Source organism: Garra rufa, chromosome 4, assembly GCF_049309525.1.
Source record: "Garra rufa chromosome 4, GarRuf1.0, whole genome shotgun sequence".
In the NCBI taxonomy this organism is placed as follows: domain Eukaryota; kingdom Metazoa; phylum Chordata; class Actinopteri; order Cypriniformes; family Cyprinidae; genus Garra; species Garra rufa.
In genome coordinates, this window is record NC_133364.1 from 4,186,024 (window position 1) to 4,244,201 (window position 58,178).

The 58,178-nt window shown below is 32.5% G+C and overlaps 4 protein-coding genes across 4 annotated transcripts in view; 3 read left to right on the forward strand and 1 right to left on the reverse strand.

Annotated features, from left to right (window-relative positions):
* Positions 1–1,856, forward strand: part of LOC141333257 (cytidine monophosphate-N-acetylneuraminic acid hydroxylase-like) — a 20,310-nt gene extending 18,454 nt beyond the window's left edge. Inside the window, 1 exon segment of the mRNA XM_073838228.1 lies at positions 1,411–1,856. Coding sequence (XP_073694329.1) covers positions 1,411–1,651 — 241 coding nt within the window. The 3' untranslated portion in view covers positions 1,652–1,856.
* Positions 1,857–13,261: 11,405 nt separating this feature from the next.
* Positions 13,262–34,965, forward strand: LOC141333248 (cytidine monophosphate-N-acetylneuraminic acid hydroxylase). The gene is made up of 15 exons (XM_073838217.1): positions 13,262–13,396; positions 13,583–13,870; positions 17,995–18,086; positions 18,413–18,525; positions 19,233–19,423; positions 19,510–19,590; positions 21,909–21,975; positions 22,051–22,132; positions 23,825–23,962; positions 24,091–24,226; positions 24,686–24,829; positions 26,023–26,197; positions 26,316–26,432; positions 26,505–26,620; positions 34,355–34,965. The coding sequence occupies exons 2-15, from the start codon at positions 13,665–13,667 to the stop codon at positions 34,473–34,475; spliced, it is 1,779 nt and encodes a 592-aa protein (XP_073694318.1). The 5' UTR covers positions 13,262–13,396; positions 13,583–13,664; the 3' UTR covers positions 34,476–34,965.
* Positions 34,966–37,904: 2,939 nt separating this feature from the next.
* glipr1a (GLI pathogenesis-related 1a) lies at positions 37,905–46,201 on the forward strand. Its single transcript, XM_073838431.1, has 6 exons — positions 37,905–38,072; positions 40,784–41,032; positions 41,118–41,236; positions 43,338–43,423; positions 43,500–43,526; positions 46,044–46,201. Exons 1-6 carry the CDS (start codon positions 37,905–37,907, stop codon positions 46,199–46,201), a joined length of 807 nt encoding a protein of 268 aa, XP_073694532.1.
* A 1,848-nt stretch (positions 46,202–48,049) lies between these two features.
* On the reverse strand, positions 48,050–55,869 carry krr1 (KRR1 small subunit processome component homolog). The gene is made up of 10 exons (XM_073838776.1): positions 55,781–55,869; positions 55,166–55,338; positions 54,934–55,068; positions 53,549–53,674; positions 52,395–52,478; positions 52,223–52,279; positions 51,037–51,207; positions 49,695–49,772; positions 49,501–49,597; positions 48,050–48,416 (listed from the first exon to the last, which is right to left on the reverse strand). Exons 1-10 carry the CDS (start codon positions 55,848–55,850, stop codon positions 48,277–48,279), a joined length of 1,131 nt encoding a protein of 376 aa, XP_073694877.1. The 5' UTR covers positions 55,851–55,869; the 3' UTR covers positions 48,050–48,276.
* Between the last annotated feature and the right edge of the window lie 2,309 nt (positions 55,870–58,178).

Consider the following 58,178-nt stretch of genomic DNA (forward strand, 5'->3'; position numbering starts at 1 on the left):
ACAGCTGGGTGACTTTTCACGACAATGAGAAAACCTTTGTTATGACAAGATCACAAGAAAATCAAAGACAAGAAAACGACTTACATAGAGATCATGAGCAAATAACGTCGAATTAACAAGAAATTCTTTATGTTGAGATCACAAGTAACTTTCTTCAAGGTTGTGTGAAAATTAAGTTGTTTTCACTAGAAAACTTGTGTTGAGATGAGAAAAAGGTTCATGTTACGATCACGAGAGAGCTTTGTCGAGATTACAAGAAAATGAAGTCGTGATCACGAGAAAACTAATGTCAAGATAACAAAAACATTGTTGTGATCACAAGAAAACCTTTGTAATGTTCGAGATCACAAGAAAATTAAATCATGATAATGAGAAAACAACTTCATGTCACGATAAAAAAAAACTTATGAAATTACGATAAAAACTTTTGTTGAGATCATGAGATAACTTATGTCATGATCACAAGAAAATTAAGTTGTGATAACGAGAAAAGTTTCGTTATGTCTTCATTTTCTTATCACGAGAAAACGTATTTCGAGATAACCAGAAAATTAAGTTTTGATAACAAGAAAACGACTTACATAGAGATCACAAGAAAATAACACGTCGAAACATGTTGAGATCACAAGTTAACTTTCGTCAAGATTGTAAGAAAATTAAGTTGTGACAACAAGGAAACTTTAGCTATGTCGAGATCATGAGAAAATTAAGTCGCAATCACAAGAAAACAACTTTCGTTACATCAGGATCACAAGAAAATGAAGTTGTGATCACAAGAAAACAACATTCGTTGTCGGTATCATGAGAAAATTAAGTCACGATCACTAGAAACCACTTTCGTTATATCAAAATCACAAGAAAATTAAGTAATGATAACGAGAAAAAAACTTCAGTTATGTCGAGATCATAAGAAAATTAAGTCATGATCACGAGAAAACTTACGTCAAGATAATAAGAAAACTTTTATGTTGAGATTACAAGATAACTTTTGTTATGTCAAAATCACGAGAAAATTGTGATATTGAAAAAACTATTTTTATGTACATTTTTATGTTTTTTACTTTTTATTTTTACTTTTCAATCGTATTTTCAAGTTTTTCATATTCGTTTTATTTTTTATTTTTTCATCTAACATTTGTATTTTATTTAAATCCAGCTTTATTTTAATGAACTAAAAATATTGAAAATATTTTTAGTTAGCAATAACAACGCATTTCAGGTCAGACGTCGCATTCAGACCAATTTTATTAATTTACCATGATATTTCTGGAAAAGAATATGATGGTTTTAACAAAAAACACTACACATATTCATAAAGTATGTTTTTTGCTATGGAATTCAGATGTTCTTTGCAGATTGATGTCACATTCATGTGTTTTCGGTCTATAATTTCTGTTGTTTTATTGGCAGGTTCTGGAATCACTTTCAGACAGAACTGCCTCTATCAGCACCAGACTGGGATCGTTTCCTTCAGATTGCACGTGAAACGGACGTGCCACAAGAAAGCAGTGACGGCTGCGCTCTGTTACGATCCTCGCATCTGCGCGATTTGCTTTTTGTCTGTGTATGTGCTTGTGTGTATGTGTGTGTGTTCAGGCAGCCTATTGGTGTAGCGATGGACCATGTGGTTGGTGAACTTGGAGCCAGCTGACTATAAAAGGGCATTTTTCTAAACATGGCTCACCATGTTTTGAAAACACCGCCCTGTTATAGTCACATAGTGTCGCACAGTGTCCTTTTTTATTTGTTTGGTTTTGTATTCTGTTACATGAATACAGGAGCCTGTTTTAATTGTCAGAATCTATAGTACATAACAAATACAAAAATAAAACAAATCACAAACATTTGCAGTCAAGACTGTGAATAAAAGGCAAGTGTGTAACGTAAGCCAGATTTGGCCCAGACCCTGTTACTATCTGGGAAGCAAAGCTAAATTCTATTGTAAATTTGTTAACTGACAGTAAGAATATATAAACGAATCAAGTGGCTATTTTCGTTTGCAGAAGGTAAAACACATTAACATAAATTGTAAGTCTTTGAGAGGAAAAATTAAACCGACAGGTCACAGCGGCTAGGCCTATGAGTCACATTTTATTATATACTGAAATAAACAGGCCTACAGCGTAATGTTATAATGTTTTGACATTATTTCCCTCACTCCACAACAAATCCTTTAACTTTAACCTTATTCAGAACAGAACAATGATGAAATAAATAAATTTGCCTAAACAATCCAAAACAAATTAAATGCGAAACTGAAAGTAAAGTTGGGCTTATGTAGACTACCTCTTTTGCCACAAATACAAATGATCCATTTCTGCAATGCATTTGAAGCAAAATTGCTTTGTACTTCATGCACGTCGACGGAAAATATCATGATGAGCAAAAATGTGCCACAGGACCGGTGGTCACGCTGAACTGCATGTAATACACACTATTTAAATTGACTAGTCAGTGTAACTTTTGGGTGACTGTGTTTTATTTTTCAAATGAACAGCTGCAGTGATTGTGGGCGCGTAAGACACCGGCGCGATCAAACAGCTGAATGGCATATTCTGTCATTTTGGTCATAGTAAAGGCATAATTCGATACTGCAAAGTCCAAAGCAGTTTGAAGTATCACAAATATTAGCAAAGATTATTATAATTAGTTTGTTTTTGCTAAGACCGAACCGAAACATTTTGCCTTTCGCCATGAATTTGACACCCGCTCCCACACACTCCCCATCTCATACTCCTCATACTTCCCAGAGCACTAGCCTGCTTCAAAGACTGAAATCAAGGCGCCCATCACTAGTTCTAATACTACGTTTTGCATTGCAGATTATACAGTTTTCTGTTGCTATGTGGGTGCTCAGTTTTTTTCTGACATTTAGCTAAAATATAAAGATTCAGCGCTTCACATAAGCAATTTGGTTGTGTCGACAACAAATGCTAAACTAAGACACACTTTTCTCATCTCCTCGAATGCAAAAAAACCCATTAGCCTTTATAAATACAGTGCTGTATTATAAATACAGAAAACATGTACTTTTCAATCAACACTTCTTTATTTACCTCAAGTCTGCAAACACGCTGAGATGCTTCAAACTGCGCACCGCACTTCATTCACGAGAGAGGCGGAAAGATTAATACGGTTTGACTGACAGTTTGAGGAGCCAATGGCGTCACGAGGTTTAGTGGCGGCGGCGTCGCTTACTGACCCAGGATCAGTGATCCATAGCTGTTATATTTACGATTTGAACTTAAAGTACAGAAAAATATATAGCTTGTAGCTTTTGTTGACGCTACCGCGCTACTTGATCAAAATAATAACTTAGCTACTGAAAAGCTATTTGATTCAAAAAACAGCGACGCTACCACACCGCTACTGAGAAATGTAGTTAAGCTAGTAGAGTCACTACTTGTAACGACGCTTAACATCATGTCGTATAGTTCAACTCTCTCTGAACCCTGTATGGCACTGGCGCTTGATGCTGAGAAGGCTTTCGACCGAGTGTCATGGCCTTTTCTGCTCAAAGTGTTAAAAAAATTTGGATTTGGTCCTAATTTTATTCAATGCATAAAGCTTCTGTACTCTGCCCCAAAAAGTATTGTTAGAGTTAATGGGTGTATGTCCCAACCTTTTACACTTGAGAGGGGAACGAGACAGGGATGCCCACTCCTCTTCTGTTTGCCCTGTATATAGAGCCATTGGCTGAGATAATTAGGAGTAACCCTGACATTCAGGGAATAAGAGTAGAAAGAGAGTTACACAAAGTGTCATTATACACAGATGACATAATTGTCTACATTTCCTTTACATGATCCTTTACACTCTGTCCCCAAATTAATGGAGTGTATCAACAAATTTGGTAAACATTCAGGTTATAAAATTAATGTTGGGAAAACTGAAGCTCTAGCCATGAATGCTCTTATTACAACACAGATAAAGTCCTCCTCCTCCTTCAGATGGCCTAAACAGGGGATTAAGTATCTAGGTGTGGTCATACCCTGCAATTTGAAAAAATGATATGATGGGAATTACACAAAATGATTAGGAAAAAATCAATTCAGATTTAAGGAGATGCAGTATATTACCTTTTTCTTTATCTGGAAGAATAGAAGCAGTTAGAATGAATATATTACCACGGCTATTATTCCAGACCCTTCCATTGTCCCCCCGGTATCCAAGTTCTGGCATTTAGATAAGTTGATGTCAAGTTTTATTAATCTGGCAAGGGAGGCGTCCCAGAATCAGGTATAAAACATTGTAGTTACAAAAGTCTCGAGGGGGCTGGGCGTTACCGAACTTTAAGAATGACTGGATAGCATCACAGTTGCGAGCCATGATAGTTTGTTTGTCTGACAATGCGGGAACTAGGTGGTTGGAAATTGAGAAATTTAATTCCAGACCTTACTCACTAGCAGCCTTTCCATTTAACGAAAAAAAGAAGATGAGTACATATAAACTGGGAAATTGGTCAGAGGTTACTTGTTTAGCATAGAGAGAGGAGCAAAAGATTTACAAACCCGATTCCAAAAAAGTTGGGACACTGTACAAATTGTGAATAAAAACATAATGCAATGATGTGGAAGTTTCAAATTTCAATATTTTATTCAGAATACAATCAAATGACATATCAAATGTTTAAACCGAGAAAACGTATCATTTTAAGTTAAAAATAAGTTGATTTTAAATTTCATGGCATCAACACATCTCAAAAAAGTTGGGACAATGCCATGTTTACCACTGTGTGGAATCCCCTATTCTTTTTATAACAGTCTGCAAACGTCTGGGGACTGAGGAGACACGTTGCTCAAGTTTAGGAATAGGAATGTTGTCCCATTCTTGTTTAATACAGGCTTCTAGTTGCTCAACTGTCTTAGGTCTTCTTTGTCGCATCTTCCTCTTGATGCGCCAAATGTTTTCTATGGGTGAAAGATCTGGACTGCAGGCTGGCCATTTCAGTACCCGGATTCTTCTTCTACGCAGCCATGATGTTGTAAATGTGGTCTGCCATTGTCATGTTGGAAAATGCAAGGTCTTCCCTGAAAGAGACAATTATGTTGTTCTAGAACTTGGATATACCTTTCAGCGTTGATGGTGCCTTTCCAGATGTGTAAGATGCCCACGCCACACGCACTCATGCAGCCCCATACCATCAGAGATGCAGGCTTCTGAACCGAGCGCTGATAACAACTTGGGTTGTCCTTGTCCTCTTTAGTCCAGATGACATGGCGTCCCAGTTTTCTAAAAAAGAACTTCAAATTTTGGTTCGTCTGACCACAGAACAGTTTTCCACTTTGCCACAGTCCATTTTAAATGAGCCTTGGCCCAGAGAAAACGCCTGAGCTTCTGGGACATGTTTAGATATGGCTTCTTTTTTGAGCCGGCAACGGCGAATGGCATGGTGGATTGTGTTCACTGACAATGTTTTCTGGAAGTATTCCTGAGCCCATGTTGTGATTTCCATTACAGTAGCATTCCTGTATGTGATGCAGGGCCCAAAGATCACAGGCATCCAGTATGGTCTTCTGGCCTTGACCCTGACGCACAGAGATTGTTCCAGATTCTCTGAATCTTTGGATGATATTATTCACTGTAGATGATGATAACTTCAAACTCTTTGCTATTTTTCTCTAAGAAACTCCTTTCTGATATTGCTCCACTATTTTTCGCCGCAGCATTGGGGGAATTGGTGATCCTCTGCCCATCTTGACTTCTGAGAGGCTCTTTTTATATCCAATCATGTTGCCAATTGACCTAATAAGTTGCAAATTGGTCCTCCAGCTGTTCCTTATATGTACATTTAACTTTTCCGGTCTCTTATTGCTACCTGTCCCACCTTTTTCGGAATGTGTAGCTCTCATGAAATCCAAAATGAGCCAATATTTGGCATGACATTTCAAAATGTCTCACTTTCAACATTTGATATGTTATCTATATTCTATTCTAAATCTTCCACATCATTGCATTCTGTTTTTAATCACAATTTGTACAGTGTCCCAACTTTTTTTGGAATCGGGTTTGTATAATCTTCCTATGGGTCTTTCATTGTTAACAAATATAACACAGGTAAAGAATTTCAAGGTATGGGCCCAGAAACAACTGCAATATGTTCATCAACTTTTTGAAGGAGAAACACTTAAAATGTTTGAACAACTTGCTACTGAATTTGCTCTCCCTAGGACTGATTTCGTCAGGTATCTCCAGATTCGAAGTTTCCTTTTTTAAACATCCAAACTGGAAAAGGTTAAAAACTACCCCATCAGCAATTGAGATTTTGTTGATTAACGCTCAAAAGGGTATTAAGATTCTTATAAAACCAATTAGCTGTATATACAGAGCTCTGGAATATATGAAGAAAGACAGCACGCATTATATTAAGTTAAAATGGGGTAGGGATATCTGACAAGATTTGGGCTGAAATGCATGTAGAAACACATAGAATAACGTCTAGTAGAATCTGGAGAGAATATCAGTGGAAGGTGACGAATTGTTTTGTTTTTTTTCGAACGCCCCAAATCATAGCCAAATTTAATTTAAGCCAATCCAGTGCCTGTTGGAGAGAGTGTGGAGAACAAGTAGCCACACATACACACATATCTTGGGACTGTCCGATTCTGCTTCCTTACTGGACAAATATATTTGGTCTCATTAATGCAATTTTTGAGGTTAATTTGCCTAGAGAGCCTTTAATAGCTATCTTAGGAGTTAAAACGGATTTAATAAAAAGTGAGAAGAGTAGATACCTCCTACGTATACTCCTAGTTGCAGCAAAGAAGAACATTACAATTAAATGGCTTCAGAGACACTTGAGGATTGGTTACAGACAGTGAAGAAAATCTATGGGATGGAAAAAATAACGTACAGTTTAAGACTCAGAATGAACCGGTTTGTTGAACAATGGAAACCCTTAATAAAAGAGCTGGGTGAAACATGGGGAGGACATTTGTAAATACACCCCATATTTATTTATTATTTATTTATTTTTCTAATCTTTTTATATATCTATTAATATTTTTATCCCATCCAAAGCTGTTGTTCTGTGTTCATTGTTTTAGATGGTTTTGTTATAGTTATAGTTATACTTCTTGTCATGCTGTAAAATGCAGTTTTGCTACAAAACTTTGTAAAAATTTAATGTGAAAAAGAATTTCATGTACAAATTAAGAAACTTTGTTATTCTCACTACATGTCTTGCAAGATGATGTTGGTTAATAAAATAATTTAAAAAAGTAAAAAAAATTCTCAATAGTAGTGTAAAAAACACCCTTTTACCTTTTACCCCTTTTATCAGCTCTGCAAAATATCATCTTATTTTATTGCATGGGCCCTTTAAATGCAAATGAGCTCTGCTCGCCACGCCCCTCTCTGCTGAAGGATTACAAGCTGTAATGTTTACTTGAGCTGCATTTAGCCATGTTTATCAGTGAAACAAGCACATTATTAAGAAAGGCCATTTGCAAAGATGCATACAAAAACCCTTATACTCCTGCTTTGGGTGAAGCTGCATCACGAATGATTCACACGAACATAGTTGCATATGTAGATCAGGATTGGCGCTTTCTTTTTAAAAACGCAGCAGGCGCAGTGATATCACGCAGCGCCTGAAATTAGTTCCCAGCTAGGTAGCACCTGCTGCGTCCATATTATGGCAGCAAACTTCCTTGACTATTACGCCGGAATGGGAGTGTAGTTCCTAATCTTATCGGCCTAGAAAATCGCAGCTTTACATTTTCCGCTGGTCTTAGTACACGATATAACTACAAAAGAGTCAAGTTTTAAATAGAACAAATATCGAAAACTCGTTGGTCATTTTTGAACATGATGCTACTGGTCTAATAGGATTCAATGATCTATGCTAAGCTATGCTAAAAGTGATATCGCCAGAACAAGAGAACGGCTGAATGGATTTCAAAATGGTAAAACTCAACTTATTAACTCGGGGGGAGTTGGAGAATGAGCCTATTTCCAAAAGAAGTGGAGTGTTCCTTTAAGCGGCTCAGATGTCGGCAGTAAATGACTACTGCATACAGTATATATGTTTATTGTTACTTATCTTTTGGATAAGACAAGACAAGACGAGATAAACAATGGTTTGTAGCTCAAAAAGTTTTTCCTTTTACTTCGCTTTGTTATTCTCAGCTAATAAACCAGAAGTCTTGCACATTAAAAATAAGCAGTGAGCTTACCATACCAATGTTAGACACTTAAAGCAGTACAAGTATCTTTGTCGTATTTGTTTTGTGGTTAATCTGGGAGACAAGTAAAAACCAGCCACCTCGAAAACTTTTTAAATCTTAAACCAGATCAGTTTCCTTCATTTATATGTTGCTTTCTTCCATTCTTTATTTTTTTTTCTTTCGTTTTCGTAATTTCCTGTTCTTTAATAATTCAATTTCTTTGCTCCATCACTTCTTTTATTAAAATGAGTGTGTTTGTTTTGGAGTTTGCAGAAAAATTTCTTTCCTCTCATGTTACCAAGCTAACATGGAAGGTTCTGGCAAGATTCTCAAAGTTTAGAACAAACATTCTTTTAATAATGTTCTCAAAAACGTTTATATGTTTTTTTTACTGAAACTGGTAGAAATACCCAAGAAAGTGAAAGATCATCCTTCAAGAAAGATAATCCAGTGTCTCTCTGGTGACACTTAAAAATGTATACTCTCTTAACTTCCTATGGTGACACCCTTTTGAACAATATCACCCTTTGAGACTAACTTCCTGTTTCAGAATAACCTGCTGTGCAGCAGTAAAAGGCAGACTGCATTTTTATTCATTAATCACAGCTGGGAGATCTCATTTCAATCACAGATAACCCCTCAAGGACACAACAGCTTACTGTATAAAGAAAAGACGCATTACTTCATTTTCCTCTAACATGATTGGTTCTTCTTATATGATCAATTCAGCAAACTTCCAAACCTGTGTTACTGGTGAAGCAAATTTGCTTTTGACTCTGCTCGTTACTTAAGTCATTTTCAGACAGATGTCTTGTCTACGTGTATCTGTTATGGTAACACATTTGTATAACCAAGAAAAAAATGTTTTGAAACCATTAACATTTCAGAAACATTAGTCGAACGTTCTACATATTTATAGCTGGTTATGTCCTTTCAGTTGGCTTCCTCTATCTTGCTTTTGTCATCACAGGAACATATCCAATATTATGTGTTGATCTTAAAACCAGTGGTGTATAAAGTACCTGAAAGCCATACTTCAGTAAAAGTACAGATATCCTACTAGAAATCAACTTTGGTAGAAGTTGAAGTCACCCTTTAGAACATTACTTGAGTAAAAGTCTTCAAATATGTGATATTTATTGTATTAAAAGTAAAAGTACAAGTAAATGCAAAAAAAATCGCAATTGCGAGTTTATATCATCCATTTCTGCGAGAAAAAAAGTCTGAATTATAAGTTTACATTGCAATTCTGACTTTATTTTTCACAGTTGTGAGTTTATATCACCCAATTAGAAGAAAAAAGTCAGAACAGCAAGATACAAACTTGCATTTGGGAGGAAAAAAGTCATATTTGTGAGATACAAACAATTATTTCTCACAAATTTCTCACAATTGTGAGTTTATATCATCAATTTCTGAGGAAAAAGTCAGAATTTCCTGAAAAGAAGTTCGTCAAACTCGCATTTGTGAGAAAAAAAAAGTCAGACTCGTGCATTTTATCTTGCAATTATGACTTTTTTCTGAGATAAAAAGTTTTATGGGTTTATAAACTTTGTGTTTGCTCAAAAACGTTTGTGACGGAAATAAAGAGGTGAAAGAAAGAAATTACTAAATAAAGAATAAACTAAATTTCAATGCAAATGCAAAAACATTTTCGAGGGAAAGGCAATATTGTTTTGAGCAAACATTTTCTAGATAGAAAGCAATACTTTTGTGAGATTTTTTTTTTCATACAGTTTTGAACCTTCTTATATAATCAATTTCTAAGTTTATATCACCCAATTCTGAGAAAAAAAGTCAGAATTGAGTTTGTATCACGCAATTCTGGGGGAAAAAAGCCAGAATTTCCTGAAAAGAAGTTCCTCAAACCTGCATTTGCGAGAAAAAAAGGTAAGAATTGTCCGTTTTATCTCGCAATTCTGATATTTTTCTGAGTTCTGACTCAGATCCTGACTTCTGACTATTTTGTAGTAACGAATATGCTTCGGGGGAAATGTATCGGAGTGAAAGTATACATTTTAATTAGGAAATGTAGTGGAGTAAAAGTAAAAGTAGGCTGAAAAATAATAACTGAGGTAAAGATACTCCCAAAAAATACTTAAGTACTGTAACAAAGTATTAGTATTACTTCATTACACTACACCACTGCTTATTTCACTGTAAATGCATTTGTGCAAAATAAATGTGTAAAAATGTGCACAATGCAAATTATTCTGGGACTTGATATGAGACTTACTGATATGAGAGTTTCCCAAAGTAAAAACTGATGAAGAGATTTTCCTGTTTTTCTTTCTCTAGACCTATTACTATTTCCAAATGTCCAAATGTCATGCAGAAACACACTTTGAACTCTTTCACGTGACAAGCTGTTTACCTACCAAACCAGAACACCTTTACAGAAAACAGCTTCCTTGAATGAATAGATTATAAAAGAAATTTTGGCATGAGCGCAGAAAACTTATTCAATTACCTGGCATGCGTTTCCTGAAGCACCGTAAGCATAAGTAGATCATAGAAACTCATTGAAAGTTCTTATGATCTACACCAGACGTTTAATGCACATCTACAAAACCAAGTCCACCAGGAATGATTGAGCAGAAATGTAAAAGCCACCATGTCCTTTTCATCTCACAGTTCAGACTTTCTTCACACAATTGTGACTCAGAATTGTGAGATATAAAAGCAAAATTGTACTATATAAACTTTTATTTCTTAGTTCCATGTTGTCATTTTATTTCAGACTGAAATAAGTCACTTATTTAATAATTGTTTTTATAATAAAAAAACAGATAACTCTGTTTAACTGTGATAGCTTTTTTAGGATTCTTTGATAAATAAAAAGTTATAAAGAACAGCTTTTATTCAAAATGTAAAACAATTTCACCTTCTTTTTTTATCAATTTAACATATCCTTGCTTAATAAAAGCACTCATTTCTTTCAAAGAGAGAAGGAAAAAAGTTACTGACACAAAACTTTGACAAAACAAAGGTTTTCTATTTTAAAGAAATGCTGTTCTTTATAACATTTTATTTATCAAAAAATCCTGTGTCACAGATTCCAAAAAATATATATATTAAGCTATTGATAATAAATCAGCATTTTAGAATGATTTCTGAAGGATCATCATGTGACACTAAAGAGTAATGATGCTGAAAATTCAGCTTTGCATCACAGGAATAAATTATATTTTAAAGTAAAATAGACAACCACTTTTTACAATATTAGTTTGTTAAAATGAACTTTCTTCTTCAAAAAGCATTAAAAATCTTACTTTTGAACAGCAGTGTATGCACTGTCACTATAGAACAAAAAGGCACTGTTTTGTAATATGATTTTTCTGAAATGCAGTTTTAATATGCAAATGACACATTACCTAATTAATTAATAAAATAAATAAGGTAAGAACTTCTATTATCATAATTTAGACACTTTTCTCAATTCCCACAACAACATGAACAAACCCTTCCGTGAAAACTTTCAGAATATAGATATCAAAAAACTGTAAAGTTTTGCGCTTGTACAGTACGTGCCGCTTATGTAAACACCCTTAAAGATATTTTCTGTAACTGAAATACACAAATAGATAACATGTAATTAAGTACACTGCCCTCCAAAGGCAGAGTGCAGTAACTACGCCAACACTGAAACTGAGAAAAATGCCTTTAAAGTTTTTACAGCAGCTAGTCAAACATGTTGAAATTCTGTTGAAAAACTCTTGTTTCTCTGAAACGGGACACAATATAACCAGGAGACTTTGCCACAAGACAAAACAGTTGTCACTAAGTTCATTTTAAGCCTTAACTCAATTTTGACCAAATCTGTAGTTACTGCGCTTTGCCTTTGGAGGGCAGACAGTACTATTCTCCCCTGGTCTGAAAGAAGACATTTTATGGAAGCAAAATCTTAACTATCCAGTTCATGCAGAAACACTGGTTTCAATGTCCAAATCAGAGAAGATGATCATCTGTTTGATCAGCTTTTTTTTTTAGAAGGTCAGCCTCAAAACAAAACTCACACGTCATCTTACCAAAAGCAGAACATATTGCTTTCACTATTAACATGGAGATTAAACATGATTGAGCAGATGTCATGTAGACTTTATCTTATCCTCATCTTTATTGGCCGTGTAAATTAATTTCCCTAAGCACCTGACTTTATTCGTCTCGTAAACAGAATACATTTTCATATTCCCAGCACATCGATCTATCTGGCCAAACTTTTTAGACTAGTTTAAAATTAGCTCCATTTGAAAACAAACATTGTAAGCTGTTTGTGGTTGATGACGAGCTGCACGTTTGCATCTTGCAATCATTAAATTTTTTTAAGCTGACACTTGCATGACTTGAATATATTTAAACAAGTCTGTTATGTTGACGCTTTTGTGGTTGCCTTTGGGCTGAGGAGTAGCACGTACACTATCAGAAATAAAGGTACGAAACATTTTCAAAATGTACACTTTTGTACCTGAAGGATCCGTATACACTCTTAAAAATAAAGGTGCTTTAAAACCATTTTTGGTTCCACAAACAACCATTCAGTCAAAGGTTCTTTAAAGACCCATCTCTTTCTTATACCCTTTATAATCTGAAGAACCTTCTTTACTTTTGTAAAAATGTTAAAGGTTCTTTATGGAATCATTTAAACAAAAAAAAAAAAGCTCTATGGCATCGTGAATCATCTTTATTTTTAAGAATGTAGGGACCTTAAAGTGTAGATCAAAGTACCTAAAAGGTAGGGTTGCGTGTGACTACAGGTATTATATACTGCTCAGTGAGAAAACTAAATGCAAATGTTGTTTATGTGCCACACAAATTATCTTGAAACACTAACACTATTTACTCATAAACACTTGAATTTATTAGAATCTTTAAAAACATTTTAAAATTTTAAATTAACTACAAAGAAACTGCATGTATGGTGAATTAGTGGACTGAAGCAGTAATGTCTTGTAAAGCATGCTCCAATAAGTTTTCTTTTACAGTGTACCCAATATATTTAACCTAATATAAACAAAAAAGATCTAGAGTAAAATCAAAAAGCCATACTGGCCAGTTTGAAATGCCAGCTACGCCCCGAGGGTTCATCTGAAAGAGCTTGATAACAGCAGCGGACCTTCACTAGCTTCACTTTCAGCTTCTCAACTGTCGGCTGCAGCTCACAGACATTCCCTGAACTCACAGAAGCCTCTTCCTGCTCACATTTTCCTAGGAAATCAGCTCACAACAAGGTAACGTCGCTTTCTCTATAGAACAAACTTATAAATTATTCGAAATTTGTTATAATTTGAAGATTATTTGACAGAAAAAAAACTTGTAATTACTATTAAATGATATTTAATATTTAATATACATCTCTAGCTGCACCTGTTATTCGAATGCATCATAATGATGACTATAATTATGACTGTAAACAGAACAATCCTTCTTTGGAACTGAAGCCAGGATCTACTGCTGAAAGTCAACTAAAGAGTCGCTCGTCTCTAGATCTGAAGAGCAATGACATCTCAGATCTCAAAGACTGTCCTCCGACTGGAGGCTGAAGACGTCCAGGCACTGAAAGATGGAATTAATTTTAAGAAAAACCCAGAGAACAGCAAATGCTACATCATTTACAAGGGAAAAGACAAAATACGAGCTTGTGTGAACCAGTGCAAACACCAGGGTGGACTCTTCATTAAAGACATAGAGGACATTGATGGCAGGTGGGTGATTTGAAATTCATAAAAGTAGAAAACACTGATAATAAAATATTTAAATTTTGAGTCATTTATCTGATGATGCTGATGATAAAATAGCCCCTGAAGCTCACTTCTCTGTTAGGATTTTTTGGTTTAATGTAAACATATACATTTTTTGTTTTTGTTTTTGAAGGAAGCATTTTAAACTTCATAAAAACTCTTATACTCTGATCTTTAGTGTCACACGATGCTTCAGAAATCATTCCAGTTTGCGAATTTGATGTTCAAGAAACATTTCTGATAATTATGTTGAAACCAGTTGTGCTTCTTCACTATTTTATGGTAACCATGAAGTACCACTTGTAAGAAGGGAAGAAATTAGTGCTATTTTCATTCAGCTAGGATGCACTGAAGAGTGTGTCAGGTTTTGTGGTAAGGAATGAGTGATGACTCAAATACAGAGTTTAATGGGCATTATCAAATGAAAAAAGAACAAACAAGAACTTTGCCACAGGGGAAAATCACAACTGGCACTGGAACTGGGCAGGGCACGGAAGAAATAGCCATGGTACACAGACAAAACATGAAGGGAACATTTGCCAGGGCTTACACAAAGAGGTTTCTGGGCTGCTGGGTAGCCAAGATAAATATTTCAGATCAGAAGATCAAGAAAGCAAAATGGCTGTATGCACAAAAACAAATCAACAAAAAGTTCATTGACAGCAGAGACGCTCTAGAGTCAGTGGTTCTCAACCTTTTTTGGGCCAGCGCTCCTCTACCCATTATCCAGGTCCCTCATCGCCCCCCATCAAATAAAGCATAGTCTAATTATCCTTACTGAATATTAAAGTTGATTGTTATTATCATTATGTGTTTATAACAAGGAATGTTATATTTCTAATAATTCAAATGTTTGGGGTCATTACGATTTTTAAGAAATTTGTTTAATTCAAGGGTGCATTGAATTGATCAAAATGTACTTTTTTACAGTAAATTATTTTAAAACAAGTGAAATAACATTCATTTGCACAGTTTTTAAGCAAGTTGGTGATTTTCATTGCTACAGCTTCAGTGTTGTTGAGATGCTGATGTACTTTGTTGACCCAAATTTAAAAAGCCTAAATAAAAATTCCTGTTAAGAACATATTCAAAAGGACATTTTTACATGAGAAATTTTAGTTTAGTTCTTCCTTTCCTGGAACTCTTGAACACCCTTTTTACTGCTGTGATATGTTAGGTGTGACGAGTCGGCTGCCTCCCCCCTAATTATCATCACCACCCCGTCCCTTATTCGCCGCCCTTCTCCAGGCTCCCGACGGGAGTGGGTGTGTAGGGGAGAGGAGGGGCGAGTAATCGTCTCGGGCTGGCGGCGTGTGATGAGGACACGTGAAGGAAATGAAGCCTCATCACCGCCGCTGTTTAAATCCCGAGCGCGCCTCTCCTCAAGAGATCGGTCTCTTCCCCCCGTGCATGCACGCTGGTGTCCTCGCGGGTCCAGGAAGGGGTGAAAATGGAACCAGCGCTGCTGAGGATAAGCCGCTGGACTTGCGGTCCGGCCGAGAACCGCACTACTGATGGCCGACGGGCCAGGATGCCGGGCCGAATTCCCCCCAAGAAGCACCGTGAAAGCTCAGAAGGAGGTTGAAGCCGCAGGAGATGCCGCCGCCCCCTAGCACCCCGGTCCCAAGCGGGGGAGCGTGTGCGGCCGCCGGACTCCGCCCCTTTCCTGGACCCTTCCCTACCAAACACTGCCCTCCTTCACGATACCCCTTCACACGAGGACACCAGATTCCCCTGTTTATTTTGGACACCATTATTTCCCGTTTGGACACTTTCCCTTTTATTTTCTGTTTAATAAAAGCCTCTCCGAGGCCTGACGCCACACCCACTGTGTCTGTCGTTCGTCCCTCCCGCCACATAGGATATATTCAATTAGCTTTTAGTGAAAAATAATATTTAATATTATTTCTTATAATAATAAATAATATTTTTTTTTTGAGAATAAACAGGTATTTTCAAGCTAGCTAAATATGTTTAACATGTGAATTCTTGCTTAATATGCAGTAATATTACGGACCGTTGGCATGAATTGTACTCATGATGGAGCAATGGTGGAGCGCTCACACCGCTCCACTCCACTCACATACTCTGTTCAGTACTACTGGATTCAAGACGACTGCACTCAGGTCCTCCAGGATCACTAAACTTGGAAACACAGAAATCAAGTTGTCCAGAACCACTGGCATTGGGTCCTCCAGAACCTCAATTTGTGGGACCACTGAATCTGAGACCTCTGCACTCAGATCCTCCAGGACCAAGCCTCCTTGTCCTGCACTTGCAAGGTCAGATGGACACAGCCAGAGAAACTGCAATACACATGCCTCCTGGTTCATCTACTTCAGCTCTCAGCGAAGGCGGTCACATCTTTCCCTCTCCCTCCCTCATCTCTCCTCGCTGGCTTCTCGTCTCGTAGTTCTATCTCTGAGACTCTCTTTGCCCTGTTCTCGAAACAAAAGGAATTATGGATTTGATCAACTGGTCTCTGAACGCAACTGATACCATCTTCTCGTGCCCCACCCCCACCCCATCCCATCCCATATCTTCCAGACGGCCTCAGCCAAGGCCGTTGCTGGAGACGAACAACTTTCCCCAGAGAACAAGATAACGGGACACTCTGATTTCCTCCTCCCCGTTCCAAGGACATCTGCTGTGGACTGGGTTCCAGACTTCACAGGCTTACACATACACACAGTTACAGGTAGACAAACATTGGCTCCACCAGATCCCACACCTTCGTACGCTTTTTACCCCGATATGGGTAGGCGGGTCTGTGACCAGCGCTCTTCTAGCGTAGGACTGGATGGCTGTTGCCTATATTGGACTACTTCCAAATCCCCTGTTCCCCTCCCTTGTTGCAATGTTATGTCTAGGTCTATGTTTATGTGCTTGTTGCTGGGGCTTTTTTTTCCCCCTGAACTCACACTGCCCTACTGGAAGGACAGTCTGGGAGGGTTTTATTTCCGCCTCCTTCTTTTCCTAATGTATCTTATTTTCTTATTTTTCTGTGCTACCTCTCAACTGACCTGTCTTCCCTGGAAATGTTATGTTTGTGTATGGTCGGAGGGGTCCAATATCACCGCATGTAACAATGTGTGTGACAAATAAAGGCTCATCATCATCATCCTGCTCCTCTAAAAAGTGTAAATGTCGCCTCAGCCTTCCCTTCTCCCAAGAGTAAGACCCATGAGACCACCAGAGTCAGACTTTATAAGGCAGATGTTAAGGGCTTCTTCAGATCATTCCTGGCAAGGAAGTTGTGGGTAAAGTCTTTGATGAAAGGGGTGTTGTTGAATGAGCTAGACCATCTGAGGTTTCACTAAGTTCCCAAATGGGGGAGACAGAAAGAGGAAGGTGCCCATTGAAGCTCTGCAGAGTCCTCTTTCTGGTTTGATTAATCTGTAAGGTTTTGTGTTAAGGGATTAGTGAGCTCAATAGGCTTTTTTTAATGATAAAAGTAATCAAAACAAAACAAATAAAAACTACCCAGTGGATGGAGAAACACAACTGGCATCCAGACTAGTGAGGGCAGGGCAGGGCACACAGACAACACACGCAAGGAACATATGACAATGGCTCAGGAATGAGAACACAAGCATAACAAGCATATAAGCAAACAAAGAGGGTAATGAGAAAGTACAGAACGTACAGATCTGCCTCAAAACCCAAAATTAAGTGACAGAACCTTGACAAAGTGCCAGTAAAGACATTTATAAAGTTACAAAAGATTTTCTATTTCTATTCAGCAAAGAACCCTGAAAGCAAATATATCAGGGTTTCCACAAAAATATGAAGTAGCATGAATTTAAAATTGATAATGATCAGAAATGTTTCTTGAGGATTTCTTAATATTTCTGAAGATGGGAGTAATGAAGCAGAACATTCTAATTCCATAAAAACAGCTATTTTGAATTGTCAACGTATAACAATTTTACTGCTTTAACTGTATTTTTTTTTATTAAATAAATTCAGCCTTGATAAGCACAAGACACAAAAATATTTTTAAAAAATCGAATTCAATCTAAATTCAATACTGTAGAAATATTTATCACGAATCACTGTATATGTGCGCTTATGTGTTTGTGTAACAGAACAGTGCGCTGCACCAAACACTACTGGAAACTTAATGTGGCCACTATGGAGTACGTCAACCCTCCAGACAGCTTCATGCAAGATGAACTCGGTAATGTCACTGTTGTTTAAGAGAAAGTCCAGTGAAATCAATTTCATACACTCTTGAAAATGCAGCAAAGGTTTTATATAGAAACAATCTATTGCACAAAAGTTTAGTTAAGTTTTGAAAGAGATTCTTCAGAATTCTAAAATGTTTTTATGCTATGAAATAAAGAAGAAAATAAAGACACATTCACTAAAATGATTCTTTAAATGATATTTGATGTCATTTTAATTGCAGCTAATATATAAATAATGTGTGTTCATAATATAGCTGCATATTAATAATTGCTGGAAGTGAATGCTGTGTTATTGTCTTACTGTGTTTGTGTGTAGAAGCAGTGCTGTCAGACACTGACGGTAGTTTAGAGCTGTTGGAGTTGAATCCTCCAGATCCCTGGACCGCAGAGCGTCGAGAAGCACAGGAGCTACATGCCGGAGAGATTACGGTATATAATAATTTTACCCACCCAGGCTAGAACATTCAGTCCTTCATAAATAAATAGAGCTTCCAACACCACACCTAAAAACATGCCGTTAATATTTCAATCAACGGCAAATGGACCTGTTTGTCAAGTTTGCAACAAAATGTAATTATTTGAGATGTTCCGTGGTAATTTAGCTCATTTTAGTGTAAATATGCACAAAATGTAAGCTAAACAGAACATATCATGCCTTTAATATAAACAAACTGCTTAAACAAACCTTGAAGCAATGCAAGTCATCGTTAACTGACTAAGAGTCTCTAGTTACATTTTCACACCCATGTGAATACTCATTTGATTACCTCCTTTTCAAAGAAAATGAGAAAAGCCCTTTAAAGTTGAATTGTAACTGGCGTCGCCGATAGCCTTGTGGGCAAGTTCTTCGACATGCAGCGTCGTTGTGCTTCGGGTGTCCCGTGTTCGAGTCCACTTCGTTTACTGGCCTATCAATAAAAGGCTAACACCAAAAAAAAAAAAAAAGAAGAAAGAAAAAAAGGTTAAATTGCAATTCAGAAAGTTTGGAACATTCCTTTAATAATTGGTCAAACTGCAATCAATATGCAGCTGACATCACAGATGCACAAGATTTTAATTTCTAATGCTACAAAAGATTCCTTTGTCAAATAAATGTTTTGACTAACCTATTCATCAAAGAATTCTGTGCGTTCCAGTTGACATACATCACACACGCATGCATGGAGCTGAAGGTGGGGAACAAGCGGATGATGTTCGACCCGTGGCTCACAGGACCAGCGTTTGCGAGGGGCTGGTGGCTCCTTCATGAACCTCCGTCTGATGCCATGGACAGACTCAGTCAGGCTGATCTCATTTACATCAGCCATATGCATTCAGATCACCTGAGGTTAGTGTCTGTTCCGCCATATTGTATTGCATTATGCCATGAAACTGTACATTTAAAATTTAAATTTGCCTTTTTTTTTCTATTAGCTACCCAACTTTGCAACGTCTTTCCAAGATGCGTCCAGATATTCCCATTTACGTTGGAGACACTTCAAGGCCGGTGTTTTGGTGAGAATGAAGTCTAGAGAATGTGTATACATAATTAAAATAAAACTGAAATAGTGATAATAAATTGTGCCAATGTTATGGCTGTCACGTATAACTAATTGGTTCCAATTTACTCTTTATATAATATACTTAATCTGACCCCAATTTTATTTGACCTCAAATTGAGATTCCAAGAAAATGAATCATAACATGTAGTATGCCAATTACTCTAAGAGTAAAAGAGCCATACCTGACATCAGAAAGATACGGAGCGAAAAAAAGAGAAAATTATCCTCAGCTGAACAGAGATGCTCACACTTTCATGTGCTGTTAAACTGAAAAGAAAAAGACATGGTTGTTATTAAACCTGTTTGAATCCATTTGAAAGTTCAAAAGTTGAGGTGACCTCAACAGTTGAAGATTTGAACAACAAAAAGGCGGGAAAAATCAGTAACTGCCAATGTCACCTCACTATTAACTATCCATAGGGACCATGTGACGTCACTGTGCTTTATCGCCGCCATTTTTGTGACCGCGCTACCTGTTTCAGTCTATGGTCACAGCAGCCACAACTACCAGAGGAAGATCAACAAAACTCCCAGAATGTTCACAACAAGGATACAATATGCCCAAGATCTGTTGTTCTGTACGGTGTAACAACAGTCATCAGAAAAAAACCTAACTACAGTTTTATTCGTTCTCAGCAGTGCTTGAAGTGGGTCGGTATGCATACAGTCTTTAGCGTACCGGTGTCATTCACGCAGGTGCTTTTCACAGCAAGGGTGTTTTTTTCGGCACAATAAGAGTAGTGGAATAATAATTAATTATTGACTAAGATTGTGAATCAGTACATTAATATGAAAATAATGCCTTAAAATGAAAAGAAGCATTTTTTTTGTAATTACTTCATTTTGAACCGATCAATTCATAAGTCCAAAGATTTAGTAAACAAGAAAGCATTCGAACAGCAAGTTCAAAACAGTGCTAATGCAGAGAATAGTGACTTACAGTACATCCAGATGCAGTCTATTATTTGTTTCAGTGTGTATTTGGCTTAAGAGCAAGAGTGTTTTATAGTTGAAGGTGTTTTAGAATATACGGTGTTTAGTGAATTATGAAAATTAAATAATAAACGCTAAACTATTGTACTACATAGCGTTCGTCATTGCAACGCCTGCAGTAAAGTATATACATGTAAAAAGGTTCTCAAAAATAATCATATTTGTTTTGCTGAAACTATTTATGTACAGTTACTCTTAAAATTATTTGTCATACAAAAATGGCACACAAGTTACACACAAACCATCATCCCGAGTAAATGGTACCATTGTGAATTGTGACTGGCTGCACAAGTGGTGTAATAAACTAAACTAAATTAAACTAAAATGTTATTGCAGCCATATAGCTTGAATGAATAAAAACGCATATTTTAAATAAAGAAATCTCATGCTTTTGGTGCTTGAATTTGTGCTTCAATAATGAGATCCAGGTTTAGGAATACACAAGACGTGAAAGACGTCTTCCATTAGGTCAATTTGATGTTTTCTTGGCTTGCTGGATGTTGGTCTTATGCTCAATAATTACATTTCTCTGCATTTGCCGAAATCTAAGCGCGGACTAGGGGATAAGTGCCGTCAGCGCGAGTCCCGTTCGCTGTGAAGTAAGTTAGTGACCAGCCGGCAGAGGATTCTTCAAGGTCTTAAAGTCTTCATCGAGCGACTACGTTCACAGTGATGTACACTTTTTGTCCTAAACATACAATCAAGTCAGATACACAGTGTGGGAAGTAGTAGTAAAAAGTAATTTCTTATTTCAATTTATTATTAAATCTCATTTAGATGCGCTGTGTCTGTTGTCATATCGGACACAAATATGGCGGCGAGCATAGCGGAAGTGACGTCTTTGGTACCCATGAATACTGAGGTGACCTCAACAGTTGCAGATCTGAACAACAAAAAGGCGGGAAAAACTGAACTGCCAATATCACCTCACGATTAACTATAATAAGAAAAAATTTCAACAGTTACAAATTTGAACAACAAAAAAGTGGGAAAAATCTGTAACTGCCAATGTTACCTAACTATAATGAGGAAACTTTGACAGTTAAAACACAAAAATGCAGTAATCAAGAACCCTAAACTCTAACACAAAGAACCATTTCAGCATACAAGTTTCCTCAACAATGCACTCCTAAAAATAAAGGTTCTTTATTCACATTTGTGGTTCTGCAAATAACCTATAACAACATCCCTGGAACTTTTCTATTCCACAAAAAAATCTTAATTGTAAAAAATGACATCTGACTTTCAGAATAACAGTCTGTTTTTATTTTGTTGCAGGTATCTTGAGAAAAGTGGAGTGAATCTGACAAATGTCAACGTGGTGCCATTCGGCGTGTGGCAGAATGTATGTTTTTCTTTTCGTTCACTCTTATTCATGTGATATATTTTTCTTGATTCTGGCTTTACTTTTATTTGAAAGGTTGATGAGCACCTGCGGTTTATGATTCTGATGGACGGAGTTCATCCTGAAATGGACACCTGCTTGATTGTGGAGTATAAAGGTATTTTGCTGCTCATTTAGACTGTTGCGTTTTGCTGTTCAGCCTGTTTGTGAAAAGACAAACAGCTTAATGTGCAAACAACTAGGTCGATTACAGTATCAGAGGATCAGAGCAGAACAAAGCGTTTTGGTTGCATTTTATTGCCTTTATCCAAAAACCTATGTGTTATAAGGTGTTTAGGCAGATGCCAGGTCACCTTTCATTTGGCACATGCATAAGAACAGTCTTCAGGCAAAATGCACAAACATAGAAATACTTTAAAGGGTGTCAAAGTATGTTAATTCGCATATTTAGAAATGCAGTTTTAACAGTTTGAAAGCCAACAATTCTGCCTTGTGTTGCATTTATATTATTAGCAGAAGCTGAGTTAAAAAGTTTGAATGGCTTAAGTTTGGGCTTATTTGACAAAAAATACAGTAAAATGTGAAATATTATTACAGTTTAAAATAGATGTTTTCTATGTGAATTTATTAAAAAATGTAATTTATTCCTGTGATCAAAGCTGAATTTTCAGCATCATTACTCCAGTCTTCAGTGTCACATGATCCTTCAGAAATGACTCTAATTTGCTGATTTGCTGCTCAAGAACCATTTCTGATTATTATCAATGTTCTAAACATTAATATTTTTTGGAAACGGTCATACATTCCATTTTCAGGATTCTTTGATGAACAGAAAGTTAAAAATAAAAGCATTTATATGAAATATTAATCTTTTATAACATAGAAATGCCTTTACTGTCACTTTTGAGCAGTTTAATGCATCCTTGCTTGCTTAAATATTGTTTTTTAATTTAAAAATCAAATAAAAATCTAACTGGCTTACTATTTTGACATATTTTACTACACTTTTATGTTTTTTTTATTTTAATTCTCATTATAAAAATGAAGACAACAATATATTAATAACCAGTTTGAAACTATTTTAAAGTTTTCATTTCAATTTTATTCAATTTATAGACATTTTAGTAAAGAAATCATTTACCTGTTAAGAATGTGTTGGATGGCTGAACTCCTGAATTTAGGGTTCTTTATTTCCACCAAAGCCACCTCATTATTAACTAGAATGAGGTGAATTTGACAGTTACATATTTGAAAAACAAAAAGGCGGGAAAAATCTGTAACTGCCAGTATCACCTCACTAATGAGGTGACCTCAACAGTTGCAGATTTGAACAACAAAAGGCGGGAATAATCTGCAACTGCCAATGTCACCTCACTATTATCTATAATATGGTGACCTCAGCAGTTACAGATTTGAACAAGAAAAAGGCGGGAATTATTACATGAGGCGACCTTGACAGATTTGAACAAAAAATAATAATAATACAAGCACACTTTAAAATTAAAAATGAATATTATTATTTAAGTTACAATACCAACAAGTCAAAAAAAAAAATTCACTTTCAAAATGTTTTAAACCTTCAAGCTTTTATGTTGTCAGAAACCACATTAAACCATTTAAGCATGTGTTTATTTGACACTGCTTGTTACAATTTTGATTAAATTAGTGAAAGTGCATGTCCATAAAAATTATTCGTGCACATAATGTAAAGTGACCTCAAACTTTTGAACGATGGTGTAGTTTAACATTACGATAATCTTGAAATGGTAAATACATGGACTCAATAAAGTGCCTAAACCCCCTTAGTAATGCACAATGTTGCTTATAAGTTTGTATAAACCCTTCCAAGGTCACATGATCCTGAATACGGTGGACTGCACCAGACCAAACAATGGACGTCTTCCCCACGGCGTTGATTTGATGATGAGCGACTTTGCCGGCGGTGCCTCCGGGTTCCCCATGACTTTCCACGGCGGCAAATACACCGGTAAGTCACAGGTCACTATAAACAGATGCATTGTGGGAACAGGCGACCATTCGGGGCAGGCAGGAAAAGCACAATGACAGAAAAACGATGCATTCTAATGTAAATAATGTGGGGGTTTTCACTGGTAGAAAGCTGGAAGGCAGATTTCATCAAGAACGAGAGGAAGAAGCTGTTAAAATATAAGACGCAGCTGGTGAAATCACTGCAGCCCAAGATCTACTGTCCGTTTGCCGGATACTTCACTGAAGCACATCCCTCTGACAGGTGAAAATCCATAAGCTTTATCACAGAAACTAGTCAAAAATTAACTACCGTATGCAAGAACACAATGAAAGCATTGATAAAGCCAACATGAAACAACCTTCACAAGCTGCTTTGCGCATGTAGTGTGGTGAATTTCTGAGAGTAATGAAATTTAATTACACTACCATTTAAAAGATTTTAGATTGATTTCTGAAGGATCATATGACACTAAAGACTGGAGTAATGAAGCTGAAAATTCAGCTTTGATCACAGTATTCAATTACATTTTAATATATATTCAAATAGAAAAAAACTATTTTAAAAAATATTTCACAATATTACTGTATACTTCATTAAATAAATTCAACCCAAACCACATACAAAATCTCAATTATTCCTATCTTTTGACTGTAGTGTACCGTATATATCAGTCATCAAAGTATGAAATGTATGACAGGAACACTTGAATGTGACTAACAGGTACATAAAGGAGACGAACATCAAGAACAGCGCCGCAGATCTGAATGAATCGATAAGAGCGAGCTGCCCAAACATCCTAACCTGGACTCCTTTACCCGGTTCAGTCCTGGATTTGGCCCTGGCACTAAAAAATCCATCCAATGGGTATGTTTACATGGCTTTATATTAGCTTTGTTATGTAGCATTTGAGTATGTTGATGTAGCCAGAGCAGAGGGCATTAACGTCTTTACATTAACAGGTTCTCAACTGGCTTTGCAACAAGGAAGTAAAAAAACAACCCTGAATTGCATTAATATTTGCACGAAGAGCATATGACAAACAATATGCAAAAACACTAACATGACACCAAAAGTCTCACTGAGATACATATATATACATATATATATATATATATACACATTTTTCTCTATAATTTTTTGTATTTTCTGATTTTGATTTTAAGTTTTAGTAAATGTGTATTTTTTTGTCATTTATATTAGTCATTGTTTTTTGAGTTTTATGCATTTTTTTTGTCATTTATATTTGTTTTAGTTTTTCTACTACTTCTCATTAAACTAAATGAAAATCTTCTTATATTTGTTTTATTATTATTATTTAAATTGCATTATTATTAATAATTATATATATTTTCAAATTTCAATAATCATTTTCAACATCAAAAGTCCTGAAAAAAAATCACAATCAATATAGTGAAAATAAAATGTAAAATTTAACTAAACTGGAAAAATTATTCATTTTTAAAAGTATTTAAAGATTTTTGAAATGTTAATATTTTTATTTTAAGATTTATTTAACTATAACAACCCTGCAAGACAGAGGCTGAAAAATTATTTATATGTAAACCATTTATCTATAAACATATCTGTGACCCTGGACAACAAAACTAGTCTTAAGTAGCACGGGTATGTTTGTAGCAATAGCCAAAAATACATTGTATGGGTCAAAATTAAACATTTTTCTTTTATGCCGTAAATCATTAGGATAATAAGTAAAGATCATGTTCTATGTAAATATTTTGTAAATTTCCTACAGTGAATATATGTTAAAAATTAATTAATAGATTACAGATTTCAAATAGTTGTATCTTGGCCAAATATTGTCCTATCCTAACAAACCATACTTCAATTGAAAGCTTATTTATTAATTTATGACTGGTTCATAAATGTGGTCCAGGGTCACATTTATACTCTCTGTATTACTTTTTTGTACTTTCATTTAAGCATGCATGATTCATTTCCATTCCACATTAATATGTCCATTATCATGTTGCATGTGAGAATTACGTTGGATTATTTCCATCAACATCATTTTCTTTTCTGGTTTATCATAACCATAGGAGTGCCATCACTGAACCGCCCAAAGACACAAAGATCTATAAGGACAGCTGGAACTTTGGCTTGTATTTGGATGAACTGAATGCTTCTGTTTCAGCTGAAATCTTTAAATACAAAAGCTGGATCCAGTACTATTATAACTGGGCAGGATTTAAAGGCTACAATCTGGTCATTCGGGTAAATCATATACTTTACAGCCAAACTGCTGGTGGATTTCACACTTACAGCAGCTTCATGCACAGACAAACCCATAAACAGATGGAATAAACTCTAACACTGAGTGTTTCTCCATCAGATCATTGAGACGGACGATGACTTTGAGCCTTTGAAAGGAGGTTATAACTATCTGGTGGACTTTCTGGATCTTTCTTTCCCAAACGTGCGTCCGGAGAGAGAACATGCGTATGAGGAGGTACGGACTGAGCAGGATGAGATACATGCTGAAGTCTAATACAAATTAATAAATAAAATGTGTGTGTTTTAGATCAAGAACCGAGTCAATGTGATGAGACACGTGGTTTTGAACGGACGGCTGTGGGACGACCTGTACATCGGCTTCAACAACAAAATGAGTCGAGATCCGGATGTTTACCACCACAAGTAAAATACACTCAAAAAACATCCTCACAATAAGAAACAGTTATCACCTTACTTACCCAGTTGATTGATTACAGATAATTGCAAACATTTTTTGTATCACAAGTTTTCTAAAATGTTAGGTTTAAATATGCAAATGAGCCATTATTTAATGAAATATTTGCTAATTTGCATATATTTCTAGTACAAAAATCTAAACACTGGATGAAGTCAGTTTCAAAATTCTTGTTTATTTTTTTTTATTTTTTTGACATATTAGAGTTAAATGTTTTTACAGAGGGGATTTGGGGTATCTCATTTTGTCATGACATAATTCAGAAAAAACTACACTATATGTATAAAATCAAGCAAATTATTTATGAACAAATCCCTCTGTAAAAACCTTTAGGATGTAGACAGGGATACAAATGTAAAGTTTGGTGTGTGTCAGTGCTACTGAAGTGGAGATTTATGGCTCATAAATCTCATTTTGAGAAAACAGCCTTTAAAAATGTGCATTGTATTTGAAATCTATTGACACAAATAGATAAAGTGCTATAAAATAAACACTTTTTCGCATGCAGTGTCTTCCCTTAACTATGCAAAATCATGCCACATCTTGTTTATTAAGACAAAAATATTATTTTGCATTTGCAGTTTTTTACTACTATAATTTTAGTATGTCAATTTGAACCTTATTTAGTTTCAGTTAATATTATTTTGTTGATGAGTCATGCATGTAATGATCTAATGATGGATAAACCTGCAGCTAAAAAGTCATAGCCATTTAAGCATTCATAATTCTGAGTTAATTGCTTGTCAAAAACAGTCTGCACAATAGCGATCAGGATGAAGTCACCCCTCTGTCACAAACACTTACAATCTGAGCCAATATAAACTGGCACAGCTGGGTAACTTGGGAAAAACTTTTACGTCAAAATCACAAGAAATTTAAGTCATGACAATGAGAAAACAACCTTAATTTTGACAAGATCACAAGAAAATCAAAGACAAGAAAGTCGGGATAATGAGAAAACTTACTTCAAGTCGAGATCATGAGAAAATTAAGTCAAAAAATTGAGAAAACAACATCCAGATCAAAATCACAAGAAAACTTATGTTGAAATTGCAATAAAAACTTAGAGAACTTTTGTTATGTCATGATCATGATCAAGAGATTTAAGTTGTGATAAGGAAAAAACTTTTGTCTTAATTTCCTTATGACAAGAAAATTAAGTTGTGATAACAAGAAAACGTATTTCGAGATAATGAGAAAATTAAGTTGTGATAAAAACATTAAGCTGTGATTACAAGAAAAGAACTCGTTATTTTGTGATCACGAGAAAATTAAGTCGTGATCAAAAGAACACAGCTTTTATTATTTCGGGATCACAAGAAAATTATGTCACGATTACTAGCAAACAACTACTGTTATGTTGAGATTACAAGAAAATTTAATTGTGATCACAGGGAATTTCGAATTTTGAAAACTTTTGTCAAGATCACAATATAACTTTCAGAATTTCAAGATCACAAGTCAATTAAGTTGTGATAATTAGAAAGCAACTTTTGTTGTCGGGATCACAATAAAATTAAGTCACGATCTCAAGAAAACAACTTTTGTTATATCGGGATCATGAGAAATTTAAGTCGCGATTACGCGAGAAAATTAAGTTGTGATAACGAGAAATTTTTCATTTTGTTCGAGATCACAAGAAAATTAAATTGTGGTCACAAGAAAAACAACTTTCGTTATGTCGGGATCACAAGAAAACAACTTCTGTCAAAATAAGATGTTGAGATCACAAGTTAACTTTCGTCAAGATGATGAGAAAATTAAGTCATGATAACGAGAAAGCTTTCACAAGAAAAATAAATCATAATCACAAGAAAACAAATTTCGTTATGTCGGGATCAAAAGAAATTCAATTGTGATCACAAGAAAACAACTTTCGTTATGTCAGATCACAAGAAAATTAAGTTGTGATCACAACAAAATAACTTTTGTTCCCGGGATCACAAGAAAATTAAGTTGTGATAACAAGAAAACGTATTTCGAGATAATGAGAAAATTAAGTTGTGATAAAAAACATTAAGCTGTGATTACAAGAAAAGAACTCGTTATTTTGTGATCACGAGAAAATTAAGTCGTGATCAAAAGAACACAGCTTTTATTATTTCGGGATCACAAGAAAATTATGTCACGATTACTACACTGTAAAAAATAAAAAGTTGAGTTAACTTAAAAAATTAAGGTAATTTGCTGCAAAGCAATTTTGAGTTTACTCAACTTCCGTGGTTAAAGTTATGCCAAATCATTGTCGAAAGTTGTTTGAAATTGCTAGTTTAAGTTAGGTATACCTTCTTCAGTGAGCACGTCTAACCCTCCTCAGCAAGTATATCTAACTAGTCATCATGAGTTTGTTTAAAGTTAAAAAGGGGGTTGAGTGAACTTTAAGAAACGAGTAGGGAGAACTACAGACCTGAAGTTCAGTAAACTCAAAAAAGCTTTGCAGCAAATTACCTTAATTTTTTAAGTTGGTTCAACTTAATTTTCTTCTTTTAATTTACAGCTTTAAATCTTGCATTCAAACTTCTTCCACAGATTCCTGTATGTCCTTCACTTTAAAAATCAAACACAGATTGCAAACCATACTGTAAACACAATAAAAAAGACTGTCATTTTTACAGAAAAATATTTATTTGACAATTCTGCCAAGCGACATATTTTCTGTCAGCATGCAATGCAAAATTTGGACTCAGATATAGTTCTACGCCACTCATCAAAATAAAATAATTCAAAATAAAATATATATAAAATAAAATTTAAATGAAATGAAAGGCAAAAAGAGAGGCAACAATCTTAATCCTTTAAATCTTGTAATGCCTTTAAAGTGCTGGAGTAAAACAAAAATGCTTTTAAAGTGCTGTATAACAAAATTGTTCTCAAAATGCCAGAATAACAATTTTAAAATGCTGCAGCAATAAACAAGACTTCAGAGTTTCAACACATGCACTAGAGCAATAAAGTATTACAACTGTTAAAAGAAAACTTGAAAGTTATAAAACCTTACATTGAAACTCAAAACTGTCTTTGGCATATGTTGTACTGTTATACAGCTACTGAACAAACAGGAACAAATCAGTACTTGCCCTTCATTAGCCTAATGAACTGCAGCAGCTTAAACTTTAACAATTTGTTTTTGAAGGACTGGACTCTTGCAGAGCACTGGGGGTCAAGGCCAATGAACACTTTCTGAATTGTTTCAAAAGTGTATTTTAGCTCTTTAGGATAGCTAATGTTGATGGCATAAATCAAGCCAAATAGGAGAGCAACAGCTGTAGGGAGGTCTTGCACATTATCCAGCACAACTTGCTCCTCTAGAACTACAGACAGGCACCTTACATTTGGGTTTGAATGGATGGTGGCAACGTCATCTTCAACGACTGTTAAGACCCCCATCTTCATTCCTTTTGTGTGAGTGTCTTCTGGGTCTGTGTCCTGCAGTAAAAAGCAGCATAAACACAGAATCAAAACCCATTTTTTTAGTTGACTGAATTTTGCTGGACCACAAAGAGCTTTTTATATTGTTTGAGATAGGTCACTCAAATCACACATGCCGTAATTTTCCATTGTGTTTGCTTCTATATAACACTTTTTTAATTTGTGCTGTCAGACTCATCACTGAGAAGGATGCAACTAGGATTATTCAATAAATACATTTTTGCCAACACTTTGTCTCCTCCATTCCACTCTTCCCCATGCCGTTTGGTTTATGGAACAGTAGATTAGTTTCGGACACCAGACAAAACTGTTTTCTCTTTACAGGATCTGGTTAGTACCTCAGGTATGAGTGAATATGCTGATAACAGACTGATAACACACACTTACCACGCAAGACTTCAGGAAGTTTCCAGACTTTTCCCTCATAAACAAAGGTAGACCTTTGAGAGCTGTAGCTTTCCTTTGAGCAAGCACATCAGAAGCCTGAAAGACACAGAAAAAGTTTTATGCATGTTATATTCAACCAAAAGCTTAGAGCTTACCTTTAAAGGGCCACTATTATGCTCATTCACAGGTTACAAATTTTACAATATGTTTGCATGATTTGACACTAAATAATTACTTGATCAAGTTGGTCTAGGAGGGTCTTCATTTCATCTCCATAGGCTCCACCACGTGATCGGTACAACATGATCATCTTTGATGCATATTCATCCAAAGAAGACAAAAAAAGCACTCTTCAGGTTGGATTGTGTAATTCTGTAAAACTCGGCACAGACCTTAAAACACAGGCACACACACATACACAGTGAACAGTAAGAATTAAGACTACACAAGTTAATCTTTAAATAAATAAATAAATAATCTCAAAAACATAAACTCACCTGATCTTCCAAAAACAATGCTGGCCATTGTTTTAGGACATCAGCCACAAGAGGTTCTTTATCCCTGATCGATTGTTTTGCTGTATAACTAGACAATGAAACAATATCACACATCCAACTTAATATCTCCCGAACTGCAGGTTTTGAAACATGCAAAATTGTCTGCATGTGAAGGATCAATGATGCAAGTTTGTGTTCTAGATTCTACAGGCTCTAAATACACGTTTGTTTAATGTTCAGAAGGAACTGAAGGAACAGTGACATCAGTAACATTTGACTGTGGATTCTGCAAAGGATCTCCTGACTCTTCAGACCCTGTCTCTTCATTGCTTTCCAAACGATCAGTTCGCAATGTAACAGAAGAGCTAAAATCTTCAAAACCTTGAGCTTTATGCTTACGAGATACGTGGCTACTAAAAGTTGAAAGGACATTGGTTGTCAGCTCACAATCTTTAAAAGGACAATTGACTGTGTCATGCCTCCTCAAATGATTTCTGATATGATTTAAAAGCTGGGATGGCTGACAAACATCTTTGAAATCACATAACTCACATGAAAAATTAAAGTGGTCAGTAACTGCAGCAGTGTGTTTGTGTGGTCTTGTCAAATGTGTTTTTAACGCACCTACAGTTTTAAAAGTGCAGACACAGTCAGAATACAAGCAAGGATGCTGCCAGGATCGCCCTTGATAGTGCCGAAGCCTGTAGTGTTTCAAGAGGACCTCTCTGCTACTGTGGGCAAATTTGCAAAGCTTACACTGCATTCCAAACCTATGAAAAGAAAAACAAAAACAGTTTGACATGTGCAGTGTTACATTCCAACTAAATTGACATTAATTGTTTAAAACACGACATAAATATTACATACAAAAAAAGGAGAATATTAGATGAATCACATTCAATGCAAAATAATAATGCCAAATTACATTTAACTAAATGGTGCTAAGAAGAGCTATGCTAAAAAAACTTAAAGCTCCGGAAATACTAGACATTTGCTGATAATTCAACATGATTATATATTTTATATAAAGCACGTTATTTTATACATCTAAGATCAGAAACAACCACACGGTTAACAAGGTTAAGAATACCCTATAACTTTCTTAAATGTAAAATGATATTTTCCCCCTCTATTTAACAATACTAACCTACAATAGTGACAACTTTCCTTGTTGCTTGTGTAACGTTATTCACTCAGGAAGATTACTTTGTTTTTGTTTTTACAAGTAGTGCTCTGAAATGTGGCGTGGCTGGATGAACGTTAGCCAAAACTGATTTTCAGATATCAAAACGCGGACGGTGAAATGGAACTGACCAGCTGGCAGAGGCTTCTGTTTGGTCTTAAAGCCTTCCTCTAACACAAATCAAGCAAAGATTTATAAAAATAAAAATAAATTATATATATTCTCTCTCAATTTAGCATTTTTAATTCGCATTAGGCGTATGACTGTGTTCAGTATGGCTTTCGTATGCTTCTTTGCTGACTTAAATACCGGAAGATTCTATTAACTCCATCCACAACACACAATCCATTTAAATACAGTTTATTGTAATAACTATCATGTATTTTGATACATTTCGTTCAAATTTTACAACGTAAACTGAACATGGCCTTCAAATGAAGCATGTGAAGTGAAGAAGATCGCTAAATAGCTGTCTGAGCTCGTTGGAAAATATCATTCCTTAGAATAGTCTTTCCAAAACACAACGTTACATTTTACATTAAGCATTTGTGTAATTCATTTAAGTTATTTCGATAAGAAAACTTACCTGAACCACAAAACATCCAGCCTCTTCTAAAATGCCGTTGATGAGGGAAAACCCCGTGCAAAATGCTGCGGAAACAGGCTGCGCAAGTGCGCATGCGCAATGACAGGAACTGAACGCTCGAATGAAGAAATCAAAATCTTACGTTTTCCCAACTTAATTGTTTATTTTTATTGGACAAAATAGTAGTAAACATGCAGTTAAATCTTTTTTATAAGTATACTCAACACTGTGCTCAAAAATTTGTCCACCTAACTTATAATTTTAAACTGAGTTAACAATTTGCAAGTTGGATTTTTTACAGTGTAGCAAACAACTACTGTTATGTTGAGATTACAAGAAAATTTAATTTCGACAGGTTATGTCGAGATAACCTGAAAACTTTTGTCAAGATCACAATATAACTTTCAGAATTTCAAGATCACAAATCAATTAAGTTGTGATAATTAGAAAGCAACTTTTGTTGTCGGGATCACAATAAAATTAAGTCACGATCTCAAGAAAGCAACTTTTGTTATATCGGGATCATGAGAAATTTAAGTCGCGATTACGCGAGAAAATTAAGTTGTGATAACGAGAAATTTTTCATTTTGTTCGAGATCACAAGAAAATTAAATTGTGGTCACAAGAAAAACAACTTTCGTTATGTCGGGATCACAAGAAAACAACTTCTGTCAAAATAAGATGTTGAGATCACAAGTTAACTTTCGTCAAGATGATGAGAAAATTAAGTCATGATAACGAGAAAGCTTTCACAAGAAAAATAAATCATAATCACAAGAAAACAAATTTCGTTATGTCGGGATCAAAAGAAATTCAATTGTGATCACAAGAAAACAACTTTCGTTATGTCAGATCACAAGAAAATTAAGTTGTGATCACAACAAAATAACTTTTGTTCCCGGGATCACAAGAAAATTAAGTTGTGATCACAAGAAAACTTACGTTGTCGGGATCATGAGAAAACTAAGTCACGATCACTAAAAATAAATTTTCATTATGTCCAGATGACAAAAATTTTTTAATTGTGATCACCAGAAAACAGCTTTTATTATGTCAGGTTTTTTTCAGCTTTACTTTAATTAATGATAACTATTTTTAACATGCAGATTCATAAAGTATGTTTTTAGCTACTGAAATCAGATATACTTTTCAAATTCATGTCGCATTCATGTGTATTTTTATTGGCAGATTCTGGAATCATTTTCAGACAGAAGGGCCATTTTTTATATTTTCTCTTTATATTTTTCTTTCAGTTTTAGTTTTAGTCAATTTAATACGATGATTATATTTTTAAAAGCCTTTAATCTAATTTTCAAGTTTTTCATATTTGTTTTAAAAAATTTCACCTAACATTTGTATTTTATTTAAACCAGCTTTGTTTTTTAATATTTTTAGTTGGCAATAACAACACATTTCAGGTCAGATCAATTTTGTAAATTTACCATGATATTTCTGGAAAAGAATATGATGGTTTTAACAAAAAAACACTACACAGATTCATAAAGTATGTTTTTTGCTATGGAATTCAGATGTTCTTTGCAGATTGATGTCACATTCATGAGTATTCTGTCTATAATTTCTGTTGTTGTTTTATTGGCAGGTTCTGGAATCACTTTCAGACAGAACTGCCTCTATCAGCACCAGACTGGGATCAATTCCTTCAGATTGCACGTGAAACGGACGTGCCACAAGAAAGCAGTAACGGCTGCGCTCTGTCTTAAAACACACACACATACACGTTTATCGGTGTCTGATCACAACACTGGTTTTGAGGGTCTGAAAGGTTTAATTCTGATACTGCTCTTCTGCCTTAATATTCTGTAGAGAAAAGGAAAACACTACCTGAACAAACTTAGCACAGCTGAAGGTTATATTGTATGATGTTTCTATTCTGTGCTTTTTATAATGATTGTTTTTCCTGGAATCCGCTTTTCTGTAGTTAATTTCTTATTTATGAAATGTATTTGGGATTTTAATTTATTCATTTCATTTTTGATTGTTGCTATTGGTATTTAAGAAACACTAATGAGAAACTGATCACTTTATAATCAACTACTTGAATTATTTAAACAAAAATTATGTAAAAATTAATTGTGCAAATAAATGCTTTTAGAAATGCTGTACTTTTCAATAAAATCAAATATGAAGGGTCTGGGACCACATTGAAAATCTATGATTTAAACATCTCAATAAAAAAAGATATAAAATGAAAAAAAAAAAAAAAAATTCAGATTTTTCTATTCAACTTTTTATAATTTGTAATGAACACAAAATGTCACTTTCATTGACAAAAATAATTTTGAACATTTAGTTTAGTAGATTTTAAATTCCACTGATTGTGAAATGAAATGTATTTGAGATTTTTATTTATTTTATTTTATTTTTTAAGAAACACTGGAATGAGAAACTGAAACTGTTTTTTACACGACCATTGAGGAATTTTAACCAAAGTATGTTATAGAGTTCTCATTAAGACCCTAAAGAATCATATCAACTGGAAAATTGGCATCCGATGACCCCTTTAAACGAACCAATAAAAAAAAATATCTCTGATTAGGTAGTCGGAATACAAAAGGTAGCCTACATTTCTCTATAAAAGACACAGAAATACAGTACAGACCAAAAGTTTGGACACACCTTCTCATTCAGGTGTGTCCAAACTTTTGGTCTGTACTGTATATGTTTTATTGCATGTTGCATTTATACTGGCCAAAATAAGCTTTCACACAGGCGTTGTGTGTAACATAACTTTTGAGGATTTATTAGCTATCTGTGCCTCACAAAGCATAAAGAAATCCACAGAATGCTTGAAAGGTAGCCTATATTAAAGGGGGTCATCGGATGCAAAAACATTACTGTTAACATTACTTTCGTTTTTGAATGGAAAGCACCGATCCTGATCTACATATGCATCTAAGTAGGAAAGAAGGGTCTTATCTAGCAAAACAATGGGTTATTTTCTAAAATAAATTTATATACTTTTTAACCTCAAATGCTCGTCTTGTCTAGCTCAGCAAGATGAGCGTTTGGGATTAAAATGTATGTAAGTTGTAAATGTTTTTAGAAAAATAATGTTTCGCTAGATAAGACCCTTGTTCCTCAGCTGGGATTGTTTAGAGCCCTTTGAAGCTGCATTTTTTGGAAGTCCACTATATGGAGAGAAATCTTAAAATGTTTTCCTCAAAAAACACTTTCTTTACGAATGAAGAAAGAAAGACATTATATGTACATTTTTGTTCTGTAAACATTACAGCTCATCATCCCACGGCAGAGAGGGGCGGGGCGAGCAGAGCTCATTAGCATTTAAAGAAATATGCAACAGAATAGCTCGCTCTAAATAGAGCTGATTTTGAGAAGGTAAAACCATTGAGAAAAGTTAACCAAAGTATGTTATAGACTTCTCATTAAGACCCTAAAGAATCATATCAACTGGAAAATGGGCATCCGATGACCCCTTTAAACGAACCAATAAAAAAATATCTCTGATTAGGTAGTCGGAATGAAAACGTAGCCTACATTTCTCTATTAAAGACACGTTCATGTAAAGATTGCGAGAGAAGCGTCAGCCGACACTGAAGAAAGCACTAGTACTGTTTTCCTTTCCCCCCCAACACATTAATAATCATTACTTTTGTCGGTGCAAGCTTTATGCGCGCACTTGAGCGCAGAATAGGCTATATATTAAAGGACGATTAGTAGGTTATTATATTAATCAATTTTATATAAACGTGCAAGTAGTTAACTAGAAAAATCTTTAGTCGGGGACAGGCCTACTCGGCCCTTTTCATTTTTAAAATAAAATGTTGTGACATTTCGAAACGTCATATACTGCAATGTACGAGTTGTGTATCTTTAGCACCGCCCATGTTTATTACAATTATAAAACAATATTTCTGCATCTATTTTTAGGTGTGGCACCGGCACATCTGGCACACCCCTGACTCAGTCGCTCCATTTACCAAAGATAACCGGATATGCAGGGTTCAAATGGTTAGGTGGTAAAGTGGTTTAACCCACAATGCGGTGCATTATGCAAACACATCCTAGTGGGTTTTTTGATTTTTCAGACTAATGGAAGGAAACCATCCAAAAAACACTGTTAAGTGTTTCTTTTATAGCACTTTATCTGTTTGTGTCAATAGATTTCAATTATGATAAATTATTTATAAAGGCCATTTTCTCCAAATAAGTTTTTTCCTCCACACTGAGCCATAAATCTCCATTTCAGTAGCACTTACACACACATAACTTGACATTTTTATTCCTGTCTATATCCTAAAAATTTTTACAGAGGGATTTGTTCATATATAATTTGCTTGATTTTATACATTTTATTCCCCCCAAAATGGTTAAAATATAGTGTTTCCTGTCTGTTCTAAGTTTTTTCTGAATTATAGTGTGACAAAATGAGATACCCAAATTTCCATCTGTAAAATCTTTTGACTCTAATATGTCAAAAAAAAAATTTAAAAAGAATTTTGAAACTGACTCCCGCGTTAAGATTTTTGTACTAGAAATGTATGCAAATTAGTGCATATTTCATTAAATAATGGCTAATTTGCATACTGAAACCTAACATTTTAGAAAACGTGTAATACAAAAAATGTTTGCAATTATCAATGTAATCAATCAACTGGGTAAGTAAGGTAATAACTATTAGTTATTTTTTTTACCCTATTTACCTGCAGTGTCTCGCCTTAAATTTAAATTTTAAATTTAATCTTGGTATTTTAAAATACTTTATTTGATTTTTTGCTTTTGAATAATTATTAGCTTTTCATTAAACTCACAAACCTCCAGTTCCTTCAGGAACCCCAATTTGGGAATCATTGATGTAATATTTAAAGCACCTGAATACATTTTGAATACTTTTTCTTTCTCTTTGTATTTTTATATCAATATGGTATAAGACTATCTCATTTAAATCAAGGAGTTCGGTCAAAAGTAATCTAAAAGTAATCTAAAATAACTACTAACTACAAATTTCATTATATAATCTGTAATTAGCAACACTACCCAGAACTGAATATAAATACAGCTCCTCTGAATCAGATGCTCAAAATGCAGAAGTGAGCAGACCACAGGAACCAACAGGAAACCGGATGCCCTGAATGTTTAAGCAGTTGTTCGTTTAGCAGTCAAACTCAGAGATGAGAGACAATCTTCACATTGTGATCTCTATCACAGTTCTTCTGGGTTTGGTTTATTGCGAGCCGGTCTTCGATATCAAAGATCCAGCATTTATTGAGGAATGCGTGAGCGAACACAACAGGCACCGCACCAGTGTGAGCCCCACGGCTACAAACATGCGCTACATGGTAAATAATATAATTAATTTGATAATTAAGCAGGTCTAGATGCAGTCTGTGGAGGTTAAACATGCTTTAAAGTGTGTTAAACAGATGTGAAGCATTGTACAATTGCATATGTTCATGGGTCTTATTGTGCATGACAAGTTTTTCTCTAAAAAAGAAAAAGAATAAAAAGGTATTTTCACTTCCTGAACTACCTGAATGATCCACAGCTGTGTTTTTTGTTTAGTGATAGTTGTTCATGAGTCCTAAACAGGCAAAATCCTTCATGTCCAACCAATTATTTGGTTTTCCAGCATTTTTCTGTATTTGAACCCTTTCCAACGATGACTGTATGATTTTGAGATCCATCTTTTCACACTGAGGACAACTGAGGGACTCATATGCAACTATTACAGAAGGTTCAAACACTCACTGATGCTCCAGCAGGAAACGCAATGCATTAAGAGCCAAATAAAGATGTGTACATTTGTCTTATTTTGCCTAAATATCTTCATTTTAGTACTGCCCTTCAAGATACATGTTTCCTAGAAGACAAAAAATAGCTCAATTTACCCTGATTTTCATATTTCAAACGTTTTCATTCATCATTTCAAAACTGTGAGTTTAAATCTCACAATTTTGAAATTTTTGTTTATTTTTTATTCTGAGGATTCTGAGTTTACATCTTACAATTATTTAAATTTTTTTGTGTTTATTTTTTTTCTCTCTCAGAATTCCAAGTTTACATCACAGCATTTAGACTTTTTTCCCAGAATTATGAGTTTATGTCATAATTTTTAATTTTTTGTTTATTTTTCCCCAGAATTTAGAGTTTACATCTCACAATTATTTTAGGTATTTTTTCTCAGAAATTTGAGTTTATATCTCACAATTTTTTTTTATTTTCTCAGAATTCCAAGTTTACATGACAAAATTTGGACGTTTTTCCCCAGAATTTTAAGTTTATATCTCACAATTATTTTTTACTTTTTTTTTCTAAGAATTCTGAGTTTACATCTTACAATTATTTTAATCTTTTATGTTTATTTTTTCTAATAATTCCAAGTTTACATCACAAGATTTAGACTTTCCCCCCAGAATTATGAGTTTATATCTCAGTTTTTTATTGTATTTTTTATTTTCCCCCAGAATTCTCAGTTTATATCTCAGTTTTTTAAAAATAAATTTTCTCAGAATTCCAAGTTTACATCACAAACATTTTACTTTTTTCCCCAGAATTCTGAGTTTATATCTCACAATTTTTATTTTTCATGGTTTTTTTTTTGTTCCCAAAATTCTGAGTTTATGATTTTTTTTCTCAACTGAGGGACTCATATTAACTATTACAGAACATTAAAGCACTCACTGATGCTTCAGAAGAGAAAACACAATGCATTAGTAGCCAAATGAAGATGTGTACATTTGTCTTATTTTGCTTAAATAACACATTTTTTTCCATTTAGTACTGTCCTTCAGAAGCTACATAAGATACCTATGTCCCAGAAGACAAAAAAAGTTCAATTTACCCTGATCTTTAAATTCCAAAAGTGACTAAATTAAAAAATGTGATATTTAGGCAAAATAAGACAAATGTCCTTCAAATTTCTCTTAATGCATTGTGTTTCCTTCTGGAGTTTCCTTCAGTGAGCGTTTGAACCTTCAGTAATATATGCATTTTATTTAAAAAAAATTGTGAGATATAAACTCAGAATTCTGGGGAAAAATAAACAAATAAAATAAAAATTAAAAAAAAACTGTGAGATATAAACTCATACTTCTGGGGGAAAAAGTCTAAATCTTGTGATGTAATCTTGGAATTATGATAAAAAATAAACATAATAAATTCAAATAACTGTAAGATGTAAACTCAGAATTCTTAGAAAAAAAAAGTTCAAAATAATTATGAGATATAAACTTAGAATTCTGGGGAAAAAATACTTACAATAATTGTGAGATGTAAAAAAAAAAAAAGTCTAAACACTGTGATGTTAACTTGGAATTCTGAGAGAAAAAAAATAAACATAAAAAATAAAAATAATTGTAAGATGTAAACTCAGAATCCTGAGAAAAAAATTATTATTTTTTAAATAATTTAAAAAAAATTCAAAATTGTGAGATTTAAACTCACAATTTTGAAATGATGAAAGAAAAGTTTGAATTTGCAAATCAGGGTAATTGAGCTATTTTTTGTCTTCTAGGAAACATCTTCTGTAGCTTCTGAAGGGCAGTACTAAATGAAAAAAATATGATATTTAGGCAAAATAAGAAAAATGCACACATCTTCGTTCAGTTCAAAAGTTTTCACCCCCAGCTCTAAATGCATGGCTTTTCCTTCCGAAGCATCAGTGAATGTTTGAACCTTCTGTAATAGTTGCATTTGAGTCCCTCAGTTGTCCTCAGTGTGAAAAGATGCATCTCAACATCACACAGTCATTGTTGAAAAGGGTTCAAGTACACAAAAATGCTGGAAATGCAAAGAATATATTGGACCTGAAGGACTTTTATGTGAAATATTATATTCAGGTCAGTACTAAATAAAAAATAACATGCATTTTGATCAAATAATTAAAATGTAGGAGATTCTGCAAGGTGTATGTAAACGTTTGACTTCAACTGTAGCTGGTTTACAATGGTCTCAAAAATTTTAAGGCTGTTTTATGGTATGAACACAATGCATGTGTAAGATGAAATCTAGTTCTGATCATTCCTGATGAAGTGCATGTGTTTGTGCGCAGACGTGGGATGAAGGTCTAGCGGTGACGGCGCAGGCCTGGGCCCGATTCTGCCTCTTTAAACATAACATTCACCTCAGGGAGGTGGGAAGAATGCACCCCACATTCACATCCGTGGGTGAAAACATCTGGGCAGGAGCGCCGATCTCCTCATTCAACACCAAATCTGCAGTGCAGTCTTGGGTGAGCGAGGTTAAAGACTATGATTACAGCACAAACCAGTGCAGCCATGTATGCGGCCACTACACACAGGTACAAACCCAAATCCACTTACAGCTGAATCAAACACTCAAGCGTTTACAGAAGTGAGAGATACTTCTGTTTTCTGTGCCTAAAGGTTGTTTGGGCAGATTCGTACAAAGTGGGTTGTGCCGCGCAGGCGTGTCCCAATGGTGTGGCTGAAACAAGCTTCTCTACACAGCCTGGAGTCATATTTGTGTGTAATTACGCAACAGCGTAAGTATAAAAACCACCGCATTTGTGTGAGTGACACATTCACACTCCAAAGAAAACAGCTCTCCAAGCTAACAAAATGTTTCTCTCATCAGTCACTCAACACTGTTGTAACACTTTATGACAAGGTTTAGTTTGTTCGCTGCACGAGGAATGATTAACAAAAACAACTACGTTGTCATTTTAGCAATTTTGACTTTGTGTCTTGCATTTCTGAATTGCAATATTGTATTTAAGTTGCACCATTTTGTTCTTTCAGAATTCTGAGTTTGTCTCACAATTCTGACTTTTTCCATTGTATTCAGATTTTACATCTTTTATTTAAATCTTAATACAAAAATTCTCAGAATCTCACAATTCTGATTTTTCCCCCCTCAGAATTCTGATTTATACATTTTGTAATTGACTTTTTTTCTCCAAATTTTCTGTTTAAATCTGGCCATTTTGACTTCTTTCCTCAGAATTCTGATTTACATCATGCAATTTTGACTTTTCTTTCCTCAGAATTTGTCATTTCCATCTCATAATTGAGTTTCAATCTTGCAATTTTTCTTTTTTTCTATGAATTCTGAGTTTGCATGTTTACATTTTTTTTTAGAGTTTAAATCATGCAATTTTGACTTTTTTCCTCTAAATTCTGAGTTTACATCATACAATTATTCCTTTTTTTTAAGTTTACATCTCTTTTTTTTGGAATTCTGAGTTTAAATCGTGTAATTTTGCTTTTTTAGTTTTGAGGGCTTTTTGAGTTTTTTTTTTTTTTTTTAGTTTTTTCTGAGTTTAAATCATTTTGACTTTTTCTCTCAGAATTCTGAGTTTCTCGCAATTCATTTTTATTTTTTTCACAAATTCTAAGGAATCACACAATTATGACCTTTTTTCTCTCAATTTTGAGTTTACATCTCAATTTTGGAGGGGGGGATTTCTGAGTTTAAATCGTGCAATTTTGACATTTTTCTATGAATTCTGAGTTTACATCTCGCAATTCATTTTTACTTTTTATTTATTTATTTATTTATTTTACAAATTCTAAGGAATCATGCAATTATTACTTTTTTTTCTCTAAATTTTGAGTTTACATCTCAATTTTTTGGGGAATTCTGAGTTTAAATCATATAATTTTGCTTTTTTAGTTTCGAGGGTATTTTGTTGTCTTTTTTTCTGAGTTTAAATCATGCAATTTTGACTTTTACTCTGAATACTGAGTTTACATCTCACAATTCATTTTTTTTATTTATTCTTTTTTTTTTTACAAATTCTAAGGAATCATGCAATTATGACCTTTTTCTCTAAAGTTTACATCTAATTTTTTTTAATTCTGAGTTTAAATCATGCAATTATGACATTTATCATTAAAAGTTTTTTTTACGCAATTCATTTTTATTTGCATTTTTTAAATGAAGTTTACAACTTGCGACTCATTTTTCCCCTCAAAATTCTGAGGAATCATGCAATCTTGCAATTATGACTTTTTCCCTAAACTTTGAGTTTACATCTCACAATTTTTTTTTTAAATACTAAGTTTAAATCATGCAATTATGACTTTTTTCTCTAAAGTTTACATCTAATTTTTTTTTTATTCTGAGTTTAAATCATGCAATTCTGACATTTATCATTAAAAGTTTTTTTTACGCAATTCATTTTTATTTGCATTTTTTAAATGAAGTTTACAACTTGCGACTCATTTTTTCCCTCAAAATTCTGAGGAATCATGCAATCTTGCAATTATGACTTTTTCCCTAAACTTTGAGTTTACATCTCACAATTTTTTTTTTAAATACTAAGTTTAAATCATGCAATTTTGACTTTTTTCCCCTAAAATTCTGAGCTTACATCTTGCAATTGCATTTTAATGTATTATTTTCTCTGAATTCTGATCAAACTTCTATAGTATAGTAAAGGGTCCAATGTTCTGTTTAAAAAGAAAATTTTCAGGCAGAAAAACACTAGCAACGCTTCTGTTTTTCTACAGACATTTCTCTTACAGTATAATGTTAACAAATGAAACCTCATTGGCAGGTGTAGCAAAGCAGAAGCAGCAAAAAACGGCATAATTTCACAGCATTTACACACATTAAATGTGTCACTAATGACTTTTCTGCAGAGGAAATTATCGCGGAGTGTCTCCGTACAAAGCAGGCACCTCATGCAGCGGCTGCAGACGAGAGAGCTGTGAAAACAACCTCTGCCGTAAGTGTTCAGAACAAATATTGACACTGATTCTCCTAAAAACCACTTTACCTCATCTGTCATTTCCTTGTAACAGGAAACTCCACCCGTGACACATTGCAGCGTAAGTCTCTCTCATTCATATCTTAATCTGAGTTTACACAGAGCCCAGAGGGCTTTTCACTTCATTCCCACTTAGAAATGTCTGAATGTCATCACTGTGTCTGTATCTGCACTCAAATGCTTTTGTTGATGGCCATGAACCATGAACAAAACTACAAAAGATAACAAAAACAAGCATTAAGTAGGATCAGCATAGTTTACAGCAAACGCTTTGTGTTGTCAGTTACTGGCTCCTGAGGGAATGAAAGTACTTAAGCTCACTTAATGTTTCGAGATACTAAAAGAGACTGTAAATCGGGTTTCTGTGGAAGCTTATTAACAGGATAAAAAGACGAAAAAATGTAATTTTGACTTTAATTATAAGTTCTGACATTTTCTTAAAATTGTTTCACAATTGTTTAATCTCAATTAAATTTTTTACAGAATTGTTTATATCTGTTTATGTTTGTATCTCACAATTCTGACTTTTTGTCTCTTTTCTGAGTTTAAGTATCACAACTGTGGTACTTTTTCTCTCTAAACTTTAATTTTCCATCTTGCAATTTTGACTTTTTTTCTCACAATTTATTTATTTTTTCTCAGAATTCTGTGTTTAAATCTCACAGTTAAATTTTTTTTTCTCAGAGTTTGGAATTTCCATCTCGCAATTATGACTTTTTTTCTTAAAATTTTAAGTTTAAATTTCACAGTCAACTTTTTTTTCTCAGAATTCGGAAATTTCCATCTAACAGTTCTGACTTTTTCCCTCAGAATTCATATTTTACATATTTTAATAATGACCTTTTTTTCTCTAAAATTTGTTTACATCTATTTAATTTTTGTCTTAGAATTCTGAGTTTACATCTTGCAGTTTTGACTTTCTTTTTCTCAATTTGTTTTACAATTTCAAGTTTATATTACACGATTTCAGATTTATGATTTTTTTCTTAAAAACTTTTTTCTTAAAAAAAAAATGGAAATTCACAATTCCAAATTTATAACTTTCTGAAATCGTGAAATCTAAACTCAAAATTGTGAGTTTCTATTTTTTTTCTCAATTCAATTCAGTTCTGTTTGTTGTATTTATTTATTTTGTGCAACAGAATAAAAAAATCTTACAATTCTAACCTTTTAACTGCTAATTTATCTTTCCTAATTCTGACTTTTTTCCCCAGAATTGTAAATTTAAATATAAAAAATTTTTTCGCAATTTTGACTTTTTTATTTTAATTTAGTTCTGTTTCATAATTTTTTGTCCCACAGAATACATTTTATTTTACAATTCTAACTTAATTGTAATTTATCTTTCCTAATTCTGACTTTTTTCCCCAGAATTGTAAATTTAAATATAAAAATTTTTTTCGCAATTTTGACTTTTTTATTTTAATTTAGTTCTGTGTTTCATAATTTTTTTGTCCCACAGAATACATTTTATTTTACAATTCTAACTTAATTGTAATTTATCTTTCCTAAATCTGACATTTTTCCACAGAATTGCAAATTTAATATTTACTTTTGACCTTTTTTTGAGATTACATCTCAAAAAATTTTTTCAAAACAAACACAGTAATTGCAACTTTTAACTTGCATTTCTAACTTTCTTCTTAAAATTCCAAAAAATAGCTAAATAGAAACTCACAATTCCGAATGTATAACTTTGTGAAATCATGAAATATAAACTAGAAATTGTGAGATTCCATTTTGAAATTTCGATTTTTTTTTCCCCCTCTCAATTCAATTCAGTTCTATCCGTGGTATTTATTTATTTTGTGCAACAGAATAAAAAATTCATACAATTCTAACTTTTTCTTCAAACTGCTAATTTATCTTTTTTAATTCTTTAAAAATTTAAATATTGCAATTTTGACTTTTTTTTTTAGTTTACTTTTTTTTTTTATTATTCACATTAATTGCAACTTTTTAACTTTTTTCTTAAAATTCTGAGTTTATATCCCATAGTTTTGACTTCCAATTCTGCTTTTTGTTTGTTTGTTTCTGCCATGGAATTAAAAAAGCTCACTGCATCTTTTTATCTTATAGTTCCAACTTTTGTTTACTCAAATTCTGGGTTTGTATCTCGCAATTTAGACTTTTTTTTACTCAGAATTATGAGTTCACATCTCAAAGTTCAGTTTTTTTGTTTGTTTGTTTCTGCCATGGGGAAAAAAATGACACTTTCAACTTTTTTTTTGTTTTTATCAGAATTGTGAGATTGCAATTACCTTTCTTACATTTTTATTCTGTGGTGGAAAAAAGCTTCCGCAGAACTAAGTTAAAAAAATTTCATATGTTTCTGTTGTTTATGCATTTTCAAAAATTGACTATTCCCTATTTTTTCTTCACAATTGTGGTTCTGTTTTGGGTCACCACTAAAACAATGCAACATAAAACCTTGGTTCTGAAGCAAAGATATTTGAGAAACACTGCAAACGCAATGACATTCAGACACTTGTAAGAATGACTTGACTGTTTCTGGTCCGTTGTTTTTATCTTGTCAGCAGAAGACAAGATAACCGTGTGAATAACTCTGTGTGTGTAGATTATAACTGGAGTCCAGACTGGGATCCTGCACCCTCCAGCACCTCCAGCAGCTTATTCACCCTGGCGGTTGTCATTATCAGACTCATATCAATCCCACTTATGTTTGGATGCGTTTACGGCCTCCAGGGCCGTTATAACCTTTTTGCATATGAGTGAAACTGCCTGAGTCCACATTCAGCCGAAGACATGTTTCCACTGGGACTAATGCTTTGAAGCACATTTTATACAAATAAATGCAAAGAATAATATATAAATTATAAATACTATCATGCATTTTAAGTTAAGTCATTTTTGTCACATTTTAATGTGAATTAAACACATTCCCACCACAAATTCTCATTATTGTAACTTAAATTTACTTACAAACTCTATAACTTCAAGTAAAATGTGCAATGCTAAGCACATTGCAATTTTTCTTTTTTCTTTTTTAAGTTTGCATCTCAAAATTATTAAAAATAAACAGTTTATATCCCATAGTTTTGACTTGCAATTCTGTTATTTGTTTGTTTTATTGTTAAATGCATCAATTAACAGTGAACTGAATTTAAAAATGAACATTAGTTTTAATAAATGATGCAATTTGTTAATTGCTAAAAATTTTAATTTTTTTTTAGTTCGTGACATTTTAAGCATTAACTTAACAACTTGAAAATTTTAAGTAGTTTTATTTGTGCTGATTTTAATATTCTATAAAAAAAATACTTAAAAAAACATCTTTTATTGCATTACAGTAATATATATTTACTATATGATTCTAAATTAATTATTTATAGCTTTGATAGTAACAGTTTACTTTCATTTATAAGGTCAAATATTTTATATAAAATAAATTATTTATATTTGCATTAACATTTATTTATAGATAAATTTTATATAGGTTTAGTAAAAAAATTTATTTAAATATTTGGCTTTAATTTAGGAATTATGAACATCTTGAACATCTTAAAAAGTGCTTTTATTTGTTGCACTAATTTTAATATACTGAAATAAATGGACTTAAAAACATCTATTATTGCATTACAGTAATAAGAACCTAATGAAGTACCATTCAGGATAAGAATATTTTTTTTATGAATAAATACTAAATATTTTGACTTAATTCATAGGTACAATATTTAATATTTGATTATATAAAATACATAATTATTCATATTTATAATAATATTAAAATATATATATTATATATATATTATATATTCTATTATATGATTATAAATCAATTATTTATAGCTTTGAGAGTAAATTTTATTTGACCAGTATACTATCATTTATAAGGTCAAATAATATTTAATATAAAATAAATTATTTATATTTACATTAACATTTATTTATAAATAAATTGTATATATATATATATATATATATATATATTAGTAATTTTTTAAAAATATTTTACTTAATTTATGAATTAAATAAAATATTCCATATTGTTTAATCATATAAAATGATAAAGAATATAATGACTCATTTGACTTAATTCATTTATTATTTATAAATATATATAGATAAATTATATATATATATATATATATATATATATATATAGATAAATTATATATATATATATATATATAGATAAATTATATATATATATGTTTAATAAAAATGTTTTTTAAATATTTTACTTAATTTATGAAGCAAATATTTAATATGATTCAATCATATAAAATCTATCATTTTTTTAATTTATAATAATATACAGTATGTTTAATGTATTTATTTATAACTGTCCTTAAACGGCAAGAAAATGCATAAAAGAAATGGAGTAAAGTCATGTTTTGGGTTAAATTTAAACACGTTTAAACAAGGTAAGTGGTGACACTCTTTTGCATTATTATCATATATAATACAGACAAAAATGTGGATAGAAATATCACTTACCAGCATTTTTATTACATGTAAAGACACTCTTATATATAACAGGATCAATGAGTTTTTGTCATCTGCCTCAAACACAAGCAGTGTTTTTAATTTCTGACTCTGCAGGACAAATGATTGCTCAACTTCAATCTTTCCAGTCTCTTATTCCTCGTCTCCTACAAGCTAAAGTCTAATAAATGACTTGATTCAGGTTTTATAATGACGCTGACAAAGTATGAAAGCAAACATCTTTTATATAAACACATTGACTAATAAACACAAGACTAATATCGTGACGATCCAGTGATGATCTGAATGTGTTTCTCCAGGATCACAGTCAGATCAGCAGAGTTCGGATCGAGCGACACAAATTAGCTCTTGACTTTCTTCCGCTTGCCGTCTTTCGCTGAAAGCATCTCGGGGTTTACAGGAGGAGCTCCGAGCTTTTTAGTTTTCGCTTTCTTCACTTTTTCTTTAATGGCTTGAATATCAATTTTGTTTTCGGTTGTTGCTATAGAAGAAGAGAATAATAAACAATAATAAACCATGAGTTTGCATGCTTTTTTGAGCTATTCACACATCTACAGTCTACCAGAAATGCAATATTAGGAGTTGCATCTAAAGACTTAATCATTAGTACATGCATAAATGCACATGCATTTTTTTATTTATATATTTTAATAAATAGAATAATATTAAATACATTACATATAGGTTTAGTAAAAAACGTTATTTAAAATATTGTACCTAATTTTTGAATTAAGTAAAATATTTCAGATTTAATCATAAAATCCATTAATTATTTTTATGTATAGTAATAAACTGTATGTGTAATATATTTAATCACAAATTACTTATTTATGCAACTAAATGCAAAGAATAATATATAAAGGATAAAGAAAATCATGCATCTTTATCATTATCAACATGAATATCTGTTGCTATAGAAGAGAATAAACAATAATAAATCAAGACTACTAGAAATGTTACTAATCAATATTAGTAGCAGCAACTAATATTTAATTATATAAAATATACAAGTAATGTTTTATTTATAATAATTTAAAATATTTGATTATATTATTATTTTTATAGCTTTGATAGTAAATAAGGTCAAATTTAAGGTGAAATATTTATATTTACAATAAAATTTATTTATAGATAAATTATATATATATATATATATATATATATATATATATATATATATATATATATATAAACATTTTTTAAATATTTTACTTAATTTATTAAGAAAAAATATTTAATATAATTCAGTCGTATAAAATCTCTCTATATATTTTTTATTTATAATAATATAAAATGTGTAATATATGTATTCATAACTAATTTATTGGTAAAAATGTCCTTAAATGGCAAAAAATAAAATAAAAATAATAAATCACGAAGTCTACTAGAAATGTTACAAAGCAATATTAGTAGTAGCAACTAAAAACTTAATCATTAGTACATGCATAAACGCACATGCAGATTTTTCTATTTATATATAAAAATTAATAAAAAATAATTTATTAATTTTTTTTTTTATTTTTTTTATGAATGTTTTTGGATGTATATTGTCTTGTTTGTCGTACCTGGTTTGCTCTTCTTCACGGCTGGCTTCTCTTTAGGAGGAATGAAAGCTTTCTGCCGCTGCTCTTGTCTCTTGGATAAAACTTCAGCCTGTTTCGCCTTCAGTGTCGGAAATAAAGCACAAGCGGTTATGAGTGAACTAGTTCCTATCAATACCTGAACTTAAGCTCATTAACGCTCGCAAAAACCACCGTACCCTAATTTCAGTCATCTTCTGTCGTCTCTTCTCGCTCTCTCTCAGGAAGAACTCGCCAGTCGACAGCTCCTTATCAATCTGTGCAGAAAAATAATTCACATGAGCAACTGTTAAACATTTATTTCACATCTATTTAGCTGTGCATTTACTGAATGAGTACTGTGTATTTTATGTGTAATCATTTTTATTCGTTTTAACTGTTTTAATTCATTTTAAATTAATCTTTTTTTTGTTTTATTTTTATTGTTGTGAATATTTTGTATAATTATTTTAATTCATTTTATATGTAAAGCACTTTGAAGTACCATTGTGTATGAAATGTGCTATATATATATATATATATATATATATATATATAACTTATTGCCTGATTTAATTTAAATGTAAATTACCAATATATGGTTGATATTGAGGTCTGGGTATGTCCTCAAAAATATATTCATTTAATTAATAATCTATAAATACATCTATTTATTATACATTTATTTTTTAATTCATTTTCAATTGTTTTTTTTTTAAATAAATGTATAAATTAAATAATATTTAATAATATAAAATATTCATATATTTATAAATAAATTACAGTTTGATATTAAATGTTATTTTAATATTTTACTTATTTATGAATATCAATCTGCGCATAAAATATTTCCCATGAGCAACTTTTAATTTTTTTGTTCATGTGTATTATATATATTTATATATATATATATATATATATATATATATATATATATATATATATATATATAAATAAAGACACAAATACAAATAGAGTATATATTTGGAAAATATTTACATGTTTATATTGTTTATATTTAAATTTATATAAAATCTATAAATATATTTATTACAAATTTGAAATAAAGAAATATTATTTAGACAAGTTACTTAATTTATCAATTAGGCAAATATTTAATTCATATTTCATCATGACTGTTTTGATGATCATGAGCTATTTACATATATAATAATATATTAATATTATATATATTAAATAATTATAGTTATATTTCTGTACTATTTCTACAGACATTTGTTTATGGTTTTTATGTTTTCATAGCCATAATAATAGGCAAAACGCGTAAAATAAAACACAGCACAGTATAGAAAAATTACATTTTGATAAATAGGATCAAAAAATGTAAAGCAACAAACAAAAATCCCTAATTTTCCATGACTTCCATGAAATAGACCTTTTAAAATTCCCTGATATTCCAGAAATGACCCATGGGAACCCTATAGTCTAAAAACACCCCATACCACGGTAAAATCCCTTCAGCACACACCTGGAGTGCCTCATTTCTCTCTAAGCGCTTGGTTTGAGGTGATTTCTCCATACCTTGCTGTCGGGCTGCGGTGGGGGGAACGGCGTGTACTCCTTCTTCACCGTCTTCTTCTTGGGCTGCTTGCGTTTGGACAGACTAGTCTGGCAGAAGTTGGGCAGGAATCTCTCCCAGCTCTGAGTGCGCAGCTCCGGGTCGTTCGCCAGCTCTCGCTTGATCATTAACGTCTGGAAAATAAATATTCAATCACATGCACAATTACTCATCTACAATACAAACAACTATCATCCGTATGCAAAGTGCCCCTCATTGTTTTTTGACCACTGAAAATGTGTGCAATCTCTAGGAGCCATATAGAAATCCCACTATCTCTGGAAATGAACTACATACGGCCTTAAAAGTTTGTTGAAGTTTGTTGAAATCTACATTACAAAAGGATATTAAGACATCTTTTATATTTCTTGAGTTACAAGCATGCCAGGGTTTCTCAGAATTGTGAGTTTATATCATCCATTTCTGAGGAAAAAAGTCAGAATTATGAGTTTATATCGCAATTATGACTTTATTTCTCACAATTGCAAGTTTATATCACCCAATTCTGAGAAAGAAGTCCGAATTGAGTTTGTATCACGCAAATCTGGGGTAAAAGCCAGAATTTCCTGAAAAGAAGTTCCTCAAACGAGTTTCATCTCGCAATTCTGACTTTTTATCCCAGAAAATATTGAGTTTATAAACTTTGTGTTTGCTCACAAAAATTTGTGACGAAAATAAAGAGGTGAAAGAAAGAAAACTAAATTTCAATGCAAATGCAAAAAAAAAAAAATATTAAGATTTTTTTTTTTCCACACAGTTTTGCAAAATTAAGAAAAAAAATTCTAACTGAGATCCTGACTTCAGACAATTCTGTAGTTTTCCTTTTTGCCTTTTTACTTTTTAAATGTATGCATCACCTCTCATTTTAAATTATTAAATTCAACAATAAATTCTACAGGGCTGTTACTGGGCAGAAATTACAAGTGTAATAAATAATATGTAAATAATGTTAAAAGATCAATGTTTTAAATACATTTATGAATTTACAAACAAGAAATGTTTGGAGGAATCTTCGTTTTGTCCTTTGCTAAAGTCACTGATTTCACTAATAGACCTACTGATCTCTGAGTAAATATAAAAAAACATCTCTAAAGTCTAGTCTAAATTTTATTTTGAACATCTAGACACACATCACAGTCTTCTGTGTACCTTTATGTTGTAAATGGGGTGGATGTTCTTCATTGTGTCCAACACCACTTTCCGGACCTGCGGAAATAAGCGAGAAACACCGGCTTATTCCTCCACAATGAACGTTATCTTTATTTTTTCAGTGTGAATAGGTCTGAATTACTGAAATGAATCAGGCAGCTGAAGATATCACCTCTTTCAAGCCGTTGTGAGGGCCGATAGCAGAAACCGTGTTTCCCTGAACCATCACGTAACAGTTGGTCAGAAGCTCTAGAGCCTGAAACAACATAAAAACATGAGATTTTAGCACTGGAAAGTTTAATTATTAATAATTAAAAATTATTATTATTTTTTTTTTTAAGTCTCTTATGCTCATCAAGGCTGTATTTATTTGATCAAAAATACAGAAAAAACAGTAATATTGTGAAATATTATTGCAATTTAAAATAATTGCTTTCTGTTTTAATATACTTTTTATTTCTGTGATGCAAAGCTGATTTTTCAGCATTCTTCAGTGTCACATGATCCTTCAGAAATCATTCTAATATGCTGATTTATTGTAAATGTTGGAAACAGTTGTGTTGCTTAATATTTTTCTGGAACCTCTGACACTTTTTTCAGGATTCTTTAGAGAATCAAATGGTAAAAAGAACAGCATTTAATTAAAATAGAAATCTTTTGTAACAACTATTCAAATTTGGGGTCAATTTTTTGATGAATAGAAAGAATCAAAAGCTAAGAGTCAGTATTGGTGGGGGGGGGGCAATTATAGAATTAATACTTTTATTTATCAAAGATGCTTCAAATTGATCAAAAGTGATGATAAAGACATTTAGAATGATTTTATTTCAGATAAATACTGTTCTTCTGAACTTTCTATTTAACAATGAAACCTGAAAAAATTCTACTCGACTGTTTTCAACATAATGATAATGAAGATATAATGTTAAAAATTCAGCTTTGAAATCAAAGGAATAAATTACATTTTAAAATTTATTCAAACAGAAGACAGTTACTTTAAATATTAAAAACATTTAGAAATTGTACTGTTTTTGTTTGGTTGGCTTGGTGAGCAGAATACACTTATTTAAAAACATTACAAATATTACTGTTCAAAAACGTTTTTTACTGTAATTATATTATAATTAAGCTGTAATTATTTTAATTAAACTAAAATAAACTATACTTATAATAATACAGCAATGTAATACATAATTATATTCTTATGTTTTATATACACTTAATAGTTTTTGACCTCATTGTGTGTGATTAAAAAATGAAGATTAAAAACAGACAAGTCCGGTATAATTTGAACAAATCCAAGGTGATTTTGCAGCATCTGCTCACCTTCAGCGTGGAGCCCTTGGGGCCGATCAGTCTCTGTCGTCTCTTCACAAACCGCTCTCTGTTTCGCACAAGAGTGCCAATTTTAATAATGTCACATGCCACTTCGTCTTCAAGTATCCTCACAGCCTGAAAAGATTGAGACAAGAGACAACAAGAGATTTGAGGCTAAATTTTTCCTTTCAAAAGAGTGGAGTAATTAGGATTTTTGATGCTTTGAATGTTTCTGAAAGAAGTCTCTAAAGTTCACCAAGGGTCTAGGCTGAATTTATAAAACAAAAAACAAACAGTAATATTATTACAATTTAAAACACCTGTTAATATATTGTAAAATGTAATTTATTATTAGGCAAAGCTGTATTTTCAGCATAATTACTTTTATAACACTAAAAATGTCTTTACTGTTACTTTTGATCAATATGATTAGTGCTTACTTGCTAAATAAACAAATATATTTATATTATGACAGCGTTTTAGTGCCACAATTAAAAATCAAAAAAATCAAAGAATACGAGAATAAAGTCAAAATATTACGAGAATAAAGTCAAAATATTAAGAGAATAAAGTGGAAAATTACGAGAATAAAGTCAAAATATTAAGAGAATAAAGTGGAAAATTACGAGAATAAAGTCAAAATATTAAGAGAATAAAGTGGAAATATTACGAGAATAAAGTGGAAATATTACGAGAATAAAGTCAAAATATTAAGAGAATAAAGTGGAAATATTACGAGAATAAAGACAAAATATCACGAGTATAAAGTCAAAATATTACAACAATAAAATCAAAATAATTACAAGAATAAAGTCAAAATATTACGAGAATAAAGTGGAAATATTACGAGAATAAAGTGGAAATATTACGAGAATAAAGTCAAAATATTAAGAGAATAAAGTGGAAATATTACGAGAATAAAGACAAAATATCACGAGTATAAAGTCAAAATATTACAACAATAAAATCAAAATAATTACAAGAATAAAGTCAAAATATTACGAGAATAAAGTGGAAAATTACAAAAATTAGGTCAAAATATTACAAGAATAAAGTCAAAATATTAAGAGAATAAAGTGGAAATATTACGTGAATAAAGTCGAAATACTTTGAGAATAAATTCAAAATATTTGCAGAATTAAGTAAAAATATTTCAAGTATAAAATCGAAATATTACAAGAAAAAAGTTGAAACATTACGAGAATAAAGTTGAAATATTCTTATAAAAAAATTCTTAAATTATTTAGACTTTATTCTCATAATATTTTGACTTCAATCTCCTAATCTCAGAACTTTTTTTTTCTACCTCGCACTAATACGCTGTCATATTATATTAAGCGTATTTCTTGGAAATATATGATGTATAAACACATCAATAAATGATAAACTCTTACCTGTTCAAACGGCACACTTCTAGCCAATAACTTGATAAGATCCCTCCCTCTGAGGATGGCATAGGGGTCGAATGTTTTCTTTGTTGTGTTCACCGTCATGCTGCCTTCAATCAGGTCCAGTGTGGCATTAATGAACTACAAAGCAGCAGCACAGATACAAAGAAATTACACAAAGTCATTCAAAGACTTCACACGCATTTAGAAACACAAAATGACATTTCACAACACGTACAACTTCTCCGAGAGCCCTCTGCACCAGCGGCCAGCACTCCTTCAGATACGCCTCTCTATATTTGGGGAAAAGTGTGGCAAAGCTGCTCTCCTCCAGCAGACCTTTGGGATTGTCATCTCGGGTGAATTTAGGCTCTTTCCATCCATCTGGGACCGTCAGCAGTTCAGTCTCATCTGTTTAAGACAAAAAAAACAGAGTTTAATTAGACAATAAGCAAAGGTTTTATCTGAAATGTCTTGCAGTAAATATAAAACAGACACAATCCTCTCAATTTGAGGATAAGGAGAGCTTTATCATGCGTCTTTACTAAAACATGCATGGTTTATGTCCCAGTGTATTTTCATGTGCCATGCTTTATATGAATATGATCATTATTTAGTAGTCAGACGTGTATTAGAAAAATGCAGTGGCTCTGGAAAGCCAACAAACACACAATAACTGTATTTTATATCATTATTACATCATTATAGCTAAAATAAATACGTTTGCATTCTACACGAGCTGCGTCAAACGTAAACACCTCATTTAACGTTAGTAACGCGGATAGCTGTAACACGCGCGAGGTCCGTGTGCATTATATCGCGTGTATTTGATGGTTTCTCAGTTTAATTGTACCTGTGTTTTCGCTCTTTTTCTGTTTTTTATTTGTTGGCGTTTCACTCGTGCTTTCTGTGGGAGCCGCCATTGCTGCTGTTCGGCGTGACGTCAGACGCTGCGTCTGGTCGTCATGAGTGCGACGCAAACAGAGCGTGAACTGCCGCCTTGCGATGCGGAGGAGTTATTGCTTATAAATAATTCAAATTAAATAACTCGATCAGACGAAAACACAACAATAATTGTTTTTAAAAGTAGTGTTAATACTTTAATGTTTCTTTTGAGAATACAGTTTTTTTTATTTACTATTACTACGACTATTATTTTTATTATAAATTCTAATTTACAACTTACTTATAATAAAACATTCAATGTATAAAATAAAATATTTTTTATTTTGTTTTAAATTTTATTTAATTAATTTCAATCAATATATTTAATGTCATAATTTACTAATATATTATATTAATTATTTTGTTGTTTTAAACAGTTAATATTTTAAGAAAATAAAAATTAATATATTATAATTATATTAAATATAAAAAAATTAAAACGTACAATTATAATAAAATATTTCATATACATATAATAAATATTTTTTATATATAAGGTTTTCGTTAAATGTATTTACTATGTAATTTCTATTCATTATTATTATTATTATTAGAGTTGTTATTTTAAACAATTAATTTAAAGATAATAAAAATGAAACAATGACAAATATATTAAAAGTATTTTAAAACCTACAAATATTTAAAAAATATTAAATTTGATATTAACTGTACTATATTATTTTTATTACAAATATTATTTTACAGAATGAAATGATTTAACATTATATTAGATAATAATATTTAATAAAATATTTAATATATAGAAAGATATAAATAATAAAACAGTGTTTTTAATAATTAATGAATCTATTTAATTTTAATTTATATATTTAACAATTTACTTAATAATTATTAATACATTGTATTAATTTAATGTTTTTCTTCCGTATTTAATATTTAATTTAATTTTAAAATATTTGTAATAATTTATTTGATTTAATAAATTATGATTTAGTAACTAATTATATTAGCATTATTTTTATTACATTAAATAATTAACAAACTATATTAAATATAATACTTTTAATTATATATAAATAATTTATTTTAAGCATAAGTATAACAAAATATTCAGTATATAACATGATGAAACATAAATAATTTAATATGCTTTTCTTTGTGAAATCAGTTCATTTAAATCACTGAAAAACGATTTACTACTTAATTTCAGTACAGTAACTATCATGAATTCTTAACCAATTACTAAAGACCTTAATTGAGCAGTCTGATTATTAGTCAGCATTAACTTTCAAAACAACGCCAGAACTACCGCTGCAATGTCATTTTTTGACCATGGTATTATTTATAGAACATTCTAAAGCACCACATAAATCAGAAATAAATTCACAACTTGTGTCAAAGAGAGCAAATCACTGACTCGACTTGTAGTATCAGACACCGAACGTCAAGGGAATGAATGAGATTTAATTTTCTAAAGTACAGACAGTCTGTTTGTCATTATCCACACACACACACACACACACACACACACACACACACACACACACACACACACACACACACACACACACACACACACACACACACACACACACACGTTTGTTTTTGTGAATTGTGGGGACATTCCATAGACGTAATGGTTTTTATACTGTACAAACGATATTTGCTATCACCCTACACCTTCCCTACACCTAAACCTAGCCCTCACAGGAGATTGTGCATATCTTTACATTTTCAAAAAAACGTATTCTGTATGATTTATAAGCCTTTTGAAAAGTGGGGACATGGGCAATATATATATATATATTTTTTTATCATTTAATATTAACATTTTAATATTTAATAATTTATTAATATTTTATAAATTAAAAATGATTTTTATTTTCAATAATTGCTGTTGCTTTGAACTTTCTATCCTCAGTGATATTTTATAATTATTTATTATTTTATACATTATTAATAGTATTTTTAATATTTATTTTAGATTTATAAAAAAAAAAAATTATATATATATATATATATATATATATATATATATGTTTGTTTTTTAAATCATTTATATTAATATTTAGTCATTTATTAATATTTTTTAAATTAAAAAAGGTTTCTATTTTCAATAATTGCTGTTGCTTTGAAATTTCAAACGGCACAGTCTTTTACACAGCAGTGATATTTTAGAATTATTTATTATTATATACATTATATAGTATTTATAATATTTATTTTGATTTTTTTATATATATTTTTATCTTTGTTTAATTTTTTTAAACATTTATAGTAATATTTAATCATTTATTAATATTTTATAAATTAAAAAAGGTTTCTATTTTAAATAAATGCTATTG

Excerpts from the sequence above, each read along its gene's own strand:
- LOC141333248 (XM_073838217.1), top strand. The coding sequence starts at position 13,665 with ATGACATCTCAGATCTCAAAGACTGTCCTCCGACTGGAGGCTGAAGAC. Across the intron at positions 22,133-23,824 it reads CTTGATTGTGGAGTATAAAG|GTCACATGATCCTGAATACG; the intron begins GTATTTTGCTGC and ends AACCCTTCCAAG. Across the intron at positions 26,198-26,315 it reads GCTACAATCTGGTCATTCGG|ATCATTGAGACGGACGATGA; the intron begins GTAAATCATATA and ends TTTCTCCATCAG.
- glipr1a (XM_073838431.1), top strand. The coding sequence starts at position 37,905 with ATGAGAGACAATCTTCACATTGTGATCTCTATCACAGTTCTTCTGGGT. Across the intron at positions 41,033-41,117 it reads TATGCGGCCACTACACACAG|GTTGTTTGGGCAGATTCGTA; the intron begins GTACAAACCCAA and ends CTGTGCCTAAAG. Across the intron at positions 41,237-43,337 it reads GTGTGTAATTACGCAACAGC|AGGAAATTATCGCGGAGTGT; the intron begins GTAAGTATAAAA and ends ACTTTTCTGCAG.
- krr1 (XM_073838776.1), bottom strand. The coding sequence starts at position 55,850 with ATGGCGGCTCCCACAGAAAGCACGAGTGAAACGCCAACAAATAAAAAA. Across the intron at positions 55,069-55,165 it reads AGAGGGCTCTCGGAGAAGTT|TTCATTAATGCCACACTGGA; the intron begins GTACGTGTTGTG and ends GCTGCTTTGTAG. Across the intron at positions 52,280-52,394 it reads CTCACAACGGCTTGAAAGAG|GTCCGGAAAGTGGTGTTGGA; the intron begins GTGATATCTTCA and ends TTATTTCCGCAG.